Source organism: Panthera onca, chromosome A2 (assembly GCF_046562875.1).
Source record: "Panthera onca isolate mPanOnc1 chromosome A2, mPanOnc1 haplotype 2, whole genome shotgun sequence".
Lineage (NCBI taxonomy): Eukaryota > Metazoa > Chordata > Mammalia > Carnivora > Felidae > Panthera > Panthera onca.
The window spans coordinates 144,570,291-144,629,235 of NC_138340.1; the positions used below are offsets into that span (position 1 = coordinate 144,570,291).

The 58,945-nt window shown below is 49.1% G+C and overlaps 1 protein-coding gene and 1 long non-coding RNA gene across 6 annotated transcripts; one reads left to right on the top strand and one right to left on the bottom strand.

Annotated features, from left to right (window-relative positions):
* The first annotated feature begins 2,002 nt into the window (after positions 1-2,002).
* Positions 2,003-15,989, top strand: LEP (leptin). 5 transcript variants are annotated; one of them, XM_078439809.2, is made up of 4 exons: positions 2,046-2,061; positions 10,143-10,218; positions 11,957-12,128; positions 13,236-15,989. In XM_078439809.2, exons 3-4 carry the CDS (start codon positions 11,985-11,987, stop codon positions 13,590-13,592), a joined length of 501 nt encoding a protein of 166 aa, XP_078295935.1. In that variant the 5' UTR covers positions 2,046-2,061; positions 10,143-10,218; positions 11,957-11,984; the 3' UTR covers positions 13,593-15,989. The 5 variants fall into 5 exon arrangements, with proteins under 5 accessions (XP_060489022.1, XP_078295935.1, XP_078295952.1 ...); XM_060633039.3 differs by lacking the exon at positions 10,143-10,218 and having other exon boundaries at positions 2,003-2,061; positions 13,233-15,989; XM_078439826.2 differs by lacking the exons at positions 2,046-2,061; positions 10,143-10,218 and adding an exon at positions 2,252-2,741 and having other exon boundaries at positions 13,233-15,989.
* Positions 15,990-16,077: 88 nt separating this feature from the next.
* Positions 16,078-43,534, bottom strand: LOC132679481 (uncharacterized). Its single transcript, XR_009610178.3, has 4 exons — positions 39,246-43,534; positions 32,811-33,003; positions 18,818-18,927; positions 16,078-17,167 (listed from the first exon to the last, which is right to left on the bottom strand). It is a non-coding gene; the product is annotated as an uncharacterized LOC132679481 (long non-coding RNA).
* Between the last annotated feature and the right edge of the window lie 15,411 nt (positions 43,535-58,945).

Here is a 58,945-nt window from a genome sequence, read left to right on the forward strand (position 1 = left end):
AAATTTTCATTTAAAAGTATGTCTTAGCGGCACCTGGGTGGCTCAACTGGTTAAGCATCCCACTTCAGCTCAGGTCATGATCAGGTTCATGGGTTCCAGCTCTGCACCAGGCTCTGTGCTGATGGCATGGAGCCTGCTTGGGATTCTCTCTCTCTTCCTCTCTCTTTAGCAACCCCCCCCCCCCAAAAAAAAATTAAAAAATAAGAACTTTTTTTTTAAAAAAAACCCTCAACATTATAAAAAATTAAATGCTTCACGCTAGGTCCTGGACTATGAACTGGGGATATAGCTGTGAAGAGAACAGACCCCTGCGATCTTGGTGGAGCACACAGCCTTAAGGGAACGTGTCTCCATCGGGAAGTTTCCAATGCAATCTGATGGTGCTGCCTGGACCCGTGTCAGCCTGGCTTTCCTGGTTCTCTCTACACCATCATCACTGAAGGTATGTTTCCCCACGTTTTAAATATCTACCTCTCAGCGGCCGTGAGTCTGGAAGAATCCCCAGACTGGGGTGCACTAAGAGTGCACGTGGGAAATCAGCTCTGTGGTGCATAGTGTCCCCGGGGCTCCATTCAGGAAACTTTTCCTGGGACCCCACATATGCCCGGCACTGTGAAGGTACCAGGACTTAAAAGGAGGATGGCGGAGCCCTGCTTTCCACTGACAGCCCTAGGAGGAAATGGAGGAGCTCACCCAAGCCAACGGGAAGGAAGGGAGTTGTCTGGGAAGGCCACCAGGACAAGCTACTTCAATGAGGGAGGAAGAGACCCCCCCCCCCCAGTGCAATGGGGCGATTCCACTTGGAGAAGGGCTGGATGAGCAGTCCTGCATGCCCGCCCATGACTGGCAGGAGCCAACGAGCAGTGTATTCTCTAGTTCAGGGCTTGGCAAACTTTCTCTCTAAAGTGCTGGATAATAAACATTTTAGGCTTTTCAGACCAAGAGGCAACATCAGAGATACGTGGCTACAAGAGGGGAAAAATCCCCCCCCCCCAATTTTTTTGGACAAAATCCAAAACGGCATTTATGGTCCCCCAAATGTAAATTTCATATCGTGTCACGGGGCCTTAACTGTTCTTTGTATTATTATTTTTTCATCTCTTTAAAATGCAAAACCCATTCCTAGCTCAGGGCCATACCAAAGCAGGTGGGGGCAGGATTTGGCCCACCCACGTAACCTGCCAGCTGCTACCTCGGGAGATGGGTTGGTTCTTAATGGAAGGGTTTGATGTCAGAGCCGCACTTTGCGGTGGGGACGGGAACGGGCCGGATCTCGTTGTTGGCGCCTGGGCTCCCGGCCCATCTCCACTTACCAGCTAGGGGTTCTGGGGCAATCACTTAACCACCCTGGACGTCAGTTTCCTCGTCCCCGAAGCCCGACAGAGGCTCTCAGGCTGGGTTTCGTACATTCTCCTGGGTACGTGGGAAATACTGGACTCACGGGCGCGCAGAGCATCCCCAAAGGCTGCAGTGCCCGCTCCTCCTCACAGCCCTCCGGAGAGGGCAGCGCACCCAGTATAGCGCGGGGACGGGCCCCTCACCACCCGGGTCCGCGGGCCTGAGCACTGGCAGCCCGAGCAGACCCCCATCCTGGGCGGGGGCTCGGGGTGTGCCCGGCGGGGCCGCTCCAGCTCGCCCTGGCCTCCCAGGCGCCCGGGGGCCGTCGGGTCGCGCGGCCCGCCCAGCTGTCGGTGCGCCTCCGCTTAGTGGAGGGCGCCGTCCGAGCTCCCAGCCGGCTTAAGGGAGCCCCTCGCCACCACCCTGGCCCCGAGAGGTCGGGATCTCAAGGACTTCCCGCTCCCGCCAGACGTCCCCAGCCTTCCGGGCCGTACCCGAGGGTGCGCGCGTGGCTCCCGGCGCAGCGGATGCCTTCCCTCGAGGCCCCGGACCCGCCGCCGCCCGGCCCTACGGTGTCCAACGCTGCCCGGCAGGGCGGGGCCGGAGCTGGCACTCGGGGTGCGCCCGGGCCTGCCGGCCAGTTGCGCAAGTTGTGCTCGGCGGCTATAAGAGGGGCGGGCAGGCATGGAGCCCTGGAGGAATCGCGGTGCCAGCAGCTGCGAGGTAAGGCCCCCGCACGCTTCTTTTCCATTCTCCGCGGGTCTTTCTTGGCAAGCGACCCCACCCCGCCCTTCCCTGAACGCCGGGGGAAACTGAGGCGGGCGAGGGGCAGGGCAGATGCCCTGGTTCTGGCCTATGGTGGCTTTGTACCAGAGTTCTATCGGGAGAGAAGGCAGCCGGGCAGATCTGGATTCGTGAGCTGTGCCGGTGCCCATGGGGCAGGAATCTGTGCCATGGAGCCAGCCAGGGTCCCAGGAGACTGTCAGAGCAGCCAGCCCCGCTGCTGAGATGCTTGGGAAATTGCCTTGAGCACACCCCCAAAGATCAGGGTACCCTGCCCCCATCTGGAGGCGATAAACTTGAGGGTGCTGGGGAATTCTGGTATGAGCGTTCAGTTCCTGAAGTCTAGCTTCGCTCTGCGTAGAAGAATTCAGGCATCATTCTCCAGTGGGGGTCTTGATCGCCAAAGTCTGAATGCCAGTGGCTGAGGCGGAGGCCTAGAAACAGGACCACTGCAGAGTAGAGGTGGAGAGAAAACTGTCAGGAAGAACCTAAATATCTCAGAGAAATTGTTCTGAGTCTCACCACATCTGGCCTCAAAGCCAAGCAAATTGCTTTCTTCACGATGGATAAAATTGGGGTATTCTGAGGTTATAGAGCAGCGGCTCACCGGAAGTCCTATGGTATGTTTCTCATTGTTACCGCCTCTCTGGTCAATACCGCAAATGCCCACTGTTGGCAGGTGAGACCTACTAGGCCTGCCTATAGTCCACCTTCTCTCCTGGCTTGGTTTAGATTTCACTGTGGGTGTGGTTGCCTTTACATTTCAGTTTCTATAGCTTCAAGATGGTGGCATTTTGGAATTGCGAATCTTTAAATACAGTGAGATCCAAGACAAGTGGCCTGCTTGTCATTTGAGAATAGCAGTTTTGGAAAGGAGGAGATGACTGATTTCTGCTAGAAGGGTGGTCTTGCGGGCAGAGGGCGGGTCCTTGCAGCCACCACCCCGGGAGCACGATGGCTCCCCTTTGTAGGAACTGACCTCTGTCATCTCTCTTATGTTCATTCTGTAGAGTTTCAAGTTGGGCAGCAGTCGGCTGGGACCGGTGGGCGCGAGGGTACCCAGTCTCTTTCTCACCAGGTTGGTCTGCAGAACATAGTGCCTGCCATTCCGTGTCCTCAGGAGCAGAGATGATGCCATGCTGATCATTTCTCTTATTTAGGTAGGGGGAAAAGGCAAGAGAAAAACAGGGGATGTTTTTAGGTTCTTCCCTCTTCAAGCGATTGAGGACATTGGGCTGAGGGGAACATTTCCATGTTGGCCAAAGGAGCGTCCTTCTCGTATTTTGTACATCTTATGCCCAAAATAACTCTTCTTGGTATTTGGGGGAAATATTTTCCTCCCCCTCCGTTCCAGGAAATGTCTCCAAGCGCCAAGGACAGAGCCAGGGAGATTGCAATGAATTCCTGCCTCTCGGCCCCAGGCAGATGCCTCTCGTGTCTGAGTGGCCCATGCAGGGTGCGGAGGTGGCCACTTGGGAGAGCCCTCCTCACAGAACGCAGGTCTTTGTCCCCGCTCCAGCCTAGGTGCCGCCCAAGGGAACAGAGAGGAGGGGCTTCAGGGGAGTAGAGTCCTTGTGTGTGTGCATCCTTGAAACAGCATGCATGTGATTTAAAGGAAAGTCGAGCCAAATTGTCCTGCAGTCAGTCAATCGGTAAGCCCTGTCCTCCCCAGCAGCAGGATTCCAGTGGCCATAGCTCTCCATTCTGGCCTGCCAGCCCAGAGCCTTGAAATTCTTCTTTGTCCGCACAGTTGTCTCAGAGAACTAGAAAGAGGTTGTGCCTGCTGAAAAACAGCACACCTGATGCCGGGGCTCATAGAATTCTTTGCACTGATTCCATGTGTGACAACGGATGTGCCTTACTTCTCAGCAAACTGCATTTTACAGTCTTTCCTGCTCAGTTTGTCAGCTGCCTGGAACTGGATCGGTGATCGATGCCCATGCGGACATCTTACTGATGTCACTGAAGGTTTCATCCCGCATCTGTGTGCACCTTGAGTTTGTTCTCTGGGGAGAAGCGCAGACACAGTGGGAGAAGCCACGGTGGGGAGAGAAAGGAGGGGCAGCAGTCTCTGAGAAGGAAGGGCTGGAGGCCCAGAACGCTTCCTAGGGATTCCTGCTGGGCAAAAGCGAATTCTACAATGTGACTTTAAGATAGGGGCAGGCGAACCACGGTAGAGGTAGTTTAACCCGGTGAGACAGGGAAGATCAGAGATGGGAGGGATTTTGTTTATTCTTTCAACAAATATTTAATGAGCACCTACTCTGTGCCCGGCCCGTCGGAGATGCTGGAAAAGTGGCATGCCCGCGGCTCCTGCGCCCGGCAGACATCACAGCTGATCGAGGCACCCTCTCCCTCGGAGTCTGGATGCAGCTTCAGATTTCCCTCCACACGGTGCTCCAGGGAGCCGCTAAAAATTGATCAGACTGACACCAGAATTGAAACCAGTTCGTAATCCTTGATGGGATCAGATCTAAGGGTGGTGTGTGATGAATGGGAAGAATATAATCCCCACACCCACACCCCGGCTGCTGGTTAAGTACGTTACTGTTTCTCAGACAAGGCTCTTGATTGCAAATAAGGGAAAACCACTCATGCTAGCTCAGTGTGTCAAACAATATACGGCAACCAACATCTGAAAAACCAAACTCTTAGCAGGGCATCACTCATGGTAAGGGGGAATTTTCTTTCTTGATACTTGTTCCTTTTGCGTGTGTGCATCTATATGTCCCTTGGATATAGAAAAATATATTCAGAGGGTTGAAATATACTCAAGTGAGTGTAAATAGAAGAGTATCTCACACTGGAGGCTAAGGACAGGGAGGGCCCAGAACCAAGAAGGTCAGGAAACAGAAAGAAGGTCAGGAAGGAGCACAGGCACTGACTGTAACTCACCTGTCAGTGGCTGAATGAACTCTGATCTTTCTCAGCCACTCCATGCACTTGAAGGCAACTGTGGCTACCCCGGAGCTTCTGAGCCCTGAACAGAGACAAACTGGGCTCTCTGAAACCTACTTTAAATTCCTGGGAGAGATGCTAATTGACTTCATCAGGGTTTGGAGGAGGAAGAGATAAGGAAAGAGAGAAGCGTATTCATGGTCTCTTGCCTGTCACTGGTCATGCAAACATGGACTCCAGGGCCTGTGTGTGTGTGTGTGTGTGTGTGTGTGTGTGTGTGTTATGAGTAGGGCAGATGCCCCACAGGTGGAATCAAGCCTGGGACATTGTAGCTCTCTAGCCTCACATGCTCTACCCTTCCGCCATATTGAATCCTCCTGAACCCACCCTAGTTTTCCCCAACTCCACACTGTCGCCTTGGCCTGGAATGCCTTCCTTGTCCTCTTCCCCTTGGGGGAACTCCTGCCCTTAAAGTCTCAGTTCAAATACTGCCTCATTTGCAAAGCTGTCTTCACCTCCCCAGAGTCACCCCCTTCCTCTGTGCTCCCCAAAGTCTATGCTCATAACCTTTATGGGATTGGGTTAAGATGAGTTTTTTAAGCTTCTGTCTGTTCCACTGGATTCTGAGTAGCTTAAATAACCAGGATCCAGTCTTCCCTGACTCTATTCATCCTTTGTTTTTTCCCCGTCCCCAAGTCCCTTCCAACTTGGAATTATGGAGAAAGGAAGGAAGGGAGAGTAAAAGGAAAGGATGGGAGGGAGCCCACAGGAAGAATTTCTGCCAGGAGAAGCACAGACCATCCAAAGCTTTTCCCTCATAATTAAAAGCAAATACTACATTATTTGAATTTAATTCACACCAGCACACTAGACATTATTGAAGAAAGGGGTGTAGAAATCCCAATAGCTGGAGGAGAGAAGAAGGAAGAGAAAAATGTGCGCTGGGTTCCTGCTAGCCCCTGGCACTTTAAACCAGGAGATGACATGGGACTCTGGATAACTCAAGGCTAGCAGCCTCCACCAGCAAATTTTTCTGTGACTCTAAGGTCTCCCCATCACCCCCACTGCTGTCATCAGAAGGCTATAGGCAGGGGCGCCTGGGTGGCGCAGTCGGTTAAGCGTCCGACTTCAGCCAGGTCACGATCTCGAGGTCCTGAGTTCGAGCCCCGCGTCGGGCTCTGGGCTGATGGCTCGGAGCCTGGAGCCTGTTTCCGATTCTGTGTCTCCCTCTCTCTCTGCCCCTCCCCTGTTCATGCTCTGTCTCTCTCTGTCCCAAAAATAAATAAAAAATGTTGAAAAAAAAATAAAAAAAAAAAAAAAGAAGGCTATAGGCAGCCTGACCTTGGCCCAGCAAACCCTCCAGCCTGTATCGAGAGAAGCACCCCCCTATCTTGACATACAGGCCCCACATGGTCTGCCTCATCCTCTAGGACCAGAGGGAAGGTGAAGGAGGTCACATGTGGAGGCCATCAGCTTCTTGGGGAAATGGGAGGTGAGCTAGTCTGGGAGGAGAAGGCAGAAGTGGGGTGGGGGGTGGCACCTGCATAGACATAGAGCAGGGCTGGGAGGAGTCCGCTAGGGATGAATACATGTGGGGCCAGCACTCAGGACCTGGCTGAACTCGGAGAGTGGGAAACTGTGGGGGGATCGGAGGTGTGGTTATATGAGCCTCTCCTGCTCGCCTTGGAACTGTTTTCTGCGATGACATTCCCTTATCTAGTGCTGCCCTGGGAGGCTCCATTTTCTGGTTTCTCTCTTTTCTTCTCCGATGCACCCATGACAGGGGATGCCAGTAGAGATGACAGGGAGTGGCAGGGTCTTAATTAAAGGGGGGGGGGGGCGGCTGGGTGGCTCAGTCGGTTGAGCGGCCGACTTCGGCTCAGGTCGTGATCTCGCGGTCCGTGAGTTCAGGCCCCGCGTCGGGCTCTGTGCTGACAGCTCAGAGCCTGGAGCCTGTTTCAGATTCTGTGTCTCCCTCTCTCTGACCCTCCCCCGTTCATGCTCTGTCTCTCTCTGTCTCAAAAATAAATAAACGTTAAAAAAAAAAATTAAAAGAGAGGGAAGGCAGCAGGAGGCAAAAACTAGTGACCAAGAGGCCCAGAGGATGAGCAGAGAAGTGCGGGGTGGGGAGCCAGCAGAGTGGAGGGGAGGCCACTGACCATGCCTCCCCCAATGGTACCCATTTCCTTCACAGACTCTGCTTGAATAATGGTCAGAGAGAAATAAAAGAGACAGGATGTTGTATCAACATTTCAGCGGCTCATCTTTTAACTAGCAGAAAATGACAGCTCCTAAATGTTCAAAACCATTTTGGAAACTTCTAGAGGGAAAATGTTTTGCAGCTCAGGCAGTTGGCTGACATTCGCCTTTCTCCTCCCCATTTCTCTCACCTCAGCTCTCTCCAGCTAGGCACTCCTGGGTCTCCATCTGCAGCCCCGTCCATCTGATTGTGACTCCCAACCCGAACTGTCAGCTGGATGGGTCCACCTGAGGTCCCACCAGTCGCAACGAGCAAATCGGCGACGTCGCACCTCCCTCCTGCTGCCTTTGCCAATTTCCACCTCCATCCTTCACGTCATCTGGGCTGAAAGCGTTAGCCTGGGGACAGTCAGAGCCCCTCACTTCCGCAAAAGAAGCCTAGCCTCCTTATGCGGCACTCGGTGCCCAAGCCCTCCCCACCTCCTGGCCCTTTACACCTCCCGTGCGGGCTGTGAGCCCCCGTGTCCTCAGCTCATAAGTGTTCTTCAGCCTCTGAGTCCTCGGCCGGGCTGCTCCTCTCCTCCACCTTCACGAACCCAGTTCCTCCTCACTCTTACGACCCTTGTCAAATGCCACCTCCTCCAAGATGCCTCCTTGATCTCTTAGCTGGAAATGGTGGTGACAACAGCTAACGTGTTGGCCATATGCCAGGCACAGAGCTAGCACTTTACCTACGTTACTTCATTTCGTCCGCCGAATGGCCTCAAGTGGGAATTACGATTTGTATCATCCCCATTTTACAGCTGAGAGAAATGAGTCTGAGGGAGTTTGGCAAACTTACCCACAGTCCTATACACCCACTCAAGCAGAGTTCTGCTGAACTTCACAGCCCGTCCTTGTACACGCGACTCCCTCCCCTCAGTTCCCCAAGGCGTGCTATCTGTTTAAACATTCCTCCTTGCATTGTAGCTAATTATGTAAGCCAGTTGTTCAAGAGCACAATTTTGTTCTTCACTTTTATCTCTAACAAGTGATTCATGTTAATGTTTAACCACATGAAATACTGCGGTATATTCACTGGGCTTCCGGAAAGACCAGGAGTCTTCAGCCGGTCCCTCACTAGTCCTGATTCCTGACTTCCTATGGCTCCGTGCATGTCTTTTTTGTCTTTGAACCTGGTCCACAGTGGACGATTAATACATGTTAGCTGTCAGCTGTCAGCTGTCCATTGAGTAATTATTATGTATAAGGTGCTGGGCTCAGTGAAGTTATAGTCGCCATCTTAAATTCTTCCTGCCCTGTCCAGTCCCAAACTGTGCTCTCACCAGCCACCTGTACCACCTTCTTGGACCACAGCCAGACCCCACGCAGGCATTGACACTCAGGTGAACCCAGGAAGACTTGATATCCACTCTTTTCTGATGCCCACATCAAGGTGTATAAATTAACTAGCATTAAATTTGGCTGCATTTAGCAGAGACCCATAGCGGCTTAAACAAGACAGAGGTTATGTCTCTCTCTCACACACAACACAAGTCCGGGGATGGGCAGTCTGAGGCCAGTATGTCACCTTGGCCCCACAAAGTCCTCAGGGAACTGGGTTCCAGCTCCCTACTCCATCATTCATAAGGTGAGGCCCTCGTCCTCCTGATCCAAGATGGCGTCAGAATGCCGGCTGCTGTATCCGCAATCCAGGCATGGGATGGAGGAAGGGATGAGAAGAGAGCTGCCACAGAGTACCTCTGCTGAAATTTAATTGGGCCAGACTTTTTTTTTTTAATCTTTATTTTTGAGAGAGCCAGAGACAGAGTGCAAGTGGGGGAGGAACAGAGAGGGAGGGAGACACAGAATCCAAAGCAGGGTCCAGGCTCCAAACTGTCAGCACAGAGCCCGCCTTGGGGCTCGAACTCACGAACCACGAGATCATGACCTGAGCCAAAGCCGGACGCTTAACTGACTGAGCCACCCGGGCACCCCTGATGGGCCAGACTTTAGTGGCGTGGCCAAATCTAGTTGGGAGAAGCTGAGAAATGTATTTATTCTGGATGGCCACATCCCCATCTAAACTTGGATATAAATTACTTGGAAAGGATGGAAGAATAGATATTGGAGACAACCAGCAGTCTCTACTAAAAGGGTTCGGTCTGTTCATGTTTGTGTACGTGCACATGATGTGTGTTATGTGTGTGAGCACGTGTGTTGTGTATACTGGTGGGCCACGTTCTCTCCACCACTTTGATCCCAGATGGACTTGTTAAGAGTTCTCTGTGGAGCTCCTCTAAATCTGGCCTCTCCTCTTAGGCAGATTGAGCCTCAGCTTCTCAATTCAAGGAACTACAATGTATTTTCTGCATCCACCGAAGCATGTTATCAGTGGTGAGAGAGGGGCTTGTAAAACTGTTTTCCCGTTCAGGTGTTACAGGGTGGCCATTATGTGAGAGCGACTATGACCAGAGTTAATCTGGCAATAAATTCTCTTGGGAAGGAGGGTGTCATTAGCGCAAGAATCCTAGCAAAGGGTACCGCTCAATCTTGTGGCGCAGGGGAAACGCCCAGAAATACCAGGCAACCTGTTGAGATGACCCAAGGCGAGGAAAATGCTAGATTCAGCGTTGGTTACGGGTAGTGTTGCCCCAGTGTTTTAAGCCCTGCCCAGTAATCACGCAATTCCAAGAAACTGCTGACCTTTCCTACCCCCCCCCACCCCCACCCTTCAGCACATATACACACACACAATATGCAGGGGTTTGACAGGTTCATCTCATTTACTCTTTTGAGCCAGTGGGTATTATTAGTTCCGTTTTACTAATGAGAATGGGATGCTGTAGGGAAGTTAAGTATTTGCCTAGAGACTCATAGCTAAAAAGGACAGAGCTGCTGCTGAGCCCTCGGGGCCTAACCACAATACTCTCCAACTTTATTAGGATTTCGTGGAACCCTGTTGGGGGTTAGCGCCACTGAACTCCCTTCCACAAACATTTGGCGCAAGTGTTTACTCAGGTAATCAGTAGGTAATAGAGGGGGTGTCAACTTTTTAAGAAACAAAACAAGCACAAAAACGCCTGAAGTGCCCCCTCCTGAATTACCTAGTATTTTTCATATTTGAAGTTGATTTGGTGGCACAGTCTCATAGCTTCATCCTAGAGCTGGGTATTTGTTTCCAAGGGCCATGGTCTCTGGAGGTGCCTGGGTTGAACATTGGGGTGGTTTGTAATTTGGGGCTCTCTTTAAAGGCTGGAGAAACCTTAGGGTGGGGGGAAGGCACCCCAGGCTTTCTGCGTTAAGCAGAACCCTGACTCTGCCGCTTACCTGTTTGACTTTGGGCAAGTTAACACATCTTCTCGACCTTCGTTTTCCCACGTCTATGAAATTCAGATGAAAAGCATACCTTTGATCAAGCATTATAAAGAAAGAATATGTAAACAGCCACTTTTTTCTATTATATTGCCAGCATACGAATTATACTAATATTGCCACCTGTGGACAGAAAATGTACAGTCTATTTTTATCAATACCCAGATGAGGCAGAACATAAAAAGCAGAGATTAACTTTTTTGCCATCTCCAGCACCTTCATGCTAATATTTACTTACATTTGATTATCATTTCAGGCTCATGCACACATACTTAGCATGGATCACAGACTCGCATACATTTCACTTTATTACCTTTTGTCTTTCGTGTCTCCTTAAAACTGCTGCTTATTCAAGGATCTGCATATTATTAATATTAGAATTCATTGTTCCATGACTTTGAAAGTGTCAAACATTCTGGACGAACATGTTAGATAGTCTCTCCTGCCTCCACCAGCTGTTTTCTGGCCACTGTGCCCACCACTGTCCACTCTTACTGACAGCCGCTTGGGTCTTTAATACCCAGCTCAGGTGACACCTCTTCCAGGGAGCTCCCTTTGTACTCCTGTGATATCTTGCACTTGTCCTTCTTGTACAGTTTGTTCTGCCTGTATTGGAATGGACTGCTTCCCTCCCTGTTTATCTCTCCTATTAGAGCATAAGCCACCTGAGAGTAGAGAACATCTATTATTCACCACTGTATCCTTGGTGCTCGGTGCTGTATCCAACACATTTGAAGACCTTACACCAGTGCCGGGTGGGTTCAGGCTCCCAGCGGGAGAGAAAGGAAGTTATAAAGCCAGTGAGAAATGCCATCACAGAGATATCAGCAGGCCGCTGTGGGAGAGTAATGGAGAGGACAAGTAATGTAATCTCTAGTAATAAGGGTAGTAATAGAGTACATTTCACAACACCTTTAAAGCTCTTGCACATGCATTATCTAATTTGATCCTCATAAAAGCCTCGAGGTAGGTATATTGCAGGAGATGGAGGTGGAGGTTTTCGTGGTTATGTGATGTGCTTAAAGTCATGCAGCTATTAAATGGCTGGATTCAGACCAGACCATAAAAGCTGGTTCTTTTCCTCGCAGCATGCAATAAAGTCGAATCGTCACCACCACATCCATTTGCTCAGGCCCTGGCTTACTGCTCTGTGATCTATCCCACACCGCATCACAGAGTTGGTCAGGTCTTGCCTCCCCAAGGAAATGCATTTCATTAATGTACTTCTAGATAATGAATTGTCTTTGACTCTGAGGAGATGATCACTATGGCACAAAGCGAGTCTCCTTTTTATCCACATCTGAAAATGTGGTTGGTCACAGGGCATATGGGTGTTTTCTGAGATCACCGGCGACTTGCTACGTGTGGTTCCTTCTGTTTGCAGGCCAGACACGTACATCCCGGGAAGGAAAATGCTTTGTGGACCCTTGTGCCGATTTCTGTGGCTTTGGCCCTATCTGTCCTATGTTGAAGCTGTGCCAATCCGAAAAGTCCAGGATGACACCAAAACCCTCATCAAGACGATTGTCACCAGGATCAATGACATTTCACACACGGTAGGGAGAGCCTGGGAAGACAATAGGTTTGCCCGTGGGGGAACCAGGACCTCAGATGTCAGCTGAAGCCTGTGCAGCCACATGTAGGGGCCATGGTGGCCTTGCCCTACCTCACGAACAGCCACTTCCTACATGCGGGCTATATTTGGAATTAGGAAGACTAAATGTGAATCTCCACACTTTGGTTCTCTATCTGTAAAACCTTAAGCTAGTTCCTCCATGTCTTTAAGGCTTGGTCTTATCAGCTAGCTAGTACAGTCCTCACAGGGTTGTTATGAGATTAAATTAGATAAAGCAACTAGATAAACCCTCTCATAGAACCAGACCACAGTGTGCCTTCTTTAAAGGTTTTTCGTTGTGGGTTTGGTAGCCCCCAGTCTTAAAAGCCTGCTTGCTTACCCAGCATGGGGCAATCTAGAGACTTCCGCATCTCCTGGACACCATACGTGTCTGACAGTGGCCTCGGACAACTCAGAACCAGAGTCTTGGGCATTTTATGGAGAGCAACGTGTGAGTGTCCCTGCTTTCACGGTAGCTATCCAACAAGGCCACACGGGGTAGATCCAGAGTGTCCCAGCTTGGGTGGCACAGAAAGTGAGGGCTGCAGGCCACCCCTTCCTGGTATCCAGCGTTATTGGAGCAGAGGAGTGAGGCAGGGCCGGCCTTGATCCCTGAGGGGCCAGAGGCCTTGGAGGACCTGACTGGGAAGGAGGAGTCCTCTGGGAGTGGAAGGGTGTGAGGATGGCTAGGGAAGGGGCACTTAGGGAGGACCTCAGTGCCTGGGGAAGAGACTTAACTAAGCAAGAATCAGGCCTCATGGCTGGTTCTACAGCAGAGGTCATTTGGAGGAGGGAACGATCTTCGAAGATCCATCTGGAAGGGGAGGGCAGGGTGATTCGGGAAGGACAGGAAGATGAAGTCCAGGAGATCAGCTTGGAAGCTTGGGCAGTCCCCGGGGCACAAGAATCAAGGGCCTGGGCCAGGGCGGTGAGGAAGGGGAGAGGAGGCAGCCAAGAGAGCGGACCTCCACAATCATGGGAAAGGCCGAGAGCCTTGCAGAACCAACTTCTCTGAGCCCCTGCTCTCCCTTTTCCTCTCGCACAGCAGTCTGTCTCCTCCAAACAGAGAGTTGCTGGTCTTGACTTCATTCCTGGGCTCCACCCTGTCCTGAGTTTGTCCAAGATGGACCAGACATTGGCCATCTACCAACAGATCCTCACCGGTCTGCCTTCTAGAAACGTGGTCCAAATATCTAATGACCTAGAGAACCTCCGGGACCTTCTCCACCTGCTGGCTTCCTCCAAGAACTGTCCCTTGCCCCGGGCCAGGGGCCTGGAGACCCTCGAGAGCCTGGGCGGTGCCCTGGAAGCCTCACTCTACTCCACGGAGGTGGTGGCCCTGAGCAGGCTGCAGGCTTCTCTACAGGACATGCTTTGGCGGCTGGACCTCAGCCCTGGGTGCTGAGGCCTGGAAGACCTCTTGTCCCAAAGTCGAGGAGAGAACCCATGGCTCCCAGGTGTCTTCAGCAGAGAGCCTGTGTGGGTGTCCTTTATCCAGGCCCCAGGCCATTAGTCTCTCACACCTTTGAGCCACTCTTCCAAAGGCATAAGCCTTCAAGGCACGAAACCAAAGATAGAATGCATGATTCTGTGCTCACCGGGAAGGGAGACCCACCGGGCAGTGAATGGGACCTGAGGATCTCACAAAAGCCTTCCTTCCTGTGCCACCTCCCCTCTCACTGCATGCTTCAGCGTGACCTGGGGTGATTTCAGGAGGCACCCGCTGAGCCTTTGGACCATCAAGCAAGGTTCTGTCTGAGAATTCTGAGAACACCATGACGGTTACATCCACATAGCTGCAAACTCCCAAGCAACACATTATTTATTCTGCGTTTTATCCTGGATGGATCTGAAGCAAAACAGCAGCGTTTCCAGGCTCTTTGGGGCCAGCCAGGGCTAGGGACGCTGCTTCCAGCCCCGCTGGTGGGCCTGGCTAAGGCAAACCCATTTCTATGTGACTTGAGGGCTCTCAAGTTAGTTCTTTGGTAACTGGTTTTGTTTCTACCGTGACTGATGTGAAATTACAGTGTTTGCAATGGTATTGCCCTGAGCAGATCTCCAAGGACCAGGTTCTTCCAAAAAGAAGATGAATTTTGTCAAGTGTGATATATAAATGTGTGCACCTGGAGGTGGGGGAACGTGTTAGTGGGAAGAGGAAGGATCAGAATGTATTCTCTGAATTACATTTGTGTGATGGGCTCTTCGGATGGGGTGGAGTCATTTTCTCATCTCTGCAGCCACTTAATGTGGTTTTGTGGAAAATAACAAAGGAGATGACTCCTTTGGGGGGGGTTGTGGGGTTTTGGCAGCCACCTATGGAGGGAGGCTGGGGACTGTCTATTGGGACAGTTGTGAGCTCTGGCCTTCTCCAATTGCGAGAGAGAGGTCTTTCTTATCAGGGAGTGAGGATCCCTCACTGGAGACCATGATCCCAGAGCAGGGGTCCTTGGAATGGCCCTTGGAATGGTCTGGGGATGATCCCACACTGGATTTATTACATGGCAGTACCCCTACTTGGGATTTGCATGCCAAATTGTGGTTCTCATCAGACTGGCTCACCCAAAGCACGACCATGTTTCCTACCCATTTGGTGTGGATTTTTATTCCAGTGGGAAGGTCTGTGGGCTTTAGCGGGTGGTCCCAAAACTTGGGCCAGCAGCAATGCTGAGTGCCAGGACTCCCGGGCCAGGCTGCCAGGAGCGTCTTTCCCACTAGAGGTCATGGTTGGTGGGATGAATGAACAAGGAGGCTTGGGTTTTCCACCGTCCTGCCACTGTTGTGAGGCCATCACATGACAGGTGGTGGATCTGTCCAAGGAAATTCGAATCAAAGCTATCAACGTTCAGACTGAGCACCTACTTCGCGCTCAGCCCTGATTGGTGCTATGGGCTAGAGAAGCTCACCAAGTAAACGTTAAAATCCAGTCTTGCCCTCAGGGACCTTGCATTCCGGATGGTAAAAACTTTACACGGCAGCGCTAAGGCTGGCCTTTCACCATGGCAACCAAGCTGCTGAAAGAGTGAGCTCCTGGGCAGGTGGGAAATGCTGGGCGGAGGGTGGCAGTCCTCAGGGGCCCACTGGCTAACCCTGCTTGCACTTGGTAGCATTTTTGCTTTTCGGGGCCCGGCAGCATTAATTACCGTGTAGCCACATCCCTTTGAAGCAGCTTGGCTGACAATTTAAAAATGAGAAAATGCCTGAGACCATAACAGCTGATAGGTAGCTGGGCCAAGACTAGAGCTCAGGTCCTCTGGCTCCCCAGAGTGTCCCTGCAGCCAGGTAGTGCTCCCCGGAGGTACAAATAGGCACTGGGCAAGGGAGACCAGGAGTGATTGCTGGGAGAGAGGAGCTGGAGGCAACTTTGCAGGAGGTGAGGGATGTGAATTGCCTGGAGGGTGGAGGCTGTTTTGTTGGTGCTGAGACACCAGGGTGAAGGCACGTGCGGCCAGTTACAAAGAAAGGCAGACAAAGGACAGACGAGAGGGAAAGGGACACATGGAAGAGGCCTTCTGGGGCAAAGAAGTTTGATATCGAAAGGGTTAAGAGTTGAAAGTTCCAGAGCAGAGCGATTCATGAGATGGACAGAGTAAGGCCCGTTCTGGAGAATATGACCTAGATAATCACTACCACCCAGTCAGGCTGGGATCTTTTAAGCCTTTCATTCACCAAAACCGGGCACTGTGGCTTATTCTCAGAGTGTAAAAGTTCTAAAATGTAAATGATTGTCTTTTTTTTTGTAACTTCAAAAAATTTTTTGGTTGTTAAAACAAAAAAAATCCAAATAAATTAACTTTGCCCCCTGGTCTTTGTTCTGTGTCACCCTTTGTGGAGGGGCTTTAGAAGAGCTATTTGTGGGTGACAGGCCACGGCCTGGCTGGCCTCCAACCCCCACTGGGTTCAGCTCTGCCCGGGCTTGGCCACAGCCGGCCGCCAGTTATTCAGGCTAAAGGATTCCCCCAAAGCACAGAGCTGGCAAAATGAGCACATTCTGTGGGTCTGCAAATCAGCCTTGAGAAGCGCCAAATTGTTTTTTAAACAAAAAAGAACGACAACAACAACAACAAAGCTGTAAGCAAACAAACAACGTGCAGCCTAACAGCAGACCCAAGCAGGTGCATCGACCCTGGGAAAGACAGGACTCCTCTTGTTCTGGGCGCAGAGCACAATCGTCTCTGCGGTGCAGTTAGAACGTGACAGTTCCAACCCAGGGAGGACTGGAGGTGGGGGTGGGGGGCTGGCCCATCCAATAATCACTTCCATGGGCAATTTCAAAGTATAGTTGACGGCGGCCAGTCCTTTCCTGAGTACTCATTTAAGTGGTGGAGGAAAGGGAGACAGAGCTGTGGAATGAGGAGAAACCACAGCCGGGGGGTTGGGTATCGGATAAGGCGGGAACAGCCTAAATGGGTCACTTGGCAACTCGGGAAGTGGCTGGCCTCTGTACCCGTGAAGACTCCTGTAGCTGCAAGTGACAGAAACCCAACGCAAACCAACTTAAACATAGAAGGATTTGGGGCCCACGTTGCTTAGAAGTCCAGCATGGTCTCTTACAAGACTCTCCTCTGCACTCATCCCCAAGGACCTAGAAAGGTACCAATGCCATGACCTCTCCAGTCCCTGCCTGCCTGAGATGGGTAGCAGGGGCTTGGGGACAATGGGTTTGCCCCTTGGTGGCCATCTGGGACTGTCGGAGATGTCTTGTTTCTGAGTAGGCACGAGCCTTAGTAGCTCCCCGAAGTGGTCTGGAAGGCAGCCCGCAGTAACAGGGGTCTTGGAGCAGAGGCCTGGAAATGTCGTTCCCTTCTCGGTGAGGTGACTCCCAGGGTCAGAGTGGAAGGGTATGTTCTTCAAGTATCCTTCCAGAACCTTTCCCACCCTCGGGCATTCTCTTGCTCTCCCCCCGGGGCTGAGCTCACATCTCCCAAACAGCTGGCAGCGTCTGACCATGTCCAACCTCCAAAGGCAGGTCTTTTGCAGAGTCTGGTGAGAAAGACGTCAGGTCAACCCAGCAGGACCTTTCAGAAGAACCCCAGCTCAGATTCGTGCACAGCAGCACACAACCAAAAACATGACGCCCCGTTTCCCCTCAAAGAATTCAGAGTTGTTCATTCCAGGCTTTTACCATCAAGATCTGAGTCTAGTGCTGTCTGACTACCCAGATTCACTGATTAGTTCACTGGTACATTGTCACCCTCAGCTCTTTGGGATCCTTCCCCAGGAATGAACTGTCTCAGACCTGAGATGGTAGAGTGAGTCAAGGATGGAAAGAAGGTGATGGAGCCTCCATGCCCAGCCCTCATCTCAACCCCAGCTCCCAGCACAGAGGGTGCCTAACCCTTAGGCCAGTTACTTAATCCCTCTTAGCCTCAGTTTGTCATCTGTACAATGGGAATATAATATAGCACCTTCATCAGAGGTCTTTAGAAGATAGGATGATAAAATATTTGGGAAGCTATTAGCCCCATGGGTGAGGTACAAAAAGCAGTCAAAAAATCATGTCGTTGTTATTGGTACTAATGAGTCAAGGAAGCAAAAGGAGTGAGAATTGCTTTCGCGGACAGCCCTCCTTGAGATAGCCACAGCTTTGGTAGGGACGCCCGGGCACAGGGCTCCCCTGTAGCTCCTTAGGAAGCCCTCTCAGCCCCCATGGGGCAGCCAGAAGGTGAGGGGGAGAGGGAAGGTCCCAGTGGAGCAAATCTCAACCAGTGAGGAATGGGGGTCTGTGGATAAATCCCCCAGCCTCCCACCCTCCGGAGGGGCAATTTTAAGGGGCAATCTGTAGGACTGGGGCCTGGGTGCACACACCAGTCACATCCAAGGGGCATTCCTGATTGGCTTTTCCCCTTGCCTGGCCCCGCTGTCCCTGCTCCTCGCTCCTGCTTCCTAGCGTCGCCTCCTAAATACGCCTCCTGCACCAGAACCCTTGTCTCCAGCGCTGCTTATGGAGCAACACAGATCAGGCAACTACAGAGCAAATGGAGATAGATTTGGATGCTGGGAGAACTGTGAAGCCAGACTCCAGAGAGGTGTAGGAACCACACGCCAGAACTCAGAGAACCGTCCCTAGGAGCCCAAGGGAGAAAAGGAGAGAGGGTCCCTGAGGAGAAAGGAAATCCACTTGGGGAAAGTTTGACACGGGAAAGAAAGCAAGGACAGGAAAAGGAATCTACTAAATGGAAGAATTAATTACAAGATTAATAAGGAAGGGAAGGGAAGGGGAAGGGGGAGGGAGGGGAGGGAAAGAGGGGAGCAGAGGAAGGAAGGAAGGAAGGAAGGAAGGAAGGAAGGAAGGAAATGAAAAGAGAAGAAATAAATATAAAGTTAACATTGCCAGGGTCACCTGGGTGGCTCAGTCGGTTGAGCATCCGACTTCGGTTCAGGTCATGATCTCACAGTTCATGAGTTCAAGCCCCGGGTCAAGCTCTGCGCTGACAGCTCAAAGCCTGGAGCCTGCTTCGGATTCTGTGTCTCCCTCTCTTTTCTCTCTCTGCCCTTCCCCCACTCGCACTCTGTCTCTCTCTCAAAAATAAACATTAAAAAGCAAACAAAAAACATTGCCTGTCTTAGTGCACGTGGGCTGCTAGAACTGAATACCTGAGGCTGGGTGGCTTGTAAACAACAGAAATTTACTTCTCACAGTTCTGGAGGCTGGAGCTTCAAGATCAAGGTGCCAGCAGCTTCCATGTCTGGTGAGCACCTGCCTCCTGGTTCGAAGACCACATCTGTGACGGTGTCCTCACCTGGTGGAAGGGGCAAGGGAGCTCTCCGAGGTCTCTCCTCTAGGGCACTAATCTCCTTCATGAGGGCTCCACCCTCACCCTAAGCACTTCCAAAGGCCCCGCCTCCTAACACCTAACCTTGGAGGTTAGGATTTAACATGAATTCTGGGGTGACACAAACATTCAATCTATGGCATTGCTTTACGATCGCTGATTGAAGGAAAGATCAGGTCAAATCAAGGGAGTCTCAACCACTGACTGTTTCTTGCATAAAATGTCTTTTTACAATAAAGGGACCTAATATTAGCATTTCTTCCTTCTACTGAGTTCCCATAGCCCCTGGTCACTCAGCGCAGCTCACGGGGAATCCTTTCTGTTGAGGTCTCACCCCTACACCCTTCCCTGCCCCTGACTGTAAGCCTGTGCGGACAGAGTCGCCTCGCCCCGGGCCTGGCTGTTGTGTGCGGCTCAGTACAGGCCCCCCGCTCTTACTTGGTGACCAAAGGAACTGAGACTCCTATAGTAACAAGCCTGTTATATCAGATCAGCAAATTCTATAAAAAGCCTGAAAACAGCCCTACCATGAAAGGGTAAACTTCTTAAAATTCTGCTTACTCTTGGGGTGCCTGGGTGGCTCAGTTAGTTAAGCATCTGACTTTGGCTCAGGTCATGATCTCATGGCTCATGAGTTCGAGCCCCGTGTCGGGCTCTGTGCTGACAGCTCAGAGCCTGGAGCCTGCTTCGGATTCTGTGTCTCCCTCTCTCTCTGCCTCTTCCCCGCTTGTTCTCTGTCTCTCTCTCTCAAAAATAAATAAAGACATTAAAAAAATAAAAATAAATTCTGCTCACTCTTAACTTGCTCAACAAACTTCTTCCTTTTTAGTTCGAAGATACCATCCGTAAAAGACAACGTGAGACAATGATGGAAATCTGAGTAGGAATTCTATTTTAGATGATGAAAGGAATTATTACTAATTTTATTAGCTGTGGTGATGGCATGGTGGTTAATTATTTTTCAATGCTTCCTTACTCATTAGAAATTCAAACAGAGGGGTGCCTGGGTGCCTCAGCTGGTTGAGCGTCTGATTTTGGCTCAGGTCATGATCTCATGGCTCATGAGTTCAAGCCCTGTGTCAGGCTCTGTGCTGACAGCTAAGAGCCTGGAGCCCTGCTTCAGATTCTGCATCTCCCTCCCTCTGTCCCTCCCCTGCTCATTCTCTCTCTTTCTCTCTCTCTTTCTCTCAAAAATAAACATTAAAAAAAAAATCTCTAAAAAAAAAAGAAATTATATATATATAGGGTTAGATAAACAAGGTCAATAACATGTTGATAATTGTTAAAACTGGGTAATAGGTACACAAGACTTTATTACAGCAAACTCTCTACTTTGGGGCAGGATTTCCAGATCAACACTTTAGGGTAAGGTGCAGTCCAGCCTGGCCCCTCCGCGGGTGGAAGCAGGAGGGGGTGAAGGGAAGAGGGAGAAGGAGAATACGATGTGGAGCTGAGTTGTATTTAACTTCACATTTGATTTCACTGCCTGGCAGATGTCCCAGGGCCTGGGGGGCTATGACAGACTGTCAGTGTGGGTGTGAAACAGCGAACTAAAACAGAGATTTAACAAATCAAACAAGGAGACAGTGGTGAGAGCCAGCTGCAAGATATTGGAGAGGCAAGTCCTGATGCTTATAAGAAAAAGCCAAAGGAGTGGAAATTAGACCCTCGGGCGTTGCCCTAGCTCTGCTGGGCCTTGGGGTGCCCCATGGAAGCCACGGAACTCCCCTTCTTCCTCCCTAACGGGGAATTGTGGTGTCCCCACCCCATGGCTGTCCCTCTGTATTAAATACAAAGTATAGGGTGAGAAGCCCTGAGACCATTCGTAAAGGAAAATGGGATTCCTGTGTCTTTTCCCCAGCTTAAGTTATTGTAATAAAAAGGCACTTCATTCCTACCTTCAAAACCTTGTCCCCGGGGTTCTGGATCTGGCTGCAGCCTGGAGCAGGGTCATCCCTTTTCTCCCCTGGCTTATGGCAGACCCGCCCGGTGTAGGAGCAAATCTCTATTCCTCTCCACCCAGCCACCCGCACACCTGCTACAGAAACTTCAGGAGATTCGGAGGGTTCAGAGCGGGGCAGGCCAAGGGACCTACTCAGAGGGAGAGTGAGGCTTCCCCCTTTGGGTCTAAGCCAGAGCCCTTGGCACTGAATGCTATTGAACCTCAGATAGGCCCTTCCTGTCAAAGGCCAGTGTTTCATCTCAGGCAGATGTCCCCGAGGAATATCACAGACCAGAAAACCAACCCTGAGATCGCCTCGACTGTCCCATCCTATTGTTGGCCGTAATTCCTGAGGAAACCCCAACCCTCGTAGTTTCAACTTTTCTGTTTATAAAGTCTGTGTATTTATCTGAGGGAAAACTAGCAGGTGCAGCATGAGTGAAGCTCCCCACCCCCACCCTGCCAGGCCTGAGACAGTGACAGAAGGGGAAACCCCTGCTCCCTTCCACACTTGGGCTTGGACCTCCCATAGGACTCAAAATCTGGACCTGGTCTCCACAGGCCAGTAATTATTTGGAGATCACGGCAACGGCCCAGAACCCCCCTCCTTACTTCAGGATGGAGAGATTTGTGACCTTTCATTCCTTACAAGAGCAAGGCAGCGTGTTTGTTATTTGTCCCACATACTGGATGACAGCTTAGAGATTTGGCCCAAGACTTGCCCAAAAGCTCGTATCTGCGGATTAGAACCTGAGCCTCCAGACTCGCCAGACCCAGAGGGATATAAGTGTCTGTCTATCCCCCACCCCACCCAAGCCCACACCCACGTACGGATTTCCAGGTATCTTCTGTTTGCCGTCCCACCGCCTTCCCTCCCCATCAGAGGGACAGCCGTCTGGAAAAACACTCGCTGGCCACGTCACTGTCCTAATGTGAAGAGCTCGCAGTGTGGGTTGCTTGTGCACAGACACACACGGCGTGGAAGCAGACGCCTGTGCAGAGGGCTCCAGGGTTCCCTCTCCGTGTGCTTACCTTCCACCAGCACTCCTGAAGCTCCCCGCATTAGTCACCTGTCCTGTTACTTTTCCTGGGCAAGGAGCCCTTTAAACACAGATCAGAAGGAGCACCTGGGTGGCTCAGTCAGTTGAGCATACAGCTTTTGATTTTGGCTCAGGTCGTGATCTCCTGGTTTGTGGGATCAAGCCCTGGGTCGGGCTCTGTGCTGACAGTACAGAGCCTGCTTGGGATTCTCTCTCTCTCTGTCTCTCTCTCTCTCTCTCTCTCACTCTCTGTCTCTCTGCCCCACCCCTGCTCATACTTGCACTCTCTCCCTCTCAAAATAAATCAAAAGCTTTAAACAAAATCGCAGACCAGAAAACCAACATTTGGGGCTCTTGGGCAGCTCAGTTGGTGGAGCGTCCGACTTTGGCTCAGATCATGATCTCGCAGTTCGTGAGCTCAAGCCCCACATGGGGCTCTGTGCTGACAGCTCAGAGCCTGGAGCCTGTTTTGGATTCTGTGTCTCCCTCTCTCTGCCACTCCCCTGCTCACACTCTGTGTGTGTGTCTCTCTCTCAAAAATAAATAAACTTAAAAAAAAAGTTTAAAGAAAAAAGAAAACCAACCCTCACCCGTCTACGTCCCCTCACTTGTATATATTTTATTTATACATTTGTTAACATCTCCCTCCTACCTCCACCCACCCCACCCCACCCAACACATATAAGCCCCTGACAGGCAAGGATGCTATTTGGGTCTGTTTTCTTTTCTTTTAATGTTTATTTATTTTGAGAGAGATAGCATGAATAGGGGAGGGACAGAGAGAGGGAGAGAATCCCAAGAAGACTACAAGCTATCAGCCAAGAGCCGGGTGTGGGGCTCGATCTCATGAAGCATGAGATCATGACCTAAACCGAAATCAAGAATCAAACACTTAACCCACTGAGCCACCTAGGTGCCCTGGGTCTGTTTTATTTTCTACTCTATCTCTAGCACATTGGCCAGATCCTGGCCCAGAGTAAGTACAAAACAATTATTTGTTGACTGAATGGGTATCCGACTTCAAGAGCTGAATGCACATATACACTTTGCATTTGGGCCATTAAGTTTAAGAACAGAAGAACACCCATGAGGGGAGGCAGAATTCTGGGCAGTCTGTCTGCTTAGATGATCCCAAGACAGATATGGTTGCTAAAGCCTTGCCGTGTGGACAATGCTGGAGGAAGATTGGAGGTCAATAGGTAGAATTTAGCAGAAGGCAAATTTGGGCTTAAACTCACAGTTGGAGCTGCCCTACCATAGGGGTATGGGCGGACTTTTGCAGGGAAGCATCCCATGAGTCATGACTTTTAGTCTCCGTTCCCTTAAGTAGTCTCCTTCCACATGACTCAGAGCCTGGCCATGTGACTTGCTTTGCCCAATGGGATAATTACCATTCCATTGCCTACCATTCAGGTTGTATTAAGCATATTTTTTAATGTTTATTTATTTTTTTTATTTTTGATTAATGTTTATTTATTTAAAAATTTTTAATGTTTATTTTTGAGAGAGAGAGAGAGAGAGTGCAAGCAGGGGAGTGGCAGAGAGAGAGGGAGACACAGAATCTGAAGCAGGCTTCAGGCTCTGAGCTGTCAGCACAGAACCTGACGCGGGGTTCAAACCCACAGACCCGTGAGATCATGACCTGAGCCGAAGTCGGACACTTAGACTGAGCCACCCAGGTGCCCCTATTTTTTTGTTTTGCTTTTGTTTTTGTTTTTGTTTTGTTTTGAGAAAGAGAGAGAGAGCGCGCAAGCAGGGGAAAGGCAGAGAGAGGGAGACACAGCAGGCTCCAGGCTCTGAGCTGTCAGCACGGAGCCCGACGTGGGGCCCGAACCCACGCACTGCAAGATCATGACCTGTGCCGAAGTTGGATGCCCAATCAACTGAGCCCCCCAGGCTCTCCTAAGCATGCTTTTAACTATCTGTATTTTCTGATGCTTTGACATTTAGGGGCCTTGTTGACGCTAGAGGGACTGCACCCTCCATAGTTAGCTAATGCCCAGAGATAACAAACAACTCTGCAGGGAGCATTCCTTTCAAATGCAAACTAGCCAATCAGCCACCACCTCTGTTGGGCTCTCACACTCAGGGCCACAAGCCCCTGCTCTAATCACCCCAGGGCCAGGTAGCAGATAACTAGAGCTAGCCCCTGTGCCTTAAAATCTGCCAAGATCATTCAAACTGGCCAATCCTAAACCTGCTTTCCCTGCCTGGCCTTGCTTTTCTGGTGTAGTTAAACCAGTGCCCAAATCATGTCCATAGGAATCATTCTCTAACTCTCAGTTTTGCTTCCTTCAAAATTGGGGCCATTCTTAGGTGGTGGCAATGGTGACCACCAAAAACTCCAGGCTTCTGCTCTGCAGCTTGGCAACTCCCCAAAGAAGAGAACTTCTCCTTCCTAATTATTGAGCAAAAGTCTCAGGGCTGACTCTCATTGGCTTAGCTTGGATTACATGCCTCTTGCTGAGCCAACCACGGTGGCCAGGGGGATACAGTACGCTGGTTGGAGAGATTTGAGTCATCCCAGAAACTGGGGAAGGGCTCAATCCCACTTGGAATGAAAATGGGTAAAGGGTAATTTCCCAAAGGAAAAAAGGGTTCAATTACCAAAAAGAAAGAGGAATGGATTCTGGGAAGGCAGCAACAACAGACAACCTGTCCAGGAATGCTCTGAGCTTCTCTGTCCTGGCTTCTTTGATAGCCTTCCGAAGCCTTGTTCCAACATGGATTTCTTTCTACGAGAGCAAAGAGAGGGGGTTCACTTTGACCCTTTACTTACTCGTGTGAAGAACCAAAACCAATTACAACTGGCTTTTAACTTCAACCACACAGCGTCAAATTAAAAAATGATGTTTGACCTCAGGCTTTGAAGAGGGTGTGACAATTGTCCTTGGCCCTGAGAACTTCTGAAAAGAATGGAGAATATTTTTGCTATTGGTTATATTGGATTGGGCCTTGGTATGCAATCACCCCAATTGTCATTGCTCACGTTAGGCTTATTCTATTGGTCTCTCTGCTTTGTCTGGGGTCACTCTTTTCCATTGAGAAAATTGGTTCCTTTTCTCCTCCCTTATAATGGAGCTCATGCTCCCAATACTTTATCTTATAAGGCATGGCTGGGCGCTTTACAATAAGCATGATGCCCATAACAATCCTTTGCAGTAGAATAACACCTTCCTTCTAGAAAGGACTTTCACTCATTATTGTATTTGATGCCCACAATAACCAGGGTGTAGGAGTGTAGTATTATATTCCTCTTCTTTAGATATGAAAATAGACTCAGAGAGGGCACGTGACTGGCTGAAGGTCACAGAGCTCTGTCGCCTTGGGTAGAAGGAAAATGTTGGCAAGGAATAAACAGGCATTTCTTCGAGGCTTCATTTATTTACCAAGATTAGACTTTATTGCTGCAAAGCTAATCAGGACTAAAACCCCCGAGGAGCTAGTTTGCAGTATGCAAACTACAGTAGCTCAGAAGGACCAAAACACAAACAGAGTCACAGGGCCACCAACAGCCATGACTAGAGCCCAGCCCAGCTCATCCGCAAGCAAGTCCAAGAGATGCAGTCCCAGCCCGGCCCCCTGGAGAGCAGTTCTCCATTCAGCACAAGCACCCGGGAGCCTACATCTGTGGCTCAGCTCTTCTGGGGAACTCCTCCGCTCCTACCTAGCGCCTTCTCTCCTCAGAGAGACTGGTAGTTGGGCCACAGATGGGACTGAGGCTTTGGTCTACAGAGAGGGAAGGGATACGTCTGGTAGGGCCTGGAATGCTGGAGAGATCTTAAGCCTGAGTAGACACTCCAGGCTGATATACTTAGGGTTTCCCTTCCAAGGACTCTCTTCTTCCTTACCCACCTCCTTGCCTTTTCCCTCTGTGCCCATCCTCTGTGCTGAAATCCCAGTCAGAGAGCTAGCTGGCAGTCCTCTTTGGCCTGGTCTCCACACAACTCACAAATTCTGCTTGCCACCGAAGAAAAGAAGGGACCCAAGTAGCCAGAGGAGACAGTGTCCCTTTCACGGGAGGAAGAGCCTCTGGGGAACTGGGGGACCCTCCTCCATTCCTTGTCCTGCCTCTGGAAACTTCCAAGCCATCCTCTCACCCAGACACTCTGGACCCAGGACAGACTGGCCAGAGAGTAAGTGACCCAACCCCAGAGCACTCTGGGAAACCTACTGTGTTGGCCCCAGACCCCACGACGGGGAGGGTAGTAGATTTCCAGCCTTATCTGAGATAAATGGGACAGGGCTTATCAAAGCCTGCATGGGCCAGAAAAGAAGGAACCCAGTGAGCTCACTATGCCTTCCCAACATCAGCGAAGCCTTGCCTAGAGGATCCAGGCTGTACGCTGTTGGGACACTTCTATTCTAGAAGTTTCCGCCAGGTGGCAGAGAAAAATATCAGATGCCAGAAACGTACCCATCTGAAAGGATTTCTCCCACAGGACAAAAAGCAAAAAACAAAAACCAATCATACCTTCTCCCAGTTAGAATGTCTGCAATTACGCACCCCCTATAAGTGGAAAAAGGAAGCCAGGACTAATCAGATGACATCACTCTAGGAACCCAATGCATCCCAGCACCAATCTTTTTGAAAAGCTCCATATGGGAAGATACAAATTCAATTTGTCTTGTCTAGGGGAAAAATGAGTTTTAAATATGTTAGATCAAAAATGATATCTTATGTACCAGACATTAGTGATCCAGAACGAACGCCTTGGGAGAAAAATTGCCCTGAAAATTTTAAGTATTCAGGTTGCTAAAGAACTAGGAATTTATGCCGCAGTCCAAGCACAGAAAGTCCACACTGGACACCCACATGTCCCAGACTGGGCCACAGCCTCAGACAGAGCCCTGGTTCCTGAGGACCGGCCTGGCAGTCTCCCTCAGTAACACCTCTGCCCACCTTTCTGGGACCTGCCGCTTCCATGGCTTCCTGTTCAGCTGGGTTGCCAAGGCCCGAAGAACTGGGAAATGCCCCGTGGAGCCAGTCCAAGGCCAGAGCAAGTTGGTAAGGGATGGGGGGAGAGAGAAAAAGAGGCCCAGTTTCCACTGGTTTCCCAAGCCTGGTGGACACCAAAGCTATTAAAAGGCCAGTTTACAAAAACACTGGAGGGCACTGGTTGTTCTCTTCCAGGACAAGCTGAAGGGACAGAAAGCCCCAGGAAGATCTGGGTTCGAATCCTAGCTCTGCCAGTAGCTGGCTAGTGCCAAGGGTCTTGGACAAGTCTCTTCTTTCTAATCCGTGGCCGATAAAACAAAGAGTTGGCTCTCAATGACATCCAGGTTGTCTTTCAATTCCGTGACAAAGATATTTTTCATTCTTTCTGCTCTCTCTTTCTTTCAAGAGCCTGTAGAACAAGGTAAGAGCACAGTCTTTGCAATCAGTCTGCATGGGTTTGAATCCAGGCTCAGCTGCTTTCTAACTGCGTCACCTTGAGCAAATAACTTAACCTCTCTGTGCTTCCATTCCTGCTTCTGCAAAACGAAGATGACAGTCTCTGTCTCGTAAACATGCGAAAGGATAAGATGAGTTAACTTACGCAAAGGCCTCTGGGTAGCTCCTAACACGTAGCTGTTCTTTACTGAGCAATTACTGCATGCCAGGCTCCGTACCAGGCATAATAGATACAGAAATAAGCCAGAGAGATATGGTCCTTGCTCTCCAGGATGTTATTGTCTCCTAGCAAAATGTTGCCCAGGAATTTCCTCTCTTACGGTCACTGGTTTGTGTCCCAAAGGGCGGGAGACTCCTGGCATTCTGCCTTTGGCGTGGGGTTGGACAGGGAGTGAGTCCCCCCACAAACCCCCAAAGCACGCACCAGCTGCCCGACATCTCGGCTTTTTTCCTTCCTGTTCCTTTACTGCTTCCCACTCCAGATTCTGCTTGCAGTCTGACTTCACAGATAATAGAAATAAATAAAATCTGCAAAAGAGCCTTTCTTTCTCCTCCCTCACCCCTTTCTCTCTCGAATTTTCTCCTGTCTCCGCTGGCTAGTATTGCATCATGCAGCCTCACAGCCTCGCTCCACTTGCCCCGTTTGGGAACTACAAGATCCCTCGGTGCCTCCCTGCCCTCCTAAGAACACACTCTGGCCTCGCTCTTCCTAGAACCGGATGCAGCCATACTCTCCTTGGTTAGTGAGGACATCGGCTGTGGGAACATTCGGCTTTGTTTGCCCCCTAGGGACGGGGGCGGGGGCCGGGGAAATTGCCCAGCTCCTGCACAGTCAGCGGGGAAGGTAGTAGGGATTAATCCGGGCGCGGCCAAATGCAGATGTGGCCCCAGCCCAGGAGGGAGGAAGAGCAGTTGCTGTCTCAGGGGCCAGCTGCGGCCCGCAGCGGGGGCCCAGGGACAAGAAGGAGGCACTGGCCCGGAACCGGCAGCCCCAAGGGGTTCGGTGCAGCATCCCGGAGGTCTGGGGCTGCCCTGCCCGGCCCCGCCGGGCCAGGAGGGCTGGTTGATTGATGCCTTTAATAGACACGCTGGGAACTGGCAGGCCGAGTGTTTATGCCCAAATGCACATTGGCTGTTTAAGGAATTCCCAAATCCCTCGCTGGAGACTAGATTATGAAAAACATTTCCAGAGGAATCCTGTGGCCTCCTTGCCACTCTGCTCATCCTGGGCTGCCAGTGGGTGGGAGGGTTGGGGGACGAGTGCAAAGGGCAGCCCTTTGGCCAGTCCTGGCAGGTTCTGGTCAGTCTAGGGTAAAGATAGTTGTAAACATTTCTTGGGTGCCTACTATGTGCCGGGCTCTGGAAAAACAAAAGCAATGGAGAGGAAAAAGAGGAGCTCACACCCCAATGGACAGACGGCTGCACAGAGGGAAAAGGAGGCTCCCGGAGTTGTGGGAACACACAAAGGTGGCCTTTGGGGTCCTGATGCCCCTGCCATACCCTCCCCATTCCCTCACCGCTGCAGGTGCCAAAATCCTTTTCCAGTCACAGCGACTTAATGAAGGGTTCCTTCCATCATGATTTGTTTAAAGAGGAAGTTCTTTTTTTTTTAAGTTATTTAGTTATTTTGAGAGAGCATGTGCACATGCAGTGGGGAGTGGGGGAGGGGTGGAGAGAGAGAGAGAGAGAGAGAGAGAGAGAGAGAGAGAGAGAATTCCAAGCAGGGTCCACACATCAGCACCCGACATGGGGCTCAACTTAGGGCTCAATCTCACAAACCATGAGACATTACCTGAGCCAAAATCAAGAATTAGATGCTTAACCAACTGAGCCATGAAGGTGCCCCTATAAAGGAAGTTCTTGAACCCTCCAAAGCCTCCAATAGTAAGGGCGTTGGGGCACTATAATGGAAAGTTTTTAGGAATCCTGACAGATCTGGGGAAGGGGAGGAATCTAGGGGAAGGTCCTCGATAAATCACACACTGGCCTGAGTCAGGATATTTGGGATTTGGTCCATGCCTTGTCACTCTAGCTGGGTGAGTTGGGGCAAGCAACAGAAACTCTCCAGCCTACCTGCTGGGGTTCTGCACTGTTTAGGTGACATGGCAGATGGGACTGGGAAGGGGGAAGCACAGTGGGAGCCTTTCCTGTCTTCAGACCACAGTGATAACACATCCCTTCCTCACATACCTAGTGTATACTTGCCGCTGAGTTTTGTTTTTTTATTTTAAGTGATCTCTACACTCATTTTGGGGCTCAAACTCAGGACCCTGAGATCAAGAGTCCCATGCTCTTTTGAATGAGCCCCCCAGGCACCCTGCTGCTGAGTTTTGTATGGATCACTGTTCACACTCATTTATATGTAAATAGTTGTTTGGGCGCCTGGATGGCTCAGTCGGTTGAGTGTCTGACTTCTGCTCAGGTCAGGATCTCACAGTTTGTGAGTTCGAGCCCCGCGGCGGGCTCTGTGCTGACAGCTCAGAGCCTGGAGCCTGTTTCAGATTCTGTGTCTCCCTCTCTCTGTCCCTACCCCGCTCATGCTCTGTCTCTCTCTGTCTCTCAAAAATGAATAAACGTTAAAAAAAATGTAAATAGTTGTTGAAATAATACAATATTTAATGAGGGTAAACAGAAGACAAAAGGCTCTTATGCTTAAGTGCGTGTGTGTGTGTGTGTGTGTGTGTGTATGTGTGTAGGGTGGAGTCTTTGTAACTGCCATATTTTGTGACCTTGCATCAGGCATCTGAAAAGGCAGTCTCAGGGCCATCCAAAACAGGCTAGATGGGAGCCAAGTTGCCCTGGGATCTGGGCAGGGGAGGTTATGGGTCTGCGATGCCCAGCTGCCAATCTTTCAAACTGATGTTCCCAGTGCCTGGTGGCCCAGCAAACGCTGGCCCTTCCTCCTACCCCACTGCCATGATGTCTGGGCCACAGGGACTCACATCTTCACCAGACTTCCACCCCCAGGCAAGGTTGACCAGAAGGCCCAGCCTCATCCTCCACACCTGATGATCAGGAAAATGCACTTAACCTCCTCTGCTATCCCTTCCATCCAGCCCAGAAACCACCCTGCCTTGGGGCTGACAACATGTGTTCCTGCTCTGCTTCTGGGCTTCTAAGCCCAGCTGAAGGGGGAGGTCAGGAAGCGAAGTTTAAAGTCTGGGGCTCAGGTATAGAGGCTGGGCTTGGGGAGAGCAGCAAAGTTATGTAAGAGGATTAACAAGAATCCTGTGCTGGGAAGCCAGACACAGTCATTCTACCTCGGATGTTGGGTGGCCCTGGACACGTGGGTTCACTTCTCTGGACCTCAGTTTCCTCATCTGCAAAATCTGCATGCTGAACTCCATTTCTTAGGTCTGCTCTAGATTTACCCCTGTACAAGTCCATAAGTAAATGTATCGGGGGGAAGACACCCAGCCAAGTCATCCAGCAGCCAGTTATATAATTCTGAGCCAACATACCAATATAATGTGTGGAAAACAAATCTTATTTCATGTGCCAACTCAGGTCTGTGGGTAGTGTCTCTCCGGAGTGCTGGGTGAAGAAGGAATCTGAAGCCTTATCCAGCAGGAGACAAGATGGTTTAGGGTTAAAAGCTGGGCTCAGAGACAGCCACCGCTCCCCTTAAGAGCTGTCTGATGTGAGCAAATTACTCAATCTCTCCCAGCTCTGGGCTGGTTGTGATGGTGAAAGAGATAATGCACAGTGAAATCCTCGCATGGGGTAGGCACATAATCAATGCCCCACGCAGATGCATCAGGGCTGTCTGGGGCGGGCATAGGAGGGTCAGGGAGGGAGGTGGGCCAGGACGGAGCCCTGCCCTGTCACAGTATCTCCTTTCTCACATCGCAGTGATCATCCTGGCTGTTCACCCTGTTTCTCCCAGGGGTGAGATTAGGAATCTCCTTGGGATAGAATCAAGTCAGAGGAGATGGCCCATCCCCAAATCCTCCTGAAACAACTACGTTGCTCCTTTCTTTTTCTTTCTTAAAATTTGTTTAACATTTAGTTTTGAGAGACAGAGTGAGACAGAGCACGAGTGGGGGAGGGGCAGAGAGATAGAGAGAGAGGGAGAGAGAGCGGGGACACAGAATCTGAAGCAGGCTCCAGGCTCTGAGCTGTCAGCACAGAGCCTGACGCGGGGCTCGAACTCACAGACCGCAAGATCATGACCTGAGCCAAAGCTGGCCTCCCAACCAACTGACCCAGCCAGGCGCCCCTTTTTTCTTTCTATCCCGGAGGAGATTTATCATTTCCAGAAATGCCTTTGCGGCGCCCCCATCCCTCTCTTCACGGAGCCCACCCTCTGCCCCTTTCTAGGGCCAGACGGCAGGAAGTGGGTGGCAGTCTCTGGTCCTCTGACCTTGTCCCGGAGGGGTTCAGGCCTCTCCTTATACAGGTCTTCCTCCAGATCCCGGTCCTGCCCCTAGACTCCAGAGGTGCGGGTGCTAAACGCACCGCCACCAGACGGGCTCCTTCCCAGATGCTCACTAACGTGCTGGGTCCAGGTAGAGAATTCCACCGGCTCAGCAAATTTCCCTTTGTTGTTGGTTTTGTCTGTTGGCTCCCCTCCCCCCCGCCACCCCTTTCTCTTTTTCCTTTCTTCCCTTGAGTCAGCAACGCAGAGTCCAGCGAAGCAGATGGGGCGAAGGGGGATAGATGCACCCCCGCGCAGGCCGCAGGCCCTCGGGTCACTTTGCCTCGTCCCAGGCCGGCCCCGCGCTGCAGACACCCGCGCTTCTGGCCCTCTTTCCCGTCCCCGCCCCCACCGCCCCACCGGGAACTGAAGCTGGGGAGGCAGGTGCCCGTCACCTGGGGTCTGGTGGGCAGGTCCCTGCCTGCCTACAGCTCCCTGCAAAGCCTCCTCCTTTCTCCTTAGCTCGTTGAACCCTGAAGACTCCAGAACCTCTAAGAAGTGCTTTACATTGAACTCATTTCAATCTCACTACAAGTCTGTGAGCGATCCTATTATTATCACACACTGTTGCTGTCAGCAGGCAAACCAAGCAATAATATAATAATCCGAGCATAGCAAACCAGCAATTTTTCATAAGAGCATTGAGATTTGAAGGGATATTTGAAAGGCTCCTGCCCACAGAAATATTACCCTACACTCAGGTCTAAAAGTTGACCAGTAGATGTATTTAGCAGGAGTATGTCCCATGCAATATTTCTCTGTTGTTTGTCTGGGATATACTTGTACTAAAAAATGATCTATTGTTTATCTGTAATTCACATTCAACTGGGCACCCGGTATTTTGATTTGCTAAATCTGGCAATCCTAGCCTTGTGGACCCTGCTCTGAGTCTGCACAGAGGCCTCACCTACCTGGAAGTGCCCTCTGCAGGCACAACCACAGAGCCCCCCCACCCACTGGGGCCTGGGAGGTGGGGGGAGGGGGGGAGAAGGGGTGGGAGAGGTGGGAGGCCCCAGGCCACTCCCGTTTCTGCTCCATTCTACTGATCATACTCACCAGGATCTCTTCTTCTTCCTCCTCCTCCTCCAGCACTACAGCCTATTGCCAACTACACAAGCCCCCACCCCGGCTTGCTTGCCCAGCAAGCTTGCCCAGGCGAGCAGCTTGCCCCACAGCTGGCCATCTAGGATGCTGCAAAAAGGATACAGGGTCTTGTCCAAAGTCCTTCCTCTGCAGCCCTAGTTCCATCCTGATGTCAGAGAGGAGAAAGACAAGAAAGTATAAGAGGATGCATAGCAAAGCTTCCAGAAGTCTGTGCTGAATTACCAATGGACTCTGCCAGAGAGCCAGTAGATTGATACATTCATATGAGCAGCACGTGGTTATGTACCAGGGATACAGGAGTGAACAGCACAGCACATCCTGGTCCTGGATGAGCACACATCTAGCAGAACCAATTTCTAGGTAAGTAATGCCAGGTGACAAAGGTCATGCCGGGAGACAGCACACAGCAGGGTCCCAGGGCACCCAGAGGTCAGGGGGCTGGGGCAGAAAAGGACCCCTCAAAGAAGAGATGAGCTGAAACCCAAGGGCTGAGCAGGAGGTCTCCAGGTAGAGGGTCACAGTGGGTAGCTGGGGGATAGAGTAACAATATTTTTGAAGTTTCCAAAACAAGAGAGAGGCTCTTGGAAATATTATGCTGAGTGAAAAAAGCCAGACACAAAAGGCCACGTATTGTATGATTCTCTTTATATGAAATGTTCAGAATCGGTCAATTCATAAAGAAAAAAAGTAGGGGCGCCTGGATGTCTCAGTCAGTTAAGCATCCAACTCCTGATCTCAGCTCAGGTCATGATCTCACGGTTCATGGGATCAAGCCCCCCATTGGGCTCCGTGCTGACAGCAAGGAGCCTGCTTGGGATTCTCTCTCTCCCTCTCTCTGTCCCTCCCCTGCTGAATGAATAATGAATGAATGAATAAATGAACCTTAAAATGAATGAATAAATGAACCTTAAAAAAAAAAAAGAAAGAAAGAAAGTAGATTAGTGGTTGCCAGGGCTGGAGGATGAAAATGTCACAGGGTTTAGAGAGAGGTAATGGTTGCACAAACTTGTGGCTATTCTAAAAACTACTTAATTTTACACTTCAAAATGATGAATTGTATGGTATGTGAATTATGTCTCAATTTTTCAAAAAGGGGTTGAGGTGGGAACCTGAGGCCCTAATGAGCAGCTAAATGAAGCCCAGCTCACATGGGACGAAAGGGAGAGGTAGGCCAGGCCAGATCCTTCAAGATCACCTTCAGATGGGCTTGATCTGAGGGCTGTGGAAAACCAGGGGAAGGTTTGAAGCTGAGACTGGTCAGCTTGTCACTTTAGAAAGACCCCTCTGGCTGCAGTGTGGAGGGTGCATTGAATGGGGGGCAGAAAGACCAGTTAGAAGGCTGCTGCCATAGTCTAGATGAGGGATCGTGGGGACCTGAACCGGGGCAGCAGGGAAGGAGAGAAGTAGGATTCAAGGGAGAGACAGGTGGAACGACAGGGCTGGGGATGGCTGGATGTGGAGGGAAGGGTGGGAAGAGGAAGGAGTGGGGTGTGCCCCAGGGAAACGGATTGGGAACCACTTACCAGGTCAGGGAAGCCTGGGGGCAAGCCCAAAGGAGGGGATGTCTTGAGAAAAATGGTGTGGTCCACCTTGTGGAACACCACAGGGAGTCAAGCAGGTGAGGACACACAGGCGTCCACTGGATTCAGGGACAGCTTGGGCACTGATGACCCTTGAGGGGACAGGGCTGGACTGATAAGAGACTGAGGCAGATTGAGGAGGATGAATGGAGGAGGAAGAAGCAGAAACTGATTCTTGGAACAGGTTTGTGAAGGGGAGAAGTGAAGCAGGGGTAGAGCTGGCAGGGTGGGAGGGCTAAAGGTGGGAGGGAAGCAACTTGTTTGAATTCTGAGAGCCTGGACAGGCGGCTGTATAGGGTTTCTAAGGAAGTGGGTGGAGCCAGGAGCACTGGCTTCCTTGTGGGAGGAGGGATGGACCGGTTTCTGGTTAGCAAGAGGGAAGAAGAAGGGGCAGAGCTGAGGTGGGTGGTGCCAGGGTTTGTAAGCCCAGAGATGAGGGAAGGGAATTGCCACACGACTTCTATTTTATCGCTGAAGCAGGGGACAAGGTCAAACACGGAAGCTCTAGGCAAAAGAGAGGGACTGGCCCAGCATATGTCTGAACTGGCTCAGAGAGCCTAATGTTAAACTTCCCAGGATGTTGTGAGCCGGTTATTGAACACAGCTGTTATTAAATTCTAGTAAATCCCCACAAAAACGCTCAACTATTTTTTTTTTATAAAGGTGCAAAAACATTTTGCTTTTTCAGCGAGTGGTTGCAGTTGGACCTCATCAGAATGAAAAGCTTTTGCTCTGTGAAAAACCTCCTTGAGAGGATGAGAAGACAAGTTACAGACTGGCAGAAGATACTTGCAAACTACGTACCTGACAAGGGACCAGCATCTGGAACATATAAAGAACTCCCAAAACTCAGCAGTGTGAAAACCAAACAGTTCAATTAGAAAAACGGGCAAAAGGCACGAATGGACGTTTCACTGAAGACGGCATCCGGACGGCAAATAGCACATCGAAAAAGTGTTCAAGATCATTGGACACTTTGAGAAATGCAAAATGAAACCACAATAAGATAACATGGCACACCTACCAGAAAGGCTAAAATCAAAAATAATGGTAACACCAAATGCTGTTAAGGATGTGGAGAGACTGAATCACTCATACATTGCTTTGGGGAATGCAAAATGGTAAAGCCACTCTGGACAAGAGTATGGGAAGTTTCTTAGAAAACTAAGGGACGCCTGGGTGGCTCAGTCAGTTAATTGACTCTTGATTTCAGCTCATGATCTCATGGTTTGTGGGTTCAAACCCCTCACCCGGCTCTGTGCTGACGGCATGGAGCCTGCTTGGGATTCTCTCTCTCTCTCTCTCTCTCTCTCTCTCTGCCCCTCCCTTGCTTGTGCACAATGCTCACTCTCTCTCTCTCTCTCAAAATAAATAAACTTTAAAAATAAAAATACATTAAAAACTGTTCCATACTGTATAATTCCATTGCTATAACATACTTGAAATGACAAAATTCTAAAGATTGTGAGTTTCCAGGGATGGAAGGGTGGGTGGAGGGAGGGCTGCAGCTTTCAGGGGTCCTTGTGATGAAGCTGTTCTGTACTTTGACTGCGGTGGTCACACAAATCTGCACATGTAATAAGACTGCATAGAATTAAATACACAGAAACACAGAGACGTACACAAGTAAGTGCGTGCAAAAGTGGCAAAATCTGAGCAAGGCAGATGGATTGTGTCAATGTCAACTTCCTGGCTGTGATGTGTACTATTAGAGGTTATCCCTGGGTGAAGGGAGCTCTCTGTATTATTACACGCGAATGTACACTTATCACAAAATAAAATATTTTAAAGATTAAATTACATAAATTACAATGAAATACATTATGTTTGAACCGATGAACACTGGAAACGAATCACTTCCTAATTATTTCACTACTATCTATGCTCCAGAGGCTATTTACATCTATTGTATCTACATGGTCGCTAACTGATGTCCTGCTGGTAGCTTGAAATGGGCCACGGTGGGAGTATTTATAGCGTAAGAATCGGCAGACACCGTAAATCAGGGCTCCCCCCGCCCCTCGCCACCACAGAGCCCGTTGTTTACTTTGCCAGCACACCACTGGGCTGGCCTGCTTGTTGGAGTGGAATCGTCTTTCCAGGGCACAGAATCAAGAGTTGCCTGGAGACACAAGGATTGCTAGGTGCTGCTGTGGTGGAGCTGAGGGTGGAGACCATGACTTCAAGGTGGCCCAGGCGGCCCAGCGCTGTGGAAAGCTGTTGGCTGCCTTTGTTGACGGTTGGGGCTTTGCCAGGTGCCTGCAAGGGAAGGACAAGATGGAGAGGGAATCTGGGATACAGACAATTCGCGCTTGAAGCTGGAGTGTGGAATCTGACCTGGGAAGGGGGGCAGGTGAAGGTAGTGGGGACTGGGTGATGGGGACGGTGCAAAGGTGTCCGTGGGCCAGAGGTCCCAAAGAGCCTGAGGAGCGGCGGTGTTGCAAGTGACTGAGCATGTAGCCGAAAGGGTGGGGTCTGCAGTCAGGGGGACACAATGGCCGCAGGTGTTATCTCAGGGGGCACGGTCCTGGGGATGACGAATGGGCTGGGGCCACTGGATTCCAGTGCACAGCATGGCCACGGGTGTGGGCTGGAATGGAGGGCAGGGCCCTGAGGATAAGGAGCCCAGGAGTTGGACATTTCCATGGAGGCTAGTGTCTCCAGGGACAGTGGCAGGACTTGGATTAGAGGGAGCACTGGGTGAAGAAGAGGATATGGGGGAGGGAACAACGGAGGGAGAAAAGGACTGAAGGAACAACGGAGGGAGAAAAGGACAGAAGGGAGGAGAAAAAAAGAATAGTCTTCTTAGGAGAGGCAAGAAGGAGAAACTAATGTGTAGAGCCGGAGGGTGTTTGGGAGCACCATTTAATGATATTAATCGCCTCTATTTTCATTAAAAAGGCTAAAGGGCTTGGTGGAGAATCTAAATTCTCCCAGGGACCAGACTAAATTCCTGTCTTTGTCATAAGAGTCTGAATGTATCAGATGCTTCAGATTGTGTCCCAAATCACAGGACAAAACATAATCCAGAAAACAAGTGTCCAGGGTCAGTTCACTGGACCACCCTGCCAGCAGCTCCCAGAAGATGAGTGGCTGCCTCCAGGGCTTGTCTGAGGGAGGAGGCTTCAAAGGCAAAGAGGCATCAACCAGAAGGCAGGAGGTGGGACCAGATTTCAGCTGGCCAAGTCTGATTCCTCCAACGACCCGAACGGGGACCCAGAAAAACCCCTGTTCAAGCCCTAGGAATGTAAGAATGGTGGGAAGTTTTCTCAAATTGCAGAAACCAGGTCTTTCTTACTCACGTATGGATTCGTGCTACCCAGCCCAGTGTCATGCATATAGCAGGTTAGTGGGTGCTCAGTAATTGTTTGTAGAATTAAACAGAATTTATTTGAAGGGAGAGCGTTTCAGTGGAAGGGTGGGGACCTTGTTATGCTTCCCTTCCAGCCAGATTTTAAATTTAAGTTCGGAGAGGGAAGGAAATATTAGCACAATTAACTCTCTGACGGTAGGCTTCCGGCTCTCTCCGTGGAAGTTTTCTTCCCGAGGGAGGAAAGGTGGGAAGAGCCTTCCCTTTGCTTCTCAAATTGCCCCAAGGGCCCTGCTGCTCCAGCAGTCCGTTCAGGTCGCCCTGCTCACGGTGGCCTAGGTCAACTCCGCAGCTAGTGAGGGCCGGGCGCCCAGCTGAGCACGCTCCAAGTAGCTGACCCCGTTTCAACCTCACCACTGCCTCTGGGGTGGAGGGGGGCTGTTGTTACGTGCAGTCTGACAGTCAGGACCTGCAGGCTCAGAGAGGCCCCTGGCTAACTGGCCAGAGGGGCGGGCCTGGGCCACAAAGCCTCCTTCCGCCTCCCAGCCCGAGCCCACTGCTGCTGCCCCCCAGCCCTAGCCCCTGGACTGAAGTCACAGCAAATAGCCCTCTCTTCCCCAGCTCAGTGATCCATCCCTCCGGATAAACACCTGCCCCGTCTGTCCCCAAAGCCTGTGCCAAATCACGGTCTTGTTCTGTGTAGGTAGAGGGGATGGCAGGGGACGGAAAAATCCAGATTCCACTTTGGAAAGAACTTCAATTTGGGGGCAAGGGCAGGGTGGAAGGAGGAGAGAAGCATAGGAAATGATTTAGAAACAGCTGAACTTTGAAAAACAGCAGAAACATCTCTCGGGTGCTGCAGAGGAGTGCATTTTTCAATGAAGCTGTGCCAAGGGACTGAAAAATTGCTTATGAGCACAGGACGTTGGCCCAGGGAGCAGTCGGACTGACAGGGCGGACAGAACTGCTAGGAGGGCAGCTTGTTCGGAGGCAGCAAAGGAAACTTGGAGCACATTCGTAATCACTGAATTCCAGGAGGTCACCAAGTTCTACAGCCCCTCAATAATGTGACCGCTGCATAGGACGGAGACCGAATCCGAGGGCCACGGAGTGCTACGGCCACTGAATACTACAGTAACCAAATCCTACACCTCACATAGAAAATTCTGGTATTAGTGCTCCAATAGATTAGGTCCTCCTTGACAATAATGTTTGTTAAAAGAGTAACAGTCTTGAGGCCCCTGAATTCACCAGCTGGTCCACTGTCTGGGTAGCCACAGTAAAACGACAGTAGACAGAGGTTGGGACCGAAGGGAGGGGAAAGGGAGAGAAGTCCTCCCTCCAAGCCTGGAAGCCAGCCCACACTCGTCAGCCCTGCAACACTAAAATTGCTCGTGCCTATGTTTGGTCAGGTGGATGTTTGTGGCCAAGAGGGATCTGGGTTGTAACCGTGTTCGGGGATTTGGAAAGGAGAAAGTGTGGGGTTTTCGATTTTACCTGTTGGCCATTCTCCTGGGCAGCCAGGGAGCCCTGTTTGCCTGTGACTTTTCCCTGGCAGCTCACGTTGGCCATCCAGAGAGACTCCAGGAGGTGGAAGACGGCTGGGTCTTAGTGTGGTGGCCACAGTCGCAGGAACTCGCCATGGTCAAGGGCCTCTCAGGGAAACTGCCTGCAAGCACAAGGGACCTTGGCAGGGCCTCCCCTGCCGCATGCGGTTCTCCTGCAGAGCCCGCATCGCCTCCCACGCTGCCCCTACCCCCTGTCTCCATGCCTCTCTCTGCCCTCCCCAAGCCTGCCACAGGAGGACAGGACCGGGTTGTGTCCCCTCCCCGTGTTCCCAGGTGATTTCACAGAGGGCACGTGACAACTCCTGACAGTTGCCTTGGGCTGAGCGTGGAGAAGGGCAGACAAGAGGCGGTCAGAGGGGGCCGAGGCCCAGTTCTCGTGTGCCTTCCCTTTCCCCCACACCCCGCCATTTGGCCTCACCCAGGGCTCCTGGGGTGGGTCACAGTTGTGAGGGACCCCCTAGGACCCACCCCCAGCACCCCAGTCCCAGGCAGAATTCCCGCCTGCCCTGTGGCACCTTGATTCTCCCCTGTCTCAGGGGTCACTGAGGAGGGGGATGTGGCCGCTGGTCCAGCTGAGGGTCTACAGGAAGAGGACAGCCACATGGCCACGGCCCGAGGTGTGGAGGCACCCCCTGAACTGATTCTTCTGGGCGGCAAAGAGATTCCCGTACTGCCTGAGCCCCCCGGGGTTTGCTTTCTTCCTTCCTTTCCTCATCACAGTGATCCCCATTCATTGTGGAAAGTACAAAAAGTGCAGAAAAATGTAAAGAAATGTAAAAACAATAACGGATGATCCGTAACCCCGAAGCAAGCACGAGTAAAAGTTGCACAGACTGTCTTGCAGCCTTCTCTGCTGTCTTCCTTCACGTGGCTTGTTTCTCTTATCAGCAGGTGATAAGCTGTCCGCTCCGGTGCTAAACGCTCCAAATACTTCGGGATGCTGTTTTAAAGGCTGTACGTGATGGTTAACTCAATCTTATGTCAGCTCGACCGACCAGGCCATGGGTTGACCGGATTACATCTTACTTCTGGGTGCGTCTGTGAGGGTGTTTCCCGATGAGATTGGCATTTGAATTAATGGGCTCAGTAAAGTCGGTTTTCCTCCCGAAAGTGCGTGGGCCTCATCCAATCCACTGAGGGCCTAATACGAACAAAGGGCAGAGGACGGAAGAACTCGCCCCTTTTCTCTGCCCCGACGTGGAAGCTGGGCATCTCCCCCCATCTTCTTCTGCCCTCAGACATTTCCCACCCTCAGCTCCCACAATCGGCTCCCAGGTTCTCAGGCCTTTGGGCTCAGACTGAATGACACCACTGGCTTTTCTGGGTCTCCAGCTTGCTGATGGAAGACTGTGGGACTTCTCAGCCTCCATAACCGAATGAGCCAATTCTTCATAATAAATCTCGGTAGATAGAAAATAGATAGATAGTTCTCTTCTCTGGAGAACCCCAACTAATGCAAAAGCCGTATCATATATCTACCCACGTATTTATTCAAAATGAGGTACTGGAACAAAGGGGGGAAAAAGAGAGACAACCCCCAAACGGACTCTTAACTATAGAAAATAAACAGAGGGCTACCAGAGGGGAGGGGGGATGGGAGAAATAGGTGAAGGGGATAAGAATACACTTCTTGTGATGAGCGCTGAGAAGTATCTGGAAGTGTTGAATCGGTATATTGTACACCTGAAATTAGAACCATGCTGTATGTTAACCACACTGGAATTAAAGTAAACAAACAAGCAAGCAACTTGCTTGGTCCACTGGAAGGAACAGACGACACATCACACATAATGATACGGGGGAGGGGCACCTGGGTGGCTCAGTTGGTTAAGTGTCCGACTTCAGCTGAGGTCATGATCTCACCGTTCATAAGCTTGAGCCCCACGTCGGGCCCTGTGCCGATGGCTTAGAGCCAGGAGCTTGCTTCGGATTCTGTGTCTCCCTCTCTCTCTGCCCCTCCCCTGTTCATGCTCTGTCTCTGTCTCTCAAAAATAAATAAACATTGCAAAAAAAAAATTTTTTTTTAAATGATACGGGGGAAGCAGTGAACGCCTAGGAAGGGTGCCCAGTCTCCAGCATGTGTGGTAGATGTGGAAGGCGGAGGGGAGAAAGGCTTCCAGAAAGAAGCTGAGAATCAGCTGGGAGAAGGAGGGAAAAGTGGGCACTCTGGAGAGAAGGTGTGGAAAGGAGAAACAGCGAGTGGGGGGCAAAAACTGAAGATGTAAAGTTTAGTTAGAAGAACAGGAAAATTTGGTCAAGTAAGCATGGCCCCAATTTAGAAGAGCTCTTAGTACTTCCAATAAAGTTGAACCTTTATCCTGCGGCTGATAGGGAGCCATCGTGAGGATTTAAGCAAGGGAGAGAGTGACATGCATGTTAGGGACGCGACCCCAGCTAAGGACGGAGCTTGAGATGACCCGTCTAGATGGCACCTGTCCGGGGTAAGCAAGGTCTGGCTCACGCAGTGGTGGCAATGGGCAGATCAAGGAGAGGCAGCCTCGAGAATTATTTAGGAGGTAGAATTGGTACAGCGTGGCAATGTCGCGTAGAGGTGAGGGCAAGAGAGAAGTCTCCAGCAACCTTGAGATGCCTAGCTTGGATGATTTGGTGGATCATGATGCCACAAACTGGAACAGATGATGTAGGAAAAGGAGTGAGCTGGAAGGTATTTTAGTTATTTCTATTCCTGCATTAAAAACCTGCTTAACATGTGGCCTTAAACAACAATTTATTATCTCTCATGATTCTGTGGGTTAAGAAATGGGCTGAGGACGGGGCACCCGGGTGGCTCAGTCGGTTGAGCGTCCGACTCTTGGTTTCAGCTCGGGTCAATGATCTCACAGTCTGTGAGTTCGAGCCCCACATCGGGATCCACGCTGGGAGCGTGGCACCTGCTTGGGATTCTCTCTTTCCCGGTCTCTCTGCCCCTCCCCTGCTCGTTGCCTCTGTCTCTCTCTCAAAAATAAATAAATAAACTTAATAAGTAAGTAAGTGAATAAGGAAAGAAAGAAATGGGCTGGGTACTTCTGTTTCACACTCTGGGGTCATTCACTTGGCTGCACTGAGCCATTGACTGGGAAGGTCCATGGTCTTACTCACATGCCCAGCCTCTTGGTTCTCCTCCACAGGGCCTCTCTCTCCTCCCACGTGGCTAGCATCTGTCTTCTCCTGCCTTCAGATTCAGAAGAGGACCCAGGAGAACCTATGGTGAAGTTCCATCCCTATTCTGAGTCTGAGGGCCGGAGGAGACCAATGCCTCAGCTAGAAGACAGTGAGGCAGAGAGAAAGAATTCATGGAATGCCCGGGTGGCTCAGTCAGTTAAGCATCTAACTTCCGCTCAGGTCGTGATCTTGTGGTTCACGAGTTCAAGCCCTGCATTGAGCTCTATGCTGTCAGCACGGAGCCTGCTTTGGATCCTCTGAAGCACTACAGCCACCCACCTCCCTCCCATTCCAGAGGGAGGATTCGTTCCCCTGCTGGGAGTGCTGGCCGCTCACGGCTGGGTCTCTCTCCAGGAACCGTCCTCCCCCAAAGTTACACCCTCTCAAAGCACAGCCCCCACCCAATGGCTGGAGGATGTGGGGGGCTACCAGAGCCCAGCCCCCTCACCTCTCTTCAGGACAACTCGGAAGGGCCATCCCCGCTGGAGATCTCCCCCTGGGATCAGCTGATGATGCTGTTGTAGCTATGCCGCAGTTCAACTTCTCCTCTGGTCCGGTCCTCTTCCCTCACTCCCGCTCCCATAGGGATGCTGCTCCCAATCCTTCCCTGTAACTAGACACAAACCTCTGTCAGGATGTGCTCCCAATCCTTCCCTGTAACTAGACACAAACCTCTGTCAGGATGTGTCCCGCCAGCGCACGGAGGCGGAGAAGGAAGAGGCTGAGCTCTGACTGGGCCAGGAAGAGTTAAGAGAGAGCCTCTGGAATGGAAGCAGAGCCTCCCACAGGCAGCAAGGTTTCTGAGGCTGCAGTCTGAGGGAGAGGTCTACATGGAGTGGGTAGAAGGAGAGGATCAAGGGACAAAACACTGACCTAGCCGATCACTCACGTTAGGAATTTAGGTCGTCTCCAATTTTCATTGTTATAAATAAAAAACATCAGAATACACGTCTTGATACCTAAATTCTTTTGTCCACAGTTCTAGTCAATTTTTTTTTAGCCCAGATTTGAGCACTGAAATTGGAAATTACAGAATATAAGCATTCTTGAGGCTACCAGAACTGTCCAAGGCCCCTGTTCACATCGCCCTTACACAGCATTCATTCTCCTTCAGCCAAACTCCTAAATTTATAAGAGACTTGATTTAGGGAAGGTCATTGATTCAGCTAGAGAGTTAATTATTCATTTGAATTGGTTTGTGCAAAAGGCTCCAGAGAGCCTACAAGAATAAATTGAAATGCTATTAGAACTAACAGGCGAATTTAATAAAGTGGCTGCATGCAAAATTCAATAGCTTCCTCATCAACTAGCAACAACCAATTAGAAAATAAAGTGGGGGGGGGGTGGCAGGGGGTAGAGAGCATAATTACAACGGTAATAACGGTAACAAAATGCTCAGGATTGACTTTAGCAACAAACAAGGGAAACAGGCAAACTACATCTTAAAACTCTGTGAACTTTCTAAAACACACACTATAATTAATTAGATAGAAAGACATGCTACGTTTCTAAATGGGAAGAGTGAATGTGCTATAGCGTTAACTTGTTGATTTAACACCATCCAATTAAATGTCCAAGGAGGTTGTTGTTTTGTTCTTGTTAAACATGCCACAGTTATTCTAAAGTTTACTCAGAATAAATACACAGGCAGGAATGGCTAAGAACAAACGCGAAAATGAGTGAAGGAGGAATTTTGCTTCATCAGATATTAAATAGACAATGAAGCTAAAATTGTGAAAATAGCATAGTCCTGATGCAAGACTTGGCAGATGCCCCCGTGGGTCACGCTTACAAGCAGAAGCTAGTGTGCAAGGATCTAGTGTCTGATGAAGTCCATGCCACAATCCTGGTAGAAGAGGAAGCATTATTTGTTAAGCGGTGTAGAGACAACTGGCTAACCATCTGGGGGAAAAAATGATACCTTCTCTCCCACCACACATCCAAATAAATAAAATTCCAGTTGATGAAAGCATCAAGCATTGTTATAGGTTGAATTGTATCCCTTGGAAAAACTTTTTATAGATAAAGAAATACATAAATAAATATATATGTGCACACATTTTAATAAAAATTATATCTAATTAAAAATTATAATGTGATATAAGATATTAAAATTATATATAATTTATATATTTCTATACATATATATTTTATATATTTCTATTATATATATTATGTAATATATTTCTATTATATATTATATTATGTATATATTTCTATAATATTAATATATACTTTAATATAATATTAATATATTAAATATAATATTAATAGATTTCTATTATATATATTATATATCCCAACTCCCTGCACCTCAGAATGTGACTTTATTTGGAAACAGGGTCACTGCATATGTAATGAATTAAGATAAGGTCATGCTAGAACATGGTGGGCCTGAATCCAATTATGACTGGTGTCCTTATATGAAGACAGCACATGAAGTCAGAAGAGATGGGAGTCGTATCCTCCCACAAGCCAAGGAACCTTGAGGCTACCAGGAGCTGGAAGCAGCAAGGAAAGAGCATTTCTGAGCAAGCATGGCCCGGTCCACCATCCCCTGACTTCTGGCCTCCGGAACTTGAGACAACACATTTCTGTTATCCTAAATCACCCAGTCGGAGGTACTTTGTTACAGCCGCCCAAGGAAACCAACACAAACGTATAAATTAGAACCATTAAAAACATTCAAAGAAAATATAGGAGAAAGATGTATATACTTTTTCAAAAGCAGTAAGGCCTTGATAAGCATAAAAGCAATGGAAAAAATTCAAAGGGAAAAGCAATACTTTTTATACATTAAAAAACCTTAAACCTACATAAGAAATAGGTTTATCAAAACTAAAAGGTGAACAGCAAATTGGGAGAGTAAGCTGCTACAAAAGGACAAGTGGCCATTATTCTTAATGTATAAGACTCTAAAACCCCAGTAGAAAATTGGGTGAACAACCCCCACAGACATTTCACAAAATGAGCATGACTGTGAACATTAAACATGTTAATAATCAAATTAATAATCATTAATTTCATTAATAATCAAAGCCACGTCAATTAAAAGGTGGAAATTTGCCTTTCAAATTAATAAATATTTTAGGGGTGCCTGGTGGCTCCGTCAGTTAAGCATCTGACCTCGGCTCAGGTCATGATCCCCCAGTTCCCGGGTTCAAGCCCTGCATCGGGCTCTGAGCTGACAGGGAGCTCAGAGCCTGGAGCCTGCTTTGGATTCTGTGTCTCTCTCTCTCTTCCCTTCCCCAGCTCACACTCTGTCTGTCTGTCTCTCTCTCAGAAATAAACATTAAAAAATAATTTAAAAAAAACCCAAATTAATAATATTTTATATGACAGTACACTTAGTAAGAGAATAGTAAAAATTGTCCTTCCTCCCATCATATCGTTCAAAGTATAAATTTCTAGTATTCAAAGCATAAAATTCTAAATGTTTTATTTTTTTTTTTAATTTTTTTTTCAACGTTTTTTATTTATTTTTGGGACAGAGAGAGACAGAGCATGAACAGGGGAGGGGCAGAGAGAGAGGGAGACACAGAATCGGAAACAGGCTCCAGGCTCTGAGCCATCAGCCCAGAGCCGGACGCAGGGCTCGAACTCACGGACCGCGAGATCGTGACCTGGCTGAAGTCGGACGCTTAACCGACTGCGCCACCCAGGCGCCCCTAAATGTTTTAGAACGTAATCTCTGATGCTGGGTATAGAAAGTTTTAAAAACTCATATCCTTAAAAAAATTTTTTTTTTTAATTTTAGAGAGAGAGCCCATGCTCAGTGTGGAGACTGACACCAGATTTGATCCCACAATCCTAGGGTCAGGACCTGAGCCAAAATCAAGTGACAGACACTCAACCCACTGAGCCACCCAGGCATCCCAAAAGTTCATACCCTTGGACCAAGTGATTCTCCTTCTAAAAATCTATCTTCAAGAAGCAAGTAAAATTTAGCCAAATATTTATCTACAAAAAAGTTCATCACTGCACAATTTATAATAATGCTAAATTAGAAACAGCCTCAATATCCAACAAGAGGGGAATCATTGCACAGCGTGTAATGTTAAATTATATAACCATTAAAGGAGGTGATTTCAACTTACTTAATGACATGAATGTATTTATAATAAAAATGTAAAACTAAAAAGCTCACTATTACATGTATTTTACAAAACACACACCTGCAGGGGACAACGGAGATTAAAATGAAACAGAGTGTCTTTTCTCCTAAACAGCATGATTTATAGATGGTTTTAGTTTTTTTATTGCACGAAATATATGTAACATACAATTTGCCATTTTAACCACTTTTAAGTGTATAATTCAGTGGCATTAAGTACACTTACAATGCCATGCAATCATCACTTTCATCCATTTCCAGAACTTTTTTATCATCCACATGCTGAAACTCTATACTCCTTAAACAAAAGCTCCCCATTCCTCCTTCCCCCAGTCCCTGGTGACCTCTATTTCAACTTCTGTCTCCATGAGTTTGCCTATTCTAGGTACCTTATGCAAGTGAAGTTATACAAATATTCTTCTTTTGTGGCTTATTTCACTTATCGCCATGGACTGAATGTTTATTGCCCGCCCCCGTCGCCATTCATATATTGAAATCCCAATCCCAAGGTGATGGCATTTGGAGGTGTGGCCTCGGGAAGAGAGTGGAGCCCTCATGAACAGGATTAGTGTTCTTATAAAAGAGACCCCAGAGGGGCGCCTGGGTGGCGCAGTCGGTTAAGCCTCCGACTTCAGCCAGGTCACGATCTCGCGGTCCGTGAGTTCGAGCCCCGCGTCAGGCTCTGGGCTGATGGCTCGGAGCCTGGAGCCTGTTTCCGATTCTGTGTCTCCCTCTCTCTCTGCCCCTCCCCCGTTCATGTTCTGTCTCTCTCTGTCCCAAAAATAAATAAAAAACGTTGAAAAAAAAATTTAAAAAATAAAAGAGACCCCAGAGAGTATCATCACCCCTTCTGCCATGTGAAGTGACAGTGACATGATGACCATCAGTGAGAAAGCAGGCTCTCACCAGACATAGAATCTGCAGATGCCATGGTGTTGGACTTCCAGCCTCCAGAGCCACGAGAAACGAGCCACGAGAAATAAGTTTCTGTTGTTTATAAGCCACATAAGCTACCCATACGATGGTATTTTGTTACAGCAACCTGAACAGATCATGACAGTTGGCATAGTATTTCCAAGATCCATCCATGTTGTGGCATGTACCAGAATATCATTCCTTTTTTACGGTTGGTTAATATTCCATTATATGTAACTTACATACCACATGCTGTTCATCCATTCATCCATTTGGATGACATTTGTGGACATTTGTGTTGTTTTCCCCTTTAGGCTACTATGAGTAATGTTTCCCTTAACATTAGCACACTCGAATGTTTGAGTTCCCGCTTTCAATTATTCTGGGTATATACCTAAGGAGTGAAATTGCTGGATCATATGATAATTCTATGTTTAACTTTTTGAGGAATGGTTGGTTTTAAGTCTTAAAAATTTTCTTCTGCGTTTTTCAGATTTTCTCCACTGAGCGTGCATTATTTTTATAATCAGAGGGAAAAAATGAACATATTATTTTCCAATGCCTCCCATTGCTTTTCTTTCTTCTCTTTACACATAAAGCACTGCTCCCATGGAGCCAAGCAAAAGATTGCTCAAATTTTCCCCTTAACTGGGAGCAAGGGCTGCACACATCCACAGAATGACTATTCCAACATGCACCTGGGATTTGTTTTAATCAGGCATGGTAAGATGTCAGACATGGAGAAGTTGTCTGTTTTTTTTTTTATTTTTTTTTCATTTTATTGATATGTAATTGCCAGATAACATAATGTAAGTTTAAGGTGTGTAGCACGATGATTTGATGCACATATAGATTGCAAAGTGATTACCGTAATAAGGTTAGTTCACCCACCTATCGCCTCATATGTTGCCATGACAACTGCCTTTACAAGAATAGCTTACTGCCTACAATTCCCAAGCAGAGGGGTCTGCCATGCCACACAGGGAACCAGAGTTATTCAGAAGGCTGAAGGAGCAAGGGGAAAGCGTAGGCACAAGCATTTATTGTGATTTCCAAGGAAAAGGCAAGGCAAGCCAGTGTGGACAGATTTAGGATTGGCCAGTTTGAATAATTCCAGTGGGCTCTGGGCTAAAGGGGAGGCCCCTCCTTGTTGGGTACCTGGCCCAACAGGTGATTTAGGGCAGGGGGAATACTGACTTGGTGTGAGAGAGGTAGATAAAGGAGGTGGTTTGCATATGAAAAGTGCTTTCAGGCAAGGTGTTTACTATCCCTAGGAATGAGCTAACCCTAGGAGGACCATCAAAGTCCCAAGACGGCAGAGCATCATAAAATACAGAAAATAAAAAACACGATTAATGCAGTGATGTGTGTGCAAGATTTCTCTTTAAAGCTGTTTGTAATAGGAAAGATTGGAAGCCAGTGAAATTTCCATATAAGGAAACAAGGAGCTGGTTAAATGTGATGTCACAGTAATAGCATCAAATGCTATGCAGTCGTGAAAAAGAATGGAAGGATCTCCAAGAGGTGCCACAAAAAGGAAAAAACCCTGGTGCAAAACACCAAGGTCTCCATCATATGGACCCAGGTGCTTGTAAGTGCAGAGAGTATCTCTGGAAGGACGCCCAAGAAATTCTAACACGGGTGCCTCCAGGCAAGGGAACTCACTGGCCTCTCAGGACCAAGGTTAGGAGGGATAGAGAGGTACTATATCTTTTAATTTTGTGCCATGTGAATGTGTTGTTTATATCTAAAAGAATTATATTAAGATTTTTAAGTCATCGGCCCCTGGGTGGCTCAGTTGGTTAAGCATCCAACTTCGGCTCAGGTCATGATCTCATGGTTCATGGGTTTGAGCCCCACGCTGGGCTCTGTGCTGACAGCTCAGAGCCTGGAGCCTGCTTCGGATTTTGTGTCTCCCTCTCCGTCTGCCCCTCCCCCGCTCATGCTCTGTCTCTCAAAAATAAACATTAAAATTTAAAAAAAAAATTTTTTAGAGAGAGCATGCTTGCACACGAGCAGGGGAGAGGGGCAGAGGGAGAGAGAGAGAGTGAGAGAGAATCTCAAGCAAGCTCTAGGCTCAGTGTGGAGCCCGATGCGGGGCTCAATCCCACAACCCTGGGATCATAACCTGAGCTGAAATCAAGAGTTGAATGCTCAACTGAGTCACCCATGCACCCCTATATTAACATTTTTGTTTTAAAAGAAGTGGGGAAAAGGCCAGAGGTCCTATTATGCCTGTTATAGGTTGACCTGTATCTCCCAGAAGAATATACTGAAGTCCTAACCTCTGGTACCTGTGAATGTGACTTTCTTTGGAAATAGGGTCTTTGAAGATGTAATCAAGTTGTGACAACGTCATTAGGGTGGGGCCTAATCCAATATGACTAGTGTTCTTAGAAAAAGAGAGAAATTTGGACACACACACACACAGGAGAATGCCATGTGAAGACCAGACTCAAGTAGAAGGTGGCCGAGTAACGTCGAGGGAGAGATTGAAGTGATACATCTTATACCTAGGAATGTCAAGGCCAGGGATTACCAGCAAATGTCAGAAGCTAGAAGAGCCAAAGGGCAGATTCTCCCTCTGAGTCCTCAGAAGGAACCAACCTTGCTAATACCTTGATATTGGACTTCTAATCTCCAGAACGGTGAGACAATAAATTTCTATAATTTTAAGCCTCCCAGCTTGTGATGCTTTGCTATGGTAGCCTAAGGAAGCTAATATAGACCCTTTCTCAACTCCCCCTGGAAGCCCCAATTTCCTGGTTATAATGCTGGCAAATGCTTTGAAAGCTCAAGGTAGAGGCACAATTTCTGGACATGAACCCTCAAGGACCATGCAAACTCCTTCCAGCCCGAAGCTCTGGCCTCTGAGTTCCTCTCTGTCCCTCCTCCAAGGAGCAGAGCAGGCTGAGAACCTGGGTCCAGACCAAACATCCGGGGATGAATCGGGGCTTGGATCCTAGAATGTGAGCCCCAAGCTGGCTGGAACTGAATTCTGTTCACTGCCCTCAGCAGCTCCTATAGGAGCACCTGGCAGGAAGTCGGTACTCCATTAATAGTCGTTGAGTGAAGGGAGGCGCAGTCTCTCTTGGGTCTCACTTGATCATTAAATAAGCACACTAATCAGCATCCACCTCCTGACCTGATGAGGATTAAAGACGCTAATGCCCCTGAAACCCTTAACAAGATGCCTGGAATATAACAAGAGCTCGGTAAGAAGCAGTTATTAACACTGTTACATTTTGGCAAACAAGGCTGTTCCCTATAGCAAAATTGGCAAGAAGGTTTCACCTCACATGCCAACTCATTGTAGTTGTCGGGTGAGTTTGCCTAGACTGTTGTGTTGAAAAGATGCTGAGGTCAAGTCTGGGCTGGGTGGCAGGAGCCAGCTCCTCACCAAGGTAAAACATGGAAACCAGACAGAATGTTCTCCCTGCCGTGTTGTGCGGAAGAAGGAAAGGCTGAGGAGGGCAGGTTGCCCTGGGGCAGAGCCTCGCCCACACATCTGGGTCTCCCTGCAGAGGTGGGGCCAGTGCTGTGCTCCTACCCTGAAGGACAGGGTGGGCTCCCTCACCCCAGGCAGGAAAGAGGTGGAAATTAGCCAGTGATCCGGTAGTGGGCAAACCCTTCTAGGACAATTGGCCCTTCTCCTCCTTCCTGTGAATTTACCCAGGGCACTGGGTGCAAAAGATATCATGGAGCCCCTTCTTCCTATGCACCCCAGATACTGCTGGTCCCGACCGAGGACTTCCCCACCCTTCACAATGCTTCTCCAGTCAGTACACACTAATAGTTCTGCAAAGTGGGCTTTATCGCCTCTACAGATGAGCAAAGGCTGGAGTGTCTGAGTGATGTGTCCAAGGTCACCCTCTTGTCCCTTGGCCTTTATCCCGTGTCACCACAGCCTCCTGGGGAGATGGGCTGTGAACAGGGGCGGAGGGGGCGCTCCAGCGTCAGGGAGGGGCAGCCCCACTCTCCTTCAGCACCACTGGGGACACACTTGGCTTTGCATGGCTCCCGTGGTGCTTCTTACCCTCGGGAACTTGGAATCTCTTGGGAGGAGACTTGGCCTTTCTCTGGCTTTCCTTCGTTTGTCCCTCACTCCACTGGAGCAGGTCAGATTCTTCACTGCCTTCAGGAAAGGGGATGCTAGTCCCCTGTTAAAACCCTACATTGCCTAAAGCTCACCAAGAGGGTCAAAACCCAGAGGCCCTGTGGCAGGTTTCTGGGAGCCATGTGGGCCCTGCCCCCAAGAACATTGATGTTCCCTGGAATGTTGGGGCACGCTGGCTCACCACTAGGGGCCTCCCCCCCCCCCCCCCCCACCGGCGATTGCTTTCACTGCATTCACTTAAATGCCTGCTCTCTACATTTGCCCTGGGAGCTGGTCAGACAGAAGGAAAGACACCGCCCCCCACCCTCCTATAGCTGTACCCCAGCAGAGAGGACAGGCCCAGAAAGAGACTGTCAGTGGTGCCACTGAGGGATCTATTGGTGTTCCAGGTGCAGAGAGGGGACAGGTTCAGCTAATTAGCCTAGGTCCAGGATGTATATTCTGAACTATATGGAAACGCATGGGGTGCTTGGTGCAGGTGGGGAGTCTCCTGTTCCAGAAGGTGTGCGAGCAGGCGGCAAAGGGACCTCCTGTCTACCTACACAGATTTCCCTTCTGTCTTCATCTGGGCCCTGGGTGTGGGGAAAGGGATGGGATACGCATTTGCTGAATGAGATGATCCTTAGCAGACGCCCGACTGAGTGCTCAGGAATTGTCAGCTGCTATTTTCTGAACCACTGTACTTGATTGAGTTCAGGGCACCTATCGTCTTGTGGAGAGTAAGAGAACAGGAGGTAAAGGGTTCTTCCCCTTCGCCAGCCACATCCACACACAGCTGGCCACAGGGCAGGAGAGCCCGGCAGGCAGCTGTCCCCACAGACGGGGAGCAAGGGTGTGTGATTTCCTGAGCAGCCTCTTCAAGCTTAACATCACTTTAATAGTCCTCGTTAAGTGCCCGCCCCGCTCACCCCAGAGATTTTCATGACTATGGAGAATAGCCATTATCTGACCTCCAGGGCAATGAAAATATCTGCAGAATTCCAGGAAAGGTTGTTATAAAACCGAGTAGGGCCAATCCACCCTTACAGAAATGCAAAGCCAGGGTAAGGAGGAAATCATAAAGTAAATGTATTCACTGCTCCAACTCTCTTCACCTATTTTGATGTATATGAGTACATTTGGCCTCTGGTAGCACTGGAGAGGGAGAGACAGGGAGAGGCAGAGGGAGAGAAACAACAAAAATCAGTGATGACTCCTTTCTTTTGCCCTGGAGGGGAACGGAGGTGGTAAAGCAAAGGACTCAACGTTTAAGTTAATAATTTATCATGAAAACTTGGCATTATTGATTCCATGAATGAGGTTTTAAAAGGTTTTGCTGCCATCCAAAGAACATGTGAGAATAAAAATGTCCTTCCCTTTCTTACCACGTAATTTGAAAAAGACAAACCGTTTTTTATCCTAAAAATGTTCGATGTACCTGGCAAAAAGTGTTTTCAAATACAAGACAGCTCCTTAAATAGGCCCCAGAGATAACTTGGGGCCAGGTTGGAGTCCTGCTCTGGTGGCCAGGGGATCTTAGGAGGGGCATCCAGTTGTACCAGCTGTGAGACGGTGGGAGGAATGATTGCCCTCTGATGACCTCAGCCAGGACTGTGGCAAAGGGGAGAGTAGGCAAAGGCTCCGAAAAAGCAGCACCCCCCACCCCCAGCCAGCCTTTCAGGGAGAGGAGTGGCGCTCCAACCCAGCCCGCATGGGGGTGGGGACGGGTGGGTCCGGATGCTGCTCTCCACCTGTCACAGCGGGACCACCTGCCCTCAGGCAAGCTTCTCCAACCACCAGGCCGTCCCCACTCTGCCTCTGGGAAGGGTCAGGAGGCGAAATGAGAAGGAAGATGTTCTCTTTTGTGTTCTTTCTCCCATCAAGGAAAAGCCCCTCAAGTCTCGAGTCTCGGCTGCCCTCTCCCATGGGTGAGGGGGGGTGGCTGAGGTTGATGGGCAAGCCCCAGTCTTGCTTTGCCCACACTCCACTACCGACACTGTCAAAACACAAAATTCAACTGAGTAAATCTGAAGATCTAATGGATTTAATTAAGCAATTCATGAATAGCACAGCTCCCATCTAGCTGGGGATGCTGGTAGAGGGGAGCTGCTGTGATGATATACAAAATGGAAGGTTTTTATAGGAATGAGTGTGGAGCAAGAAAGTTATTAACAGAAGAAAAGAAAGGAAAAGAAAGGCAAAGTCACCTCCCCTAAGGTATAAGGGCAGGGGGTCTAATTAGGTGGGCTCATCATTTTTCTTTGGGGGATGGAGAGGGCCCATGTAGTGCTTATCAGAAAATCCCTGATTGACAGGCTAAGATTCACATTTCTGGGGGAGACCAAAACTGCAATCAGGTTAGGCATTAAGCCCGGGTTTGGTGACTTGGCTTTAAGTGACACCATCGTGGGCCTGTGGTTTGCCTGGGGTCTGATTAAGCGAGGGAGGCTGCTTCCAGACTTCCAGTGGACATCACCGGCCTGGTAGGAGCCAAAGCACTCCGCCTCTAAGTTGTTCTTCATTTCTGGGTGGCGTTACTCAACTCTGAGGGAACACAGGCCTGCTCTGCTCCCCAGAACCCTGCTGCAGAGCCGGTGGTGTTATGAGGGCTAGACAACCTCACATACTTGGCAACTGGTGGCCATTGGGTTACTGGAGCAGTTATGTTTGTTGGGATGCCTTTAAAAGTTACTGTCTACAATTCTGACACCAACTACAATTCTGCACCCAAGTCCAACGTGTGGATTTCCCCAGACTACGTGATTCTCCGACACCGGTTCAGTCGTCCTGCAATTCAATTCTGACACCATCTACCTGGAGATAACGTCAGATTCCACAGGTTAAAGGGCTCAGTTCTACAAGACTGCCTCCCACCTCTGCCCCCTTTAGATGCTGGTCACAAGCCCAGGTTGTCACCTGTGCTTCCGACCAACTAGCTATAAGATCAGAGGTTCCGGCGAGCGCCCCCCTCACTTTGGGTTTGATTAATTTGCTAGAGTGGCTCATAGAACTTACATTTTACTCACTAGATTGCCAGCTTATTATAAAAGGATAGAACTCAGGAATCGCCGGACAGGAGAAATGCATAGGACATGGTATGGGGAAAGGATGTGGAGTTTCCATGCCCGCTCCAAGGGTTCTACTGGCCCCTAATCTCCACGTGTTCACCAACCTGGAAGCTCTCCAAAACCCATCATTTTGGGTTTTTATGGATGCTTCATTACATAGGCCCAAGTGACTAAATCATTGGCCACTGGTGGCTGAACTCAATCTCCAGCCTCTAAGCACATGGTTGGCTGTTCTGGCCACCAGCCTCATCCTTAGGTGCATCCAAAAATCACTTTTTTTTTTTTAAGTTTATTTATTATTTTGAGAGGAGGGAGGGGCAGAGAGAGGGAGAGAGAGAATTCTAAGCAGACTCTGTGCTGTCAGCATGGAGCCCAACACGGGGCTTGAACTCACAAACTGTGAGATCATGACCTGAGCCCAAACCAAGAACCAGATGCTTAACCAACTGAGCCACCCAGGCACCCCCAAAAATCACCTCACTAACAGAAGACATCTTAAATTGCTCTCTTCACAGGAAATTCCAAGGGTTTTAGGAGCTCTGTGCCAGGACCAGGGGGCAAGGACCAAATATATATTTATTATAAATCACAATGTTATTAGAAGGGTGCACCAGCATTCTGTCCTCTCATTACAATAGGAGAACAATGTTCTGGACCTCTCTCTCCGTCTAAGGTGCCAAGTGCCATGACAGGGTCTTCCCCAACATGAGTTAGCATACAAAGAATCTTGTCTGAAGTCGTCTCATCAAGACACAGCATCTGAATATCTTTTGGTTGAAGAGTGATGTGGACAGTAGAGTGTCAATCCAGGAGAGAGGAAAAGGAGGGGAAAATGGAGAGGTTGGGAATGAGCAGACACTTGAGAATCTGTTTCTTACAGCTAGGTTTTTGTGGAAAGAGCCTTTAACATCCAGCCCTATGCAGGAGGGCGGGGAGTCCCTTGGGCAGAGGGGGACAGGAATCAGATGGGTTCTGGCCACAAGGCAGACTAAGCAGCATCTGAGCAGACTGAAGGTCAGACAACAACGCAGGGAAGAGGAGGAGGACAAAAGGAGAGATGGGGAGGAACTGACATTTATTGAGCACCTACTGTAAGGAAGGAGATTGGGCAAAAGGAAAACAAAAGGACAAGCTGGGGAGAAGTCACTGAGGCAGATATGTCTGGTTTACCCCTCGTCTTCATCATCCTCGATAACCAATCTCTACGGTCAGCCATGTGCCAAGTCCTGAGGCTGGGATTACAGGAAGCAGGTCCTTGCCATTGGAGGCTCACAAGTCTCCTTGAGGAAGCAAGACCTAAAGATACGACAAGCCATAGTAGCATATGCTCTGTCAGTGGATGCCAACTAGTTAAGTGTCAGAAACTGAGGGAGGGATTGCAGTTCCCTGGTTTGGGGAGGGTCCCCGGGGAGAAATCCGGCTTGAGTTTGGATGCTGGGTAGCACACAAGTGGAAAGGAGGGACAAACTGGTGTGGACAAGAACAGCAAAAAGGACATGGGCGGTGTGTTCAAAGGACTGTGACCAGCAGTTTATTATTCTGGTTCTATCGCTTTGTATTTTGGGGCCCTTTCACATACGTCACCTCAGGAAATGACTCTCTTGTCCTTCATAAGCCCAGCTAAACCCTGAAATGGATGGCCTTCAGGGAGTTCCACAGAATGAAATGAACTCCTACTATGTGTAAATCATTGTTAAGTATTGCAGAGTATGCAGAAAAGTGTAAAAGATAGTCCCTGCCCTCAAGGGCAGAAAGGATTTTCCTTCTGTCAGAAGGCCAGTGAAAGAGATTCGGGATGACTCTGCAGCAGTGGAGTCCTATGTCTGATAAATGGCAGCAGGTTCTGGGCAGCATGGACAAGTCTAAGGAAAATTAGATTAGCCATCTATCAATGTTCCGCTTGTGGGTGGTCCAAGGTATTCTGGTGACTCTGCAGTTTTCTTCTCAGAATTAGTTACCGGGCTCAGTCCTGTGTCTTCCATATTCTTCCGCAGGACATTCCTTAAGCACAGAAGCCTGTCTGCAGCCAAACACCAGTTCAGAATCAGAAGCCAAAGTAATTGCAGATGTACCCATAACCCATCCATGGCTGGGCCACTGAGTAACACCCCAATCAATGAGCAGTCTCAGACTCCGCAATTCATCCTGGTAAGGAAGAGGCATTAGAACAAGAACGAAAGAACCAAAATAAGACCACACATATGGATAACTTCTAAACTGGTCAACCTTGGACAAAGAAGTCTGAAAATCTCTATCTGGCCTGACAGAAACACAAAGCAACCTCATCCTGGCCCTTAAAGCACCGGCTGGGTCTGAGTAAGAGAAAGCACAGGTGAGCACCATCTGAAACTAACTGAAATGCAAATTCATCTTGGGCATCCCCACAGTCTGATGATGGAGCTACTGCCACGATGGAGCGGGGAAGATTCCAGGAACTTTCCAAGTAGCATGGGCGGAGTTGCTACTTATATGACAGAAAGGGCAGATGTCTGTCAATCGGTTCTCAAAAAGTGAGTTATGGGGATATAAAGCAGAGAACTAGCCACATGGGTCAGTCAGTAGGCAGGAGACTGAAGACGGCCTGCACTCACTCTGGCATATTTGACCTCCTGCTTCCCCAGATGACTGAGGGCTAAATAGATGGGATCTCTGGGACCTTGAGGGTCTGGGCTCTGAATGTTTGGTTGGAAAAACTCTTTTCAAGGCTAAAACGTACCAAAGGATGTTTGGACGTATTCCGAAGAATGAATTCACATTCAGCCATAAAAAAGAAGGAAATCTTGCCATTTGCAGCAACATGGATGGAGCCAGAGAGTATAACGTGAAGTGAAATAAGCCAGTCAGAGACAGACAAATACTATATGATATCACTCATATGTGAATTCAAGAAGCGAAACAAACGAGCAAAGGAAAAAGAGAGAGAGACAAACCAAGACTCTTAACTGAAGAGAACAAATTAATGGTGACCAGAGGGGAGATGGGTGGGGGGATGGGTGAAAAAGGTGACGGGATTCCGAGTACATTTATCATGACGAGCACTGAGTAATGTATAGAATAGCTGAATCACTATATTGTACACCTGAAACAAATGTCACACTATATGTCAGCTATACTGGAATTAAAACTTAAAGAAAAAAAAAGAATGAATTCATACACTCTAACTGTAACAGAAACAGCTGACAGATCTCACTTCAAGACAGTGAAACATAATGCTAGCTGCAGGCTGACCCTAAACGAAGGGACTGTACATCCTGGGTCAGAGCGGATTCTTCAAGACCACCAAGTAGCCCCCCAAAAGCAAAGAAAGCACATAATCTTACAACTCTTTATGTAACCAGGCTACCAAGCAGGAAGATGCTACCGAAACCTGCCAGTCTGACTGATGGCGTTCGGTCTTGGATGTTAACAAAAGGTTTGTTGTTGTTGTTTAACTACGTACCTCCACCTTCATGTTTAATTCAGAAAATTCCATTCCATGAAACTTTAGGCCCTGAGGCAAAGAAGTGAGCACAACTCTTGTGCATTAATACTCCCAAGGCAAAGGTAAATGGAGCTGCCCAGATAACCTGTGGTAAGGTGTCCCCAAGGACGATACCATATAAGGAATCCGGTTGTTGAGAAAGTGATGACTGGTCCACATATCACTCATATCACTTTTTAAAAGAACTGAGCAATAACTTTCCAAGCAGTTGAACGAGGTTTTAAACATACTGGGTTGCTAAAGCTATCAGAAGAAGCATCCAGATCTAAGAGAATAAGGCAAAGCTATATGAATGAACCCCAATTTTTATCTATTCTAAATATTAATTTATACTTTTGAATGTTAATTATATATATTTGTATACCCCCCAAAAGTATCTGGTGAGCAGAGTTGGCAAAAGCAAAACAGGTTAGCTGACCGGCAGGTGGTAGATATTCTTACAGAATTATACCTTAATTATTATCATACCTATATGATTATTATTATATTATATACCTATATTATTATTATTATTATACTTTATAATAAAGTATCTTACTCCCTCCACAGTGCACAGACCTTCCTAGGACAGAAGTGTGGCCAAGCTATTGTAAGAACATTTCAAACTCGCCAAGTCTCCAGTCTCGAGATAACGCTGGAGATACAGCCCCTGTCCTTTTGTTCTCTCCCAAGAAAGGTTTAAATATTTCCAGGGTCTTTCCTTTATCCATTTTTAAGTCAATAAAGGGCATTTTTGAGCATTCACTGCAAGATACTGCATTGACCATATCCCAAGGGTTGCAATGATTTTGAA

Coding starts and splice junctions, on each gene's coding strand:
- LEP (XM_060633039.3), top strand. CDS start 11,985: ATGCTTTGTGGACCCTTGTGCCGATTTCTGTGGCTTTGGCCCTATCTG. Junction 12,129..13,232: donor TCAATGACATTTCACACACG/GTAGGGAGAGCC, acceptor CCTCTCGCACAG/CAGTCTGTCTCCTCCAAACA.